The sequence below is a fragment of the Lutjanus erythropterus genome, chromosome 12, assembly GCF_056507025.1.
Source record: "Lutjanus erythropterus isolate fLutEry1 chromosome 12, fLutEry1.hap2, whole genome shotgun sequence".
NCBI classification, from domain to species: Eukaryota; Metazoa; Chordata; class Actinopteri; order Lutjaniformes; family Lutjanidae; genus Lutjanus; species Lutjanus erythropterus.
This window is the reverse complement of record NC_139328.1, coordinates 3,416,018-3,488,106: the sequence shown is the minus strand read 5'-3', so window position 1 is coordinate 3,488,106 and position 72,089 is coordinate 3,416,018. Positions and strand designations below refer to the sequence as shown.

General features: G+C 40.4%; 1 protein-coding gene across 1 annotated transcript; it reads left to right on the top strand.

The window, feature by feature from the left end:
• Nucleotides 1–38,624: 38,624 nt before the first annotated feature.
• Nucleotides 38,625–68,831, top strand: LOC146317327 (BMP/retinoic acid-inducible neural-specific protein 3-like). Its single transcript, XM_084731877.1, has 8 exons — nucleotides 38,625–39,142; nucleotides 40,314–40,584; nucleotides 49,897–50,099; nucleotides 55,719–55,936; nucleotides 59,329–59,434; nucleotides 60,984–61,220; nucleotides 64,423–64,645; nucleotides 67,526–68,831. The coding sequence occupies exons 2-8, from the start codon at nucleotides 40,346–40,348 to the stop codon at nucleotides 68,652–68,654; spliced, it is 2,355 nt and encodes a 784-aa protein (XP_084588003.1). The 5' UTR covers nucleotides 38,625–39,142; nucleotides 40,314–40,345; the 3' UTR covers nucleotides 68,655–68,831.
• The last annotated feature ends 3,258 nt before the right edge of the window (nucleotides 68,832–72,089 follow it).

The following is a 72,089-nucleotide window of genomic DNA, read 5'->3' as shown; positions in this document are numbered from 1 at the left end:
TGAACTACCGTAATTTCCGGACTATAAGCCGCGACTTTTGTCACACGCTTTCAACCCTGCGGCTTATGTAATGATGCGGCTAATTTATGCATTTTTTCTAACGGCCGCCAGGGGCGCTCGAGCAGAAAAGGTAAGAGTGAGACAGGTGGAATATATGTGTCGAGGAAGACGCAAGTTTAATGTAACTTCGCTGTGCTACCGTGTTGCTGCTATGTTACTGCCGCGTCTCAGTGACTTTTACCGGTATGTTTTTTTAACCAGCCCTTTTAGTGCTGTGTTACTACCGTATTGCTGCTGTGTTACTGACGCGTCACAGGCACTGTTTGGAAAGAAAAGCTAAGGTATATTATTAAAACTTTGAAAACTCTTTCTGTGTACCGTCTTTCTCTGTAAATATCTCATGTTTCAATGTGGGCACATGCGGCTTATAGACAGGTGCGGCTTATGTATGTACAAAATGTTTTTTCCTTTAAAAATGTACTGGATGAGGCTTATAATCAGGTGCGCTCTATAGTCCAGAAATTACGGTACTTTTTATGCACTTTTAGCAAAATGTAGTGTCTGGATGTTGCATCCGAATTATTAATCACATATTTTTAATCAAATCCTAATTTCTGGTTTTAAAATTTGTTGCACCAGTCCACAATCTGGCAACTACAGAAGGGATGGAAGCACACCCGGTTTGTAGAACACTGGTTTGGGGGAAATTTAGTATTTCACTTTTTTATTATATTTGTTTTTTTGTTTTTTTTTTTACTTTAGACAGTGACTTACACAGTGACACAGGTGACTGCACCGGGGCAATTTCACTGTGAATACACACAACACTGAATACAAAACTGTTGTTGTTGAAGTAGTTCAGGTGGAAGAACATGACACCTCGTCCTCGCTGATGAAGCACTCACGGTTGAATGACTCGAGATGCTCCACAAAACTAATAACACACAGTAATGGAGAATGCAGCGCTGCAGTCAGACAAAACATCTCTAATGGACTAATTATGTTATCCAACTATTTTATATAATCAAAATACATTCTGCAAATTAATAACTGTATGTGCCCAAACTTCTTTCAGTTAAATGCAGACAAATCTGAGACAGTCTGATGAAAAAGAAGACAGGCTGAGACGCGCTCACCTCGGCTTTCTGTCTTTGAAAAGCAAGATCTGACTTGAATCTTGGCTTTATCGTGGATTTGAATTTTAATAACCACATTCAATCAATAAAGTCTGCTTAGTATTATCTGAAAAACATAGGAGGAATCACAGGATTCCTGTCCTGCCTTGACTCTTTAATTTCCAGGGTATACTATTGCAGCAGGGTTATTTCGGGACACGTTGGCTGTTCAAAATGCTGCTTTCAATGTCCAAACGTTGAGAAAAAGTGATCACAGTGCAGCCATTCTTTGGTCTCTGATGATATGCCAAGCATGTCAAAAATCAGTTTCCATTTCTCGATTATGGAGACCTGCCATACATGAATGCATCTGCACATCTTCAAACAGACAAACAGAATTGGTCTTCCTGCCTGATTGTAAAGCACACTGCTGAATTAATTAGTACTTGTCACCGTGTGTAAGCGTTTTAATAATTTGGACACAATGTGTATTTTGTCTGTTTTATTGTGGTTATTGTTGTTGTCGGTCAGTGGCGGACTCAGGCTGAGGGGCAGAGGCGCAACGGTGTTGTGTTTTGTTCACTAGAAGGGCACTTCTGAGAGCACGTTATTACATTTTGTTGACTGGAAGGACACTTTACCAGACTGGTTGACTGGTTGGTTGAAGGTGATACTTGGGTACAGAGAAACAAAAGTCAGTTCTTAGGTTAAAACATCAGGAAAAAAAACTTGGTATTCAGGATAGCAAAGTGGCTGAGAGAGCTGGTAGAAGCGACAATCTGGCAGTGAGTGGATGAAAAACCAGGGTCGAAGTACTGCTGGGCTGATGAGTTGATGGATGGCAGGTGTGCTGGTTATCAGACTGGAGAGCAGGTGGTGACACATTCTGGTATCCGGGAGAAAGAGGGAGAGCCACGCCCACAACACACAGACAGACAGAGGGGAAGACAAGAGACACAACCTGTGTTCAACCACTAACCATAAGAGAGGGCACTTTACCATGTTTTGCCCTCTGGGAAGAAATCTTAAGAGGGCACTTCATGTTTTATCTACCAAAGGACATCCATAAGGAGACTTTTGCATCATTTTTGCGACTATAGGGGCACCAGGAGGGGGCTATTGTCCCCCTTTCCCCCCCTTTGAGTCCTTTGAGTGGGGTCAGTAACCTCTTCTATGCAGCCATCTTGGCTTGGTCTCCCTTGAAAAAGAGATCTGACATCCTTGATCTTAACCAAGGTTATTATAGTGACGTGACTACGTTTGATGAACTGGCGAGTTGTCCAGGGTGAACCCCATTTCTCACCCAGTGTCAGCTGGGATCAGATCCAGCCCTCCTGCGACCCTTCAGGATAAGCGGTTTACAGACGATGGACGGACGGACGGACGGACTGACGAACTGTGTTTGTTACAACTGGTGAACCAGATGAGACGGGACTGAGGAGACAGCTCTTGATTCAAAAGCACAGTCTCTGCTTGCCCAAAAAAAGGCACGGTACGGTACACAGGAAGTCAATCAGCAAAGGCAAACAAATCCAGTGGGGAAAAGACAGAGACAGAGTCAAACAACACGCAAAATATCAACAACAACAAAAAAAAAAATCCCAGGAAAATCACAACATGAGGATGACAAGGCTGGAACACTAGACAACTGGGACGAACTGGCACAGAATGAAAGCAAGACATGCTAAATACTGAGGGAGGATAACAAGACACAGGTGAGGCAAATCAGGGCGGGGCAGACAATCAAAAAGAGGGGAAAACGCACAGGAAGTGAAGTGATCTGAAACAAGAGGAGATGTGAGTAAAACAGGAAACTTAAGAAACTTTAGATGTGTCAGTGTTGTGCTGATCTTATATCTCATCCCAGGTTAATACCTCCAATGTATTATAATTTTAAAATATAATAAATGAAAAAAAAAATACATTACTGAAACTTTAAAAACCTTAACTAGAATTAAACATCTAAAACTAAACTGACATGAACACAACAATAGAAAAAAAACTTGCCTGCCTAAAGTACAGGAGACAAGATAAACCTTCACCAATTAAAAGTGAACTCTGCTTCTAGTCCAATGAAGAATCCCACAAGTGCCTAAAACAAACGGTTAGAGAGGGGCGTGGCTAAAGTATAGGTGGAGGAGGCTAACTGGCATGATTGAAATTGGAGCTCTTTGCTGAGACTGATGATGCCTCCTGCACGAGAAACGGTTCATGAGGTATAAAAGGAAAGTGGTGAAACATCGGACAGGTCATGGGTTTGGTCATGTTAAATGAATCCATTTAAAAGTTATGCACCTTTTTGTTACAGGCCACTCCCACTGCCACGCCCCCTTTCAGTCAAATGGCATGAACACACACATTCACACCAGAACTTTAATTGGGCCTGAAAAGTTGAGAATGAAAAGGCCCAAGTCTTACAAAATTATGTCCAAACCTGACCTGAACCCGACTCGAACCTGACCCGAACCCAATCCGACCCTTATTAGCATTGTTCAGCCCAAACCCAATTAATAAGCCTCCCTCTATGTACCAAATAGTAGGAGCTTTCAGTGATGGGGACAATACATGGGGGGAATTTCAATTGGCAACAACAAATTTAGGGAGAAAAATGAAAAAAAAAAAACAATACTACTCCTGATGATAATAATAATAACAACAATAATAATAATAATAATAATAATAATTATTATTATTATTATTATTATTATTATTATTATTATAGTACAGCCCAAACCCAACCTAAGCCAATGAAATAGAAGTAAAACATGGCCTGACCCGGCCCAAACCCGTCGGGTCCTGTCAAGTTACAAATGTAGAAGCAGTGGAAGTTGTTTGTTGAATATTATTGCACAGATTGTATTGCACTATATGTCTGTGCGTGAGTCAGTTGTGTGTGTGTGTGTGTGTGTGTGTGTGTGTGTGTGTGTGTGTGTGTGTGTGTGTGTGTGTGTGTACTGAATGTTGTATGCAGGTTTTGCTGAAATATTGCACCTGGATTTATTGTGAGTTATTTGTTTGGCCTGGGGGGGAAAAACTGTTCCTCAGCCTGCTGGTGCAGGTCCAGAGAGTTCTGTATCTCCACCCAGAGGGCAGGAGGGAGAACAGGCTGCTGTGGGGGTGTGAACTGCCCTTCATGATCCTCGGGGACTTTCCCGAGGCACCGCTGTGAGTACAGGTTCTGCAGGTCGGGCAGCTCGCACCTGGTGAGTCCCAGGGGCGAAGAGGCTCGCCGTGTGCCCGAATCACGGCGTCCTCTGTCCCAGCTGAGCACCAGTGTATTTCATGCTACAAAACATCTTCTCTTCTTCTTCGAGTGACAAATTTTTGTCAGATGATCCGTCACAGTGTTCCCTTCCACCTGGCTGTGGAAACGGCAATCGACAGAAAACTCGTCATTGGCAGGGAAAGTGTTAGAACCAAAGCGGGAGTCTATTTTCATTTAGACTACACTTAAGTAACACTGACCCTGCATCTTAACAGCCTTGAAGCAATTGTTGACTCAAACTTTTCTATTTTCATGTCACTGACTTTGTAACCTCTCAGTAATCACTCTGAGAGCAGCAGATTGTTCCGTCTGTCAGAGAAAAACACCTTTTTCTTGCGATGCTCTTGACTACGACAAACCCACTGACCAAACCACTGACACGTACTTTACTGTAAAGCACTTTAACCACTCACTACGTGGTAATCATTCCAGGTTATTGCTCACTCGGAGCTGTAAAATCATCACGAGATCTTGGGGCTGAACATATGGTGCTTTGAACTCTGGTGTTGCCAAGCCACTGAAGCTATAAAATCACAATACGCTAATTAATGGTGAAACTTTGACATCAATCACATTAAAAGCGTGCTTTCTCCCTCCCACAGAACACAAGTCACACGAAGAGCTGACTCCTGTAGTCATTATAATTGTACGGTAGGTGCATTTATGATCTGTTTATACATAACAAATGCAAATTGCGAGACTCAAACATAATTGTATGCTTTGGCTTTCTTTATCCTAATAGTCACGCCTGGACAAAACGCACTTTATAACCCCCGCGTTTGATGAGACGAGTGCAAAATGCATTAACAAAAAAAGGCTAAATTATACTTAATGAAAGGTTGTAATGACCAAGTTAGTTTAATTTGTGAAAAATGACAGAGAACTGCTTGACATTGATCTAAAGAGAGGATTCTGCATTATATTTTTGGTCTTTGTTATAGCTGAGCTCTTTTGTCTCCTCTTTCACTGCACATGGTTTATAATCGCTGCCATCAGGTTGTTATCTCTGCCTTTGTTGCTAGCAGCGAGCCAGAACTGAGATGGGATTTTCTTTTAGTTTAAATGAAGTATTTGCAGCTATTTATTTCTTATCCCTGCAGGCTATTGTTTCATAATGAATTGCAAAGGACAGTCGAGGTTTCTATTTGCTCAGCAAATAAACATTCGCAAAAGAAACAAGATGTTTTTCAGAGTGAATAGAGCTTTTCGGCCTTCAGGCAGCCAGTAATGTTTACAGTGGGTTTTCAACATGTATGTATTTGTATTCACATTTCAAAATATGTAATTAATGTGAGTTGCTGTTTAAATGCTGGTGAACAAGGCCACTTTGAAAGGGGCAGAGGTTTCTGTTTTGGAAAAAATGAGGCCTATTTCTCTGAATTATATACCATTCGATTCTAAATCAGTTCAAGGCTCAATCGTTTGTATGGAAGACACCAGACAAATCTGAATCTGGTTAAATCACTCTTGGTGCTCTGATGACTTCCTGCGGCAGCTGTGGCGGTTTTCCAACAGACGGGCGTGGTTTTGTAGGAGATCACAGCGCATGTTTCTTTGAGCTCCGTGTCAACCCGAGCTCTGAGTGCACGCATACAATGTGAGATAAGTTTATCTAATGCATGTTACGCAGGCATACAAGTCAGTTCAATTCAGTTTCATTTGTATAAATGAAGCCAGGTGATAACAAAGTTATGTCAGGGCACTTTTCAAACAGAGCAAAACCTTTTTTTCCTACCAAAAGCAAACACCAAGGCCACCGCAGTGAGCGAAAACTACGTTTTAACAAGCAGAAACCTCAAACAGATCCGGGCTCTTTATTAGTGGTGAGGGCCACTAACGAGAGGAAGAGAAGAGAAAGGGAGGGGGGAGAGAACAGGACATGCAACCTTCACTGAAAGATACAGAGTGATAGTAATGGTAGCAGTAGCATATGCAGAATATATATATATATATCTAATTTGTATATTTGTTCTCACACCCACATGCATGGAAATTGATAATGTGCCTTTGAAGCCTGTTTGGGCTGAAAATCTACTTACACTTATAATACAGAGAAACTATGGAAGCCACTGAAACACACGTCACATGACTGGATGGAAGGATATGTTTGCCTGCTGCACCTATTAAGACACATGATGCTGCCTGTTGCACAATGTCAGACTTCAAGTGTTTGTCAAGCTGTGATACAAATATGACTCAAAAGACTCATCATGACTCCTAATCAGTGAAGATAATGACTTGTGTTCATATGCACATCAGAGCCATTCACATTCATTCATTAGAAATCCTTCACAGTAATAACGAAGAGCAGCGCTGAGAGACGTCCTCAGATCTTTTACTGCAGTGCGTTCAAAGTGCTACTTGAGTGAAAGAGGTATAACAAGAAAAACGTACTTAAAGGTCAGTGTGTCCGATTAGAATATGATATTAATAGGTATATTTACATTAGTGTATTTCGCCTGAAAATAAGAGTTGTTGTGTGTTTATGACCATGAATAAGCTGTTTATATCTATTACGGGAGCGTGTCTTCTGGCTTTAAATATGGCCTTTTGCATTTTGCAGGAATTTCACAACCATCATAGTTTGTCCTAGTCGCTTGAAGTGGAATTGAGTGGAGAGTGACATGAGGTGTTTGCAACCTGCAAGCAAATCGCTAGATGCCACTAAATCCTACACATTGGTCCTTTAAAGCAGCATTTCCTAAACTTTATTTCAAACCATCGCAACCCGAGTGAGACTAAGCCTTATCACTAAATTCATGCATAAATGAACATTCCTGACCATTTTTTACTGCCATTTCCACATTATCCTACATTATCTTGACACATAATTTAAAATTTATACACATTAAAACCGAAGAAATGAGAAATAAATTAATTTAGGCTGATTTAACCGGCCATCTGATTACTTTCATTTCCTCTTTACATAGGACATTTAATCCTGCTTCATAAATGAGACAATAAGTTCATTTAGATGGAATGAACAGGCTCATCAATAAAACAATTTTAAATCTTAATTTAGCACCATTTCTTCCACAGACTTTTATTTATTTAAGGAGACTTGGATTACACCAGACGAGCAGTATGGAGGCATTTTATGTTTTTATTCTGTTTGTTTTACATTTGAAAACTGGTCACCATTCACTTCCATTGTTTGAGATTCTGCAACACTGTTTTCCTGTGAAACTCCAGAAGTGTTTTGTGGATAAAAACAAAAAAAACTAAACCCGACCTTCAGTCGGCATGAAGGTGAGTAGATAATGAATGAATTTTCATTTTTGGGTTAACTATCCCTTTAAATGTAAAGCGGTGGAGAGTGTATTCACTATTAACCTGCATCATGGTTCAGTGTTTTCATTATTGTGAAATCAAACAATCATGACTTAGAGACACGCAGCAAGTTTCAGTCGTAAATGTTTTCTTCAAAACTGTGAATAAGAAAAGTCTCAGGAGAGTTTTAACTCTCAAACAATGCATGCTGGGAAGTCTGCTGATCATATTTCTTTTAAAAAGAGGGTCATGTGTGGAGGGATGGTAGAGGTCGAAGAGAGGGATGAAGGGGTCAAGGAGAGGGATGAAGGGGTCAAGGAGAGGGATGAAGGAGTCAAGGAGGAGGGATGAAGGGGTCAAGGAGGAGGGATGAAGGGGTCAAGGAGAGGGATGAAGGGGTCAAGAAGAGGGATGAAGGGGTCAATGAAGGGGTCGAGGAGAGGGATGAAGGGGTCGAGGAGAGGGGTGAAGGGGTCGAGGAAAGGGATGAAGGGGTCAAGGAGGAGGGGTGAAGGGGTCAAGGAGAGGGATGTAGGAGTTGATGAGAGGGATAAAGGGATCAAGGAGGAGGGGTGAAGGGGTCAAGGAGGAGGGATGAAGGGGTCAAGGAGAGGGATGAAGGGGTCAAGAAGAGGGATGAAGGGGTCAATGAAGGGGTCGAGGAGAGGGATGAAGGGGTCGAGGAGAGGGGTGAAGGGGTCAAGGAAAGGGATGAAGGGGTCAAGGAGGAGGGGTGAAGGGGTCAAGGAGAGGGATGTAGGAGTTGATGAGAGGGATGAAGGGGTTGAGGAGAGGAATGAAGGGGTCAGTTGGTCATCGAGCTGCAGGGCCTTATATGGGTATCCACAGGTGACTGGAGTAGAGAGGTGATTTAATTAGCAAGAGGTAGGTGACAGAGTTTGGGAGAGAGTGATGTGATCCTGTTCCTTAATCTAGTTTTAAAACTTTTTCCGTATGAATTTTTACAGAATAAGACTGTAAAGCAGCAACAAAGGAACTATTACTTGACTACTAAGTTAAGTACAAATACCTCAAAGTTGTACAAAAGAAAAATAAATGTATTGGATCCTCAGCAGCACTGATAAAGAAACTTTGTGTAACACAGCGCTGCTGTCAGATCTGCTGCTCTCAGGTATCTTCAGACCAGTGGACGAAACAATTAATGAGAGGAGAACCCGCAAGATATGAAGCTCAAATGATTGCAGCTGTGATCAATACTGCGATATGAGACGCTGAATCCTTCCACATCCAGACTGAAGCTGTTAATAAAGAGATTTTAAAGAAAAAAACAAAAGAAGACTTAAACAAAAAAACTGCATTCTTCTTTATTTTCTCATAGTTTAACGCTCCACCACATTCAGTATTGATTGCGAGTCCTCCAAGGCTGTAAGAAATATTTTGATGGGTTTGTTTTTAATCTGCAAACAAAACGCAAGCGTGTGTGTATGTTTGTGTGTAAATATGTGTGTGCGTTTGTGTCTGAAGGGTGGGGGTTGTAATTGTAATGTGTGCATGCCACGTGTGTGTGTGTGTGTGTGTGTGTGTGTGTGTGTGTGCATGTATACACAAAACATTTCTTTAATTTAGCTTAGTGAAGCATGGGGACCCACGCCTTGCACCAGTGTTCATTTCATACTCCCATTTGTATTTCACATTTGGAATGCAGATGAGCTTCACTGCTGGTATTTTAGCACTAGCTGTTTGCTTTTTGTCTTAATGAGGTATAAGTAAATGGGTTTCTATTAGAGCGCTCAGAGGCGAGACGCAGAAATATGTTGACACAGACCAGGAGGATAACCTTAATGAGATCTCTCAATTGCGATATGCAGATTAAAAAAAATCTTGTCGTTAGGTGCGATAACTTGCCAAAGTCGTGTGATAAGTGGACTCGTGTTTCCTTCAGAACAGCTGAACGTTAAACTGCTGCCTCACACTGCTTACACATAAGAACCAGAGCTGAGCTGCTGAGTGTCACATTTCCTCTGAACTAATATTTGTTCTAACACCCCAGAAGGAATTTCATTCTATTTTGAGACACTGCAAGTGAGGCGGCAACGGCCTCCTCCTCCTCCTCCTCCTCCTCCTCCTCCTCCTCCTCCTCATGATACTCACACACACTGTTATGCATATACTACAGCTCTAAGAAGCAAAGGTGCTATTTAGAACCATCTTGTCCCCATAGAAGAACCTTTTTCAGTTCCTTGTGGAGCCTTTTTCAAACCCTTGCAGAGAGTTCTACCTGCAACACAACATAAAGGATTATACCTAGAACAATCTGTGACAGGTTTCCCTCAGAAGAGGTTCTACAGAGAACCCCTCTATTGTGTGGTGGTTCCACACAGCACCCTATGTGGGGGTTCTATCCAGAATCTTCCAACCTTCTAAAGGTGCTAACAAGAACACACTCAGAGGGTTCTATCAAAGAATACTTTTATTCTTCAAGGGTTTTTATCTAGAACACACTCAAGGGGTTCTACCAAGAATCTTTTTATTCCAAGAATTTTATCTAGAATACATGCAGGGGGTTCTACAGAGAACATTTTTATACTCCAAGGGTTTTATCTAGAACCCAACCAGGGGCTTTTACCAAAAAACCTTTCCATACTCCAAAAGTCTATCTAGAACACCCAGGGGGTTCTATTGAGAACCTGTTTGTTCCAAGGGGTTGATCTAGAAAACACTCATGAGGTTACACAGAGAATATTTTTATATTCTAAGGGTTTTATCTAAAACCCACCCAGGAGGTTGTACCAAGAACCTTTTTGTACTCTAAGGGCTTTATCTAGAACCTATCTAGAGGGTTCTACCAAGAACCTTTTTTGTTCTGAGAGTATTTTCTAGAGCACACACACAGGGTTCTACAAAGAATCTTTTTATACACTAAGGGTTTTTTAGATTCCCTTTACAAACCCTTGAAAGATTTCAGTGATCCTTGAAGAATTTTTCCTTCCAAAAAGGGATGAAAAATGTTCTTAACGGAACTCTTGACAAACCCTCTCTACAAACAGGGTTCTTCAGGGGCAAATGGAGGCCCTGCAGGAAGAAACCTTTTGGAACCCCTGTTTCTCAGAGTGCATACGTTCTCAGGCTCCAGAACTCCCGGAGATCCTGTTGAGATGGATCGATGATGGAGTCCGCACCTCCTGACCTGAGCTCCAGCTCTCTGTCACCTCTCCTCCAACCTCCGACAGCCAAGAGGCATAAAAACACACCACAAACTCGCCGTGAAATGAGATACTCTGCTCTGAAAAATGACTGCGGCTTTATGAGCTCCCCGCCGCGGAAGGTCCTTGAAATGCACTTATACTTACAAGAGTGCCGTCTTAAACAAAAGGTTAAAAGTGAAGTGGAGATTTACCTTAAAGTGCTGCTGAACTTTCGTCTCGTTTAGCCGCGTGGGATGTTCTGTCACATCGGCGCTGCCGCTCCGTCAAGGTTAACAAATGTACTTCATTTAAGAAAAACACAATTAATTATACAGTACAGTTAATACAGTGGCAGAAAAGCTCGCACGGGGAAAACAGAATAAATCTTTTGCAGGTGATATTAAAAACCCAAGGGCTCGTGGAAGCTTCCCACTGCAGAACAAAGACGCAAATAAAACACTTTGATCCCCTTCTGTTTATATTCTGACTTAAATTCTACATTTTAACATGAGGTTTATTAATCATAATGAGTAAAGCTGTAAACACTTCAGTTCTTTTGATCAGAGTGTGACTGTAAACAGGCCATCACATGCTGTTGTAATGATTAAAAAGTCTTCTTTCATGTGAAAATCTGCACGCAATATCTAAAAAAAATCTTGAGTACTTAAAGTGAAGATGAAATGACCCTTTTAGTTCACATGCAAAGTCGTACTGTGCAGCTGTTTAATAATTTGTGCCAAAAAATACAGAATTTCTTTGTATTTTTATATCAAAATCATGGAAAATCCAAGTATTATGTTTTCTTCCTTTAAAAACAAATATGACACTTGCTTATGTAAGTCTGAACCAGCCAATAATATTATGCCGTCCACCTGTCAGTCAGTCTCCAATTTCAGCGTTGCAGAGCAAAGGCTAAGATTCATTAGTTAGCTTGCTAGCAACAGCGTGGTCCCTCTGTGTGTCTCTCGTGATGTTCATCACCTCAAACCTTGTTGTTTTCCCAAAAAAATGTGGTTACAGACCAGCTGGATAGAATTTTATGCTTCAACATTTAATGCTACTTACATGGAGCGTATGATGGTGCTTACGATTAACGTTTCTGGACAAAAGCAAAACCTTCCAACTTGAACAAAACCCAACTTCACGCCTCTTTTTGTTGATTTTGAGTGAAACTGGAACATATTTCCTGCTCAGACTCAGTCAATGTTGATGGACACTGGGCCTCATAAAAGAACATTTTCGTGTTCTTATCTTAAATTTCTCTTACATTTGTTCATACAAAGGGTTCGTACAAACATGTCACGTCAGATTCAACAAACGCTCTTAAGATAACTGTGCAAATGATCCGCTTTTGTGTATCTGCGTGCACAAGCATGAGACTTGCAAATTAGCATAATTAGCATCCCAATAATACCATATATGGCTGCTGTACATTTCCCGCTGTTAGCGGGCAACAGAACCGGGCTCAGCAGCCTCCCAGAGAACACAGCTGGACCAGGACTGAACGCAGCCTCTGAGACCAACGGGTAATACCGACTGAAGTCATTCCTAATGGAAAGATAGCTTTGCTTGTTGCAGGGTGCGATTTACTAGGTGGGGGGACGGGGATGTTCTGTGTGTCCCTGCCTCTGGGGACAAAATTCATCCCCCCCTCTGTGCTCTGTACAGTCTGCCACAATCCCTGCATTGTAGACCCTCAAAGAGTCTCAAAGAGATTATTTATGACCTGAAAAACCAAACATATTCAGTCTGTCTGTGAGTCTCCTCTGCTTTAAATACTATGGACAGCACCGCACCGATACAAGCACCCCGGAGTAAGCCTTTGGTGTGGAAATACAGGTTCACAGGTGACTAAATCCATTCTTTTAAGTTTTTAAAAATCATCACTAAAGCTAAAGCCCTGATCAGACACAGAGCAGTTTTTGTGAGCGCAGCAGACGGACAGTCAAAGACGGAGACGGAGCGCTCATGTGGACTGACAGCTGTGTAATATCCTCAGGTTCAGCTTGATGAAACTCTTCATAAAGTCAGTCTTACATTTCATTGTGTGCTCAGCTATAGTTGACTGATAAAGCCAGCAATGTAAACTTGTGTAAGTGTCTGTCTGCATGCGTCACAGTGAGCTCAGGTAATTAAAACAAACAGCACTGAACCTGTGAATTTATCCAGTTACTTCGTCAGTTTTAGCACAGATACTCACTTACTTCACCAGTGGGTCTGACAGTAATCATCAGAAAACATTAAATATTACACAAACTTTATTTAAAGGTTTTGATTGTGACAAAGGAGGTACTGGATCCAGTTAAATATGTGCTGATCCCAGTCTGTACTTAAGTAAAGTACTCAAGTAAATGTACTTAGTTACTGTCCACCACTGACTATCACATCACCTATGTGTCTGCATGAGGAAAGCAAAAGGCATGCAACTGAAAATATCACAATACATCAAATAACTAGATTTTTAAAAACTGATTAATTTATGTCACAATTTCTAGATTTTTTTGTTAGGGTTCCTAATTATTCTCTAAATGCTACTTTAACATCTGCAAGGTCTGTACCAACAGGCTTCATAATTTCTAGGTCCACTGAATAAAAATGTTTAAAAACTGCCCTCCGCTGTTTTTTGTTTTGTTTTTTTTTTTCTCACAAATTACACCCTGGCTAACGGCTAACTGCTGTTAGTTCAGTTAGCCGTGCAGCTACAGTAAGCTAGCTGACTCAGCCTCGGGTTGCCAGCGAGAAAAAACACATTTTTTCCCTGTCGTCAAACCTCGGTCAGTCTTGGAGGGAGTGTTTGATCGGGGGAGGTTTTTGACCACAGGTACCTGAGCTGCCTGTTTTCACAAACAACACATAAATATGCTGAAGCAAACGGCGCTCTGCTTTCCACCTCATGTGGACTTAAATTCAACTGAGATTCCAACATTTGACTCAAGAAGAGAATTCCATGTTTTCAAATGAGACTCTTAATCCCTGACAATAGGTGATGATGGTTTCTCATTTCATTTCCACAAATGCCACATCGGCAGTCTCACAGCTGCAGCACTGTTACCTCCAGACCGGGGACTCTGTCTGATCTGTATGCTGGTCACCGTTAAATAAGCATTAGCAGTAATAACAGACAACTAGACCTTTGCTGAGGCCGACATTACACCTGAAAGCGTAAATAAATCAAAATACCGTGCGACTGCTCTCTTTTAGAAGGGTAAAGGCGTATTATTGCATGCCCTTGGGAAATCAGTGATGTCAGGTCAGTGATTAACAACACGGAGGCAGAGGGGGATGTTTTGGATAAAAGGTGACTAATAACTTGAACATCCTGCGGGAAAATTGAGCTCTACTTGATGCGGATGTGTCACCGGCTGCTTCAAAGACACTTATCAGAGTGCATCATGATTCAGGCAGGTATGAGTCTCTTTACTTGTTTGTGTTTGTGTGATGAAGTGCTTCTACAGCTGTCCTACAGTGAACCTGTTCCATTAAGATGCAGAGGCTGCAGAGCGGACACAGTCCAGCTGATGTAGATCCAGACTCTGCTGCTTGGACTATCATGACTCATTAACCCAAACAGAGTGTGCAGCTCAGATGCCTGCAGGCCAGAGAGGGTTCTCACACATAACAAGTCTGTCTCCTGCAAAATATGTTATGTAACTCATTTACTCGTACTTAAGTATGCATTACGTTATGTAATGTACTTAGTTACTTTTAAAATCATAGTTGAGTACAATTTGAAATAATATCCAAACCTTTCATCTGCACTTTAGTAGCCATTAAGGTGATCTGATTGCAAACAGACCAATGAAAACAATGACACACAAACTAGGCTTGTGCGATGTGTTAAAATTCTTCGCCCTCCTCCCGTCTTGTCGAGTCTCAGCTCAGGAGGTGGGTGCAAGCAACAAATTCACTGTTATATACGCTGCGTGCGTTCAAACAAATGAACTCACAAAGTATCAAGAAATTAAATCTTATCACACCTAGTTTCCTTTTTAAACAGAGAAATACAGTCGTTCACCTTCTGAATTAAACTTTGTCTTTTACCAAAATAAGACGAGCTTAATTGGCTTGTTAACACACATCGTTCAAACTCGACAGAAAAGCAGATAAATCTCATCTTAACCGGTTGATTCCACCAAACACGGCACGTCTGAAAGCCCCACCAGCAGCTTCAGAAGCATTTTAGCAGCGGAGCGTTTTGCCCACCTGATTATGTTTACTTGCTCAGATTTTGTTGGTCAGGTCCTCTTTCCTTGCTATTTGTGCTTCTACCATGGATAAGTAGGCTATGTGGTTAAATAGTTTATTTTCTGTCTGTCTTTATGACCGTGAGTCTTTGAAATAAACCTTCTCCCTATCTTTTCTGTGTCTGACTTTCTGTCTGTTCGATCTGCTCCGTGTTTATTGACATGGCGTCTGTCAAAAATGAGCTCGACGAGTATTTGAAGTGGAGCAGAGCGGACAGTCGCTCCCGGGACTCAGCTCTGGATGACGTGGTGCAGCCGTAACGCAGCACAGCCACGCATGGTGGAATTTAGCCATAAGTCTGTCCTGTCTTCCAATAGTCATCAACTCTGGTTTGGTTGAATGAAATCCTTAAACAAGTCCTTAATTCACCAAGTGGAAAGAGTCTGCAGGTTGTTTTCCTCTCACTCCTCACCCGGCTCAGAGCACTCATGGTCCAGCTGAGTCGGTCTGTACTGTGCCGCTGGATGAGAGTGCAGCACGGAGCTGCCGCCGTCACTCTGCAGACCGTATTGCTAATATTGCCCCAAAACTGGCCAAAAACACCCCGACAACCACTGATGGATTCAGCCCATCGTTGATGTCCAATACATTTGTCCAATCGCCCAACCCTAATCCAAACAAAAACCAAAACAAAACTCTGCAGCAGCACACTTCTGGATTATTAATCAATTAATAGCTGTTAAGAATTTAACCAATTAAAAAACGTAGTCATGGATATTTAATCAATAGTCTTGAAGTTACAGGAATTCATTCTCATTTGTCATTGTTTTGTCTGGTGGAACCATTTGCTGAAGTCAAACTTTAAATTAGAAAAAATGACAACAAAATGAGAAAAAAAGATGTTTCATTTCTTATCGATTGTTAGGCTGCAATTTTTGGGCATTTTCCTTAACAATAATTGAAAACAGTTTGTAGAGCAGAACAGAGAGGCTAAAAAATGGTTAGAACAGGATTTTCAGTACGCTTTCCACCACTGTGGATTTCTCACGTACATTTTGGAGTAAACTGAACCGCTGCCTGGATTATGTTGATTTTCTTATACTGCACAGGATTTACAAATTCTGTGGTGCTGAGCACCTTAAACTCCTGGTTGACTTTGATGCTGACTGGAGAAACACTGAAGGTGATGAGCCCAACAGAACCAGCCACTTACTTTGAAGGGGTTGTGCATAAGAGTGTCATTACACTGCCATTGACATTGTGTGAGATGTCTTTTTTTATGACAACTTGACATTAACCAAGACAACATAACCTGTCAAAGTCTTTGTGGACATTATCAAACTTAAAGAAACTGTTTAGCCTTATGATTTAGCATGATACAAAGCTAAAATAAAATAAAAAACAGAAAACAGAAGCCGTGTTTGAGCCAAGAGATACCACCTAATTTATAGTGTTACAAAGCCTTTACACTCAGACCATCTGTGTGACAAACGTGGGGGCGGGGAGACGAAGCCCGGTGGCACACTCCACAATTAAGTACCAACAAAAAGGTACACTGTATGTGTTTGGATTCTCTCACCTGCCAAGATTAGCAGCAGACGTATGTGAACAAATCTGTTTCAACTAATTCCAAAGCAACTGCAATGATAATGTGAGTTAATGAGTTAGAAGGAAGCTTTATAAACTCTGAAACGCTGCCTAATTATTTGTGCCTTGTTTTAAATTTGGCAAAAGTAATATATTAAGATATGTCTTTCTTTGTGTAAAAAAACAAACACTGGGCCTCATGCAAGAGCCACTCACATGAACAGATTTGTTCTTAAGTGGTGCGTACAAGTGATTTTTGAGAACCAATTATCTCATATTTTGAATTTTCTAACAGATACAAACGCAATTTTCGAGTCCAGACGTGTCGAAGAGTCATGTGAAGTCAGTCCAAACCAAAGTTTTTCACTAATGACCGTATATTTCATTAGTTTGAAGACATTTTGAGTTTGAAAAATAAATTACACTTCATAATTATGTTGACATTATCCTGTTAGACTGCATTTCAAATTATAATATAATTGTAAATCTACACATAACACCTTTAATGATGTCCAGGCGAACATCCTCACTAATTCTGTCCTCTGTCTCCGTGATGAAAATTTCCCTTTAACCCTTTCCTTCCTCTGCAGTCATCCATCGGCCCTTACTGTGGCTGTGGCGAGACGGTTTTTTTTTCTCTGAGGTCATTTTCGTATCGAGACATTTCTTCTTTATTTCAGTGACAGTCCAACCCTTTGGAAACACGGCATTACAGCACTCGCTGTTCTTTGCTTTAGCAGGACAAGTTCTTACACACACAGGTGGATTATTTACATGATAATCTGAAGTTACGAGCGTTTGTTGAATCTGACGTGGCATGTTCATGCAAGCCCTTTTGCACGAATAAAAAGTAAAAGAAATTTAAGATAAGAATTCAAAAACGTTCTTGCATGAAGCCCCAGAGTGTTGTGGTGTCACTGCATGTAGTGCACAAATGAGTGCTGTTGACTTTAATGATAGCTAAAAGCAATTATCTGCACCAGTGTTTAACAAAAAGTTTCAGCACAGTACTTTCATGACCTTCTGATATAATAATAAAAAGCTCTTCACCAACAGTATTCACTGTGTCTGGGCAAACTTGAAGTGAAATTTTCAAACAGCAGCAGTCTGATGGACAGATAAAACACTGTGACTGGTTTCTGTCTCATAAGTACTTATACATGGTTTGTAATCTCACAATAAACATGTACTTATAGTCTTATTAACACATCGTAATGTTAAAAAACATTCATAAGGGCCTTATTACCTATTAACTAATGCTTATTACAAGCACCTTAATATAAAGTGTTGATATTTTTTCTTCTTTATAAACTTGTGTATTTAAACAAAATAAGAGCACATGGAGTTGGTGATATCTACTGATGTCTGTAAACTGTCTCCATGTGCAGGTGACTTCTCTGAGTTTATTCGTGCCTTGAACTCCTACCCTGAGCAAAACCTCATTTTAAAATTAATCCCTAATCCAAAAATCCTAATCCTCAACTACCGACTGAACCGGGTGAAGCGAGAACTGGCCAAAATGACCTCACTTCTCCAAAAAAAAAAAAAAAAAAAAAACAGTCCAAAGCTCAAAATGACACTCGCAAGCAAAACAAAACGAGTCTGCACACAGACACACACTCACACACTCAGAGTCTCTCTCTCCTTCCTGATCTCTTTTCCAGGCGGGGGATTGGACACACTTCATCCACTGGACAGCATAATCTCACACCCGCTGTCTCCAGCGCACTGAGAGCTCAGTACATGAAAGCACGGGTGTCATGTATGCTATGTGCGATGCAAGAGTTGCCATGACAAACATACAGCTGCAGCTGAAGAGGTTAATGAGCACCACCGGCTCCTACACAGGTAACAGGAGACAGAGAGGGAGTAATTTCCATATAATGAGTGGTTAGCTGCAGACAAGAGGAGCGCCGAGCGGAAGAAAACATTGCATCTGTGCACAGATGCTCACAGATTTTTAACTAACCTGCGAAGCACGAGTGTTTACAACAAATTTGCCGCCTCCTCAAACAAGTTTCAGACAGGTTCGAGTGTGAGAGGCCGGGGCAGAGATTAACAGATAAAGCAGGCAGACAGATACACGCGCAGACAGGGAACGGAGAGAGGAAGAGCACATGAAAAGAGCAAAGACTTAAAATTCAAGTAAGAGGCTTAGTTTTAGTCAAAGAACTCTTCTTTAGTGTCCTTTGGTTCTTTATGAAAGCTGACAGGGCAGATTATCCTGACAGCAAGCGGGTCAGAGTGAATGTCATATCTGTCTCTGAGCACAAAACCCAACAATTCCTCACATCAATAACACGGTTCACATGTGGCATAACTCATCGCCAAATATAAAATGCTACATGATGTCCTGATGAAAATGTGTCCTACTTTTTGCTCTGTTTTTTCCCTCTGTCTTGCAGAGGAAGAAAATAGGTAATGACATACAAGCTAGCAACTTGCGTGTAAAAAGAGGAGTATTTCCTCTTTATTTCCAGATTCCTCAGATCATGTCTGTCGAGTAAAAAAAACATATAAATAAATATAAAAGCACGGACATAACTCAGTGTACACAGCTGTAGAAAAGTGTATTTCAGTAGCAGCTGAAGTATTGAATCAGCTCTCTGCTTTAGTCTACTTTTGTGGATCATAACAACTTGAAATTACACCCGGATACTTAAAGGGATAGTTCACCCAAAAAGGAAAATTCAGTCATTATCTGCTCACCCTCATGCCGACTGAGGGTCGGGTTTAGTGTTGCAGAATCTCCACAGTTCAGACAGTGTGCAGGTGAACGTGGCTCCAAGCTAAAGATCTACAGATTCAGGATAAAAACATGGTGTAAATAACATGTTTTCAGTCCACTTGGCATGTTGGAGCTTTAGCAGACTTGGATTACACCAGACGATCAGCATAGAGAAATCTGCTGTTTTTATTCTGTTGTTTTTTTTACATTTGAAAACTGGTCACCATTGACTTCCATTGTTTGGGAGATTCTGCAGCACCGTTTTCTGTGAAACTCCAGCAGTGTTTTGCAGACTAAAAAAAACTAAACCTGACCTTCAATCAGCATGATGGTGAGTAGATAATGACTGCTTTTTCATTTTTGGGTGAACTATCCCTTTAAATGGACAGTTCACTCCAGAATCAAAAATACATATTTTCCTCCTGGCCTGCAGTGCTTTTTATTCATCTAGATTTTGGTGTGAGTTGCTGAGTTTTGGAGCCACAGAGATGTCTGCCTTCTCTCCACTATAATGGGACTAAATGGCACTCAGCTCTCGGTGCTCTAAGCACCAAAAAATACATCTATTCAAAACTCATGACCTCACTCCACAGACCTTCCTGTGAGCAGTTTCTTGTAGGTACTATTTTCTTTCCAGTAGAAAAAAAAACAGGTAGTTCTGGTAGATTCAACTCAAGGTTACTGCAAAAAACATTCTTGTGTTTCTACCACAGATAGTTAATACTGTCAATAACATTTCATAGGTGCTAAATAACAGCATCATAAGGCTACTGTTTAAACTCAAAGAATGGACCTAATCTGGTAAAAAAAAAAAAAAAACATAAAAAAAAGCCTCATATCCAGTATCAACATGAATGTCAAATATTTGTGAATGTACACTGAAGCAAAAAGTTCTTGAATCAAAATAAACTTTTGTTTTTACATAGATAAATGTTTGGAAATTGGAACGTTAATGTGGTGAGGTCCTGATAAGGTACTGCCCCCCCACCCCCGGGTTGCAGTGATTGGCAGCAGCTGCAGTCAGTCTGCAATCAGAGCCTGGTGGTTTTAAACAGGGAATCTGCAGCAGAACAGGGTCATTCAGCAGACCGAGGTCTACATGTCTGCAGTGGAAGGCGAAACTGCTCGTTGTCTTTTGCGTGTCACGTGTTTTGCCAGATTTCCCAAAGTGGCTCATTGTCTTTTGTGTGTTCTGTGTCTTGTCGGTCTCCCCAGTTAGCAAGGATACTTGCTGGTGCCTCATGTGATTTGTAAGCTTCCCTGGCTTACAAAAACGCTTGTTGTCTTTTGTGTGTTATGTTGTTATGTTACTCAATTTGAAGTCAACTTGATTTATTAATAAAAAGTTTTCCCATCTTCCTTTTCCCCTGGTTACTTTTAATCACTGTTACACCCCTCACCCCCCAGCCCAAATGTGGGGGTCATAACAACACAGCAGAAGGAAAATAGTTCCTACATTCTTCTTTTTTTGGAAATATAATTCAAGTTTTTATCAGTTTGAAAGGCACCGTACATGGCAATAATACACAGCACATATTTTTTATAAAATGGAGGTGGAAAAATAAATAATAATAAATAAGTCTAGAAGGAAAGAGCAGAACACGAACATGTTCATAATTATGTAGGCCCTTATTCCATTTTGATTTGAGTCCATAGCCGTTCCCAAGGAGATACTCCTTTCTCCTGATCGCCATTGAGCATACTTTCACAAGATGCTATTTCCACCATTGCAGTAGCCTGTTTTTTCAATTCCGGGGTCTTTGTTGCCTCCCAGTGTCTTAGAACAACTTGACAGATGGTTATTAGACCCACAATAATAGTTCCTACATTCTTGTGTAATGGAGTTAGTCATCAGTGCCAACGCAGAAGTAGGGTCCAGGGCTGACTTTCATTATGAAAAAACACCCAAACATTTTGATCCTCCATGAAACACTTGTGATTACTGCACTTACAGTTTAGAGAAGGTTATGACTGTTTTAAAAGTGAGTGAGGAAAAACTGTAAATCAGCTTTTTTTTTCCCCCCTGCAAAGATATAAATATTGCAACTTTCATCGTGATCACTCTCCGCTGGAGGAAAGGTCAGAGGATCACCAAAGTCAGCAGGCTTTACCCCTCAGGGACCATGAATGTCTGTACAAAATCTGATGCAAATCAGTCCAACAGTTGCTGAGATTTTTTTCAGTCTGGACCAAAGGTGCAGACTGACCAACACTGCCGTCCCTGGAGCCAGTTAGCGTGGGTAAAAAGTATACACAACAGACCTTCCGCTCTATTCAGCAACTTTGACAAATACCAACAAAGCATCATAACATCATTAAAATCACACTAAGAGGACGTTATGAAACCACTGTAGGAGAAAAATGGTTTCCCTGTCTCTTCTGACCAGAGGACGCACGCTAAGTCTGACCTTGCCGCTAGAATACATCATTATATATTCTTTTGGTGTAATGAGCCAGTGGGTGTCTCCTGCAGAGGAATTTTGGCAACTGCATTTCCCATCTCAAGCAAATTACTAACAAAACCTAATCTAATGAGATCTGAAGGTCACATTTAGTTTTAGAAAACTGCCACCTGTACAGTTTGAAAAAGTTTGGAGGTGCTCAGGGGAGCCAGCAAAACTGGTTTATTTGGAAACGGTGCAACAGGTTTCAGAGTGTGTACACAGCTTTGCCTACAGTGAGGATGGATATATTAGCAATTGTTTGCATTAGAAGTGATGTGATGTATTCAAATGACAGCGCCCTGGCAAAAAAAAGCGCTCATGATGTTTTCTTTTCACGTGTTAATGCGCCACTGACCGGGAGAATCATTACACATTCACTCCAGTTGTGCAACGCTTTCTCTGTGCTGAGGCTCACAAACATACATTATGATCAATTATGATGCATTATGAGCATCGTGAGGCTGTCAAGATAGAGCGCTCGTGACATTCATCTTACATAATAATCAAATGATGACTTTGTTCTCCCACATGAGCAAGGTGACTCGAACAGTCCCATCAAATAATCCTCCGTGGCTTCTCTCTTTGTGTGTCTCCGAGCGGCTGGCTGGCTGTCGGACTGAAACTCCCAGTGAGATCAACCTTGACTCCGAGGCCGGCTGAGTCGATCAATGGAGCGGCCCAGCATGAGAAGAGCAAGTTCATTAGTGTTGCAAAGTTGCAGCCGAGAAAAGTAATGATTTGAAATGATTCAAAGTAAAAAAAAAAAAAAGAAAAACACCAGAGTTTTATTGACTTTGACTATAGTTACATAAAAGACTAAGCCAGTGTTCCTGCATGTTTTAGCTCATTTACAAATCACTGCTAACCATTTCTGTTGTTATAGTAAATGTATTTGTGCTTTTTGCCTCCTTCCAGACAGCCGTTTGGTTTCACTTTGGTTTTAAAAAAGAACAACTTGCAAAGATTTGTAACTTGCTTGAGATCAATAATCCATCACGCTGAACATCAAACACAGCAGGTGCTTCTGTTTGTGTCAAGGTTAAGTTGATGTTGTAACGCAGTGCAGACTTTTAAAATCAAAAGTGCATTATGTAGTGATGATAATGTACCGTAGACAAACAGCACGCACTGAACTTTTAGAGGAGGACGGTTACTTCAGAAGTGCATTCAAAGACAATTACTGATTACTTGTATTAAATGTGTATGTTTTCAGTAACATGCATAAAGACTGGGAATGCAAGTAATTTACTGCAGATCAATCTGTCCAATATATTCACAACTGATCGATCAGTTGTTGTGTTGTTGAAAAATGGTGAAAAATAACATAAAAAAAATAATGAAAATTGATTAATTGATCCTGTCACAAACTTGAAAAATGGGTCCAAACATGTGAAAACAGGAACGTCCGTGTGCTCCACCTGGTCGGCAGTGTCGTTAGCATTAGTGGTTTGTCTATGTAGCTAATGTTAGCAGTTGGTCTATGTTTCTAACGTTAGTGGCTGGGCCATGTAGCCAGTGTTAGTGGTTCTTGGTGTAGCTAACATTAGCGGTTAGCTAATGTTAGTGGTTGGTCTGCGTTGCTAACATCATTGGTTGGTGAAGCTAACATTGGTCTTTTGGGGGTAAAATAATGGTCTTAATTTAATTTAGACCCTGTTCCTCCAAAGATTCCTCGTCTGTGGGGAAATACAGATATGGATTCTATCCTGCACAAACCTCAGTCAGATAAAGGATCAATGAGTCAGGCAGATTCAACTAAACAAACCTCAGCCCCTCCAATCCCTCTGCTACTAGAGCATGGAAAGGGGGGGTGGCAGGTTCACATGGGGGACACATTTTGGTCATTTGTGACTGGCATCCTCCCTCACCCCCCTCTCAACTTATCTACTGTGTATATTAACTTGAAAAGAAAGCAGGACCACTTTAATATGACATGTATGGTGCATATAACCTTTATTCCATAATCTGACATATGTTTTTTTTTGCATCACAGTGCCTCTTCCTTAGCTCAAAGTGGAAAGAATGACAACATCCTATTTATAGCTTCAGGGGCAACCGGATGTACTGCAAGAAATAATCTGTATGAAGTAGATAATCCATTGAATAAAAATAATAATAACAATAATGAATAATATAAATTAACAATAAATAAAAACAATTCACACAAAATATTTGTTAAGCCCTATTCTTAAATCATTTCATTCTGCAACAGCAGAACATTCTATGAAGTGAACTTACATTATAAGATGGTCTTGAAGCTAATGTTAGCAGTTGTTCCATGTAGCTAACATTAGTGGTTGCTCTATGTGGTTAAGATTAGCAGTTGGTCTGTGTAGCTGACATTAGCGGTTGTTCTGTGCAGCTAATGTTAGCAGTCAATCTTTCCTGTAAATATTTCTATAAATTAAATGTTGAGTTCTCGGATGATGACAGCATTTTCTCGGCTGAAGGCAGAACTGTCTCTGAACTGTGATGCTGATCTTCTTTACTGATTTAGGGATAAAAATAAATTTGAAATTTCCTCCCAGTGAGGCCATGATAATGAACTGACTGTAAGATTAGCTGGTTTTACTCAGTGTTGTAATGTATGCACACTGCACATGACAATATATTATTCTATATTTTAAAATGTGTTTTAAAATTTTAATCCTGGTAATAATTGTCATTTTTACTAAATGTATCTGTAAATTGATTATGTCTCTTTCTCTGTAACTGATCACTGATATCCAGATGAATATTTTTTGATATTTTCTTCTAGTATCCTAATTACATGATATCCTGTTACATGTAATCTGTTACTCTCCAAGCCTGAGCAGGGCTTTGTGTCTGTGACAGTATGCACATGAAGCTTGGCAGCAGCTCTGTTGAAATGACATAAAAATTACTAATTTTGCTGAAGAGCTCTGGCATCTCCCAAAGACTTCTCTCTGTTTCAACTGATAACACGCTGTAGCGTCGCCCCCCCGACTACAAATGTGTTTTACCGAGTAATTACTTCTTCTGCACCTTTTATTGTAAAAGAATGAATTGTGGCTGATGAGCACAGTGTTGAGCAGATCATGGCCATGCTGTGTTCTGTGTGCCCATTGTTCTTTGAAAGTCTCTCCAAAATGGAAAGGCAATGTAACTTGGCAGGTGGTGAATGTGAAAGTGCGAACAAAATGGAACGGATGATGATGAGGTCCTGGCTTTGCTAATTCCATTTAACCCTGGAGTGAAGACAGCGATTGGACCGAAACCTCTCTAGTGTGAGTAATTGGACAGGCATTGTAGAAAAGATGTTTGGAAACCAAACAGCAAATGCCCCCCCCCACGCATCCATGCGAGTGTGAGGGGGCTGAGGCACATTAGCAGCCGTTTCAGCACATTAAACATGATCTCAATGCTGAGATTTATTAAAATAACTGGTTTGATTAGTTTTCCTGCACAGGCTTTTGTTTTTGTTTAGTAAATCAGTGAGTGAACAAAACGGTGTGTCAGCTCTGCTGTAGCTCTGACTCAGACTTGGGAAGAATTTGGAATACAAATATTTAAAATATGGACTTAGAGAACAGTTGCAGTTTTTAATGGTGGTGGACACAGTTACTGTCTTTAAAAATATATTACTTGAAGGGATATATTTACTGTAATACATCATAAATCACTCTTCATCACTCTTGATGAAAGAGTTCTCCCAGGAGTTCAACAATCCTTAAAGAACTCTTCTTAATGCATTAGTCTTACAAAGAACCCCTGACAAACCCTGTCTTCCAAAAAGGGTTCTTTTAAACGCAAACTGTTCTCGGTAGAACCACAGCCATTTAGGAAGAACTCTTTTGGAACCCTTATTTCTAAGAGTGTAGCCTGTTAAACATATACATTTCAGATGTTTATTTGGTAGGAAATCAATGAAATTTCAGATGATCGATTAAATAATAATAGAATAAATGACAGATTAATTGATCATTGATTAATTGTTATTATATCTAATATCAGCACAGGAGGAGCTACATTAAATAGAGCAGCAGGTGCTTCATAAACTGAGCTGAGGTTCAGACAAACAGGAAATAGATGTAAAGTGGGCTGATTTCAGAAAGTGCCCATTCTTACTGATTAAGATATTTTATGCCATCAGGAATAAATGATTTTCTGCAGATGTTCTTCTTTGCTCAGAGGACTCGGTACCTTTGTCCTGACGGCAGAAGCTTAAAGTAGTGATTTATGGGACGGCTGTGATCATCTAAAATGTTTCTACTTAGACGCTGGACAGCTCTGCCATGATGACGGGACAGCTGGGTTTGTTTGCGGCCCGTAATTGTTCTGCCCAGTTTAACTACTTTGGAAAGCTTTGTCCTGCTTTAGACACTCGGGTTACTCAAACCAGGACACAACATGTGAGAATACTCTCAATTAGGGATTGGTATACTCTGTTTAAAGTGCATTGGCTGACATCAAATTTCCTCAGACTGGTCCATCACAGTCCTCTGGTACTTAAAGGAGCTCACTTGCTCTGCCTCTTTGCCCTGAATTGCACTGATTCAAATAAAGGACATGTTTCTTTTGTCTTGGTTACTTTAAGCAAAAAATGACAACAATCATCAATAATCTTTTAGATGCAGTAGTTGTTTATCATGTTAAATGGTTAAATGGAGCTTAAAGGTTAAATGAGCTTCCTGGAGTCTGGGCAAGATGAAGCAAGGTGTATTAAATAAGATTTCGACCTATTTTAAATACGGTCTGTGGCTACAACTCATTATTTGGACTGCAGTGCTCATTTTTAGACATGCAAATGTTACATATTGGTCCTTTATCTGCACACATGGTCAAGAGGGTCTTTTTTACAGTGCAGTGCAGAACAAATCGCATCAATCAAGCTACTTTCTGCATCCATTTCTGACTGTACGTTCAATTTGAAGAAGCACCGTGAGGTACCTTCAAGTTCTTTTTGTCATCCTAATGAGGCTCTTGGGATTTTAAAATTTGATTTAACTTGCTTGTGAGTTTGGCTCACAAATAGCTGGCTAAACTGCTGATATCACTAATTAGCCACAAATATGATCAGCCAGAAAGCTCCTTTAAGAGGCGATAAACAACGTGAAACTGTTTAGGCACAAAAAATATCCGACGGGACCCGATGGGTTCGGGTCGGGTTGGGCCTACTTTCTCACATATTTCACAGGCTCACGTTGGGCTGCACTATATTTATTTATTTGTTTATTTATTTTCATTTTTCTCCCAAATTTGGTTGCTGCCAGTTCTATTTCCCTGCATGTATTGTCCCTGTCACTGAAAACTCCTGCTGTTTGGTGCGTTTAGGGAAGCTTGTTAAGAAGAATGTCGGGCTGTAAATCGGTTTGCTGAGGGTCAGGTTCGGGTTGGTTTTGGACAGAATTTTGTCGGCATTGGGCCTCGATGGGATCAACTTCTCAGGCTATTTTATGTTCCAGAATACAAATGTTACGTGTTTTTAATGTACAGTTGTTGGTAAATGCTGTTTTGTTTTGTTTTTTAGATTATTGTTATCAGTGTCCAGGATACACTGGAAGAGGTTAAGGTAATATTTCACGTCACACAGTGTACAGTAGTAAAATATATCAGTAAGTACGAACCAAAAATACATGCATATGTGCAAGTTTAATTAGTGCAGGGATCGATAGTGGAATCAAAAATACAATGTCTTAATGCTGCTGATGGATTTGTGATTTTGGAACCGGTTCTAAAGTGTCTCAATGCCCATCCCTATACAAGTTTTCATACTGAAGTCAGTTTCAGTTGGTTTCAGGTACAGTTTGTGTCTGTATGAGTCGCCAAGGTGCAAAAACGAATCACCAGGATCTGACGAGTCTGGAGTGAGACCGGGCTGGCGATATTCTTTGAACGTATGTGACGGTGTGTCATTCTGTGAGAATAGTGAAGTCACTCCCAAAAACAACTTAACTGCATTCAGACTCAGACAAATGAGCTTTAAAGTACTCCAGAAGTACTCCAGAGTATTTGGAATATGTTATAAATTCCCTGTGTTCAATACTGGAATACATTTTAAAAGTAACCTTCCCATCACTGCTCTTACTGTTAGTTTGGGCAGTGAACAGCCGATGGATATGAAAGAAAAACAGTGCTATTTTCCGACAGGACTGGGCTGTACCTGGCCGAGCGCTCCGCGGCTCTCTTGGTTATTCAGGTCAGGGAACACACATGTCCGAGGCTTTGTCAAAGCTTTGGCTTCTGTGGCCCAGCTGCTATTTTTGCTTCTTCCCTGTACATGCCCTTTCATTCTTGAGTCACACTGGAGCATTGGAAGGCTGACCTAGAATACTGAAAGCCTGTCACACAACAAGACGTGAACATCTGTGTACACAAACAGTAACCCCACTCAGGAAATAAAACTGCCTCTCTATCCATTAAATAGCCTCACGATACCAGCACTGATTAATACACTTGAGGATGATTGGTGCCTTTCAATGACACTGTACATATGTGCAAAAACACACTTGATGGTCTTGCTGGTGTAATTATTATTGACTCTGAGTTTAATCTGTTGCTTATGAGAACTCTAATAAAGTGGTGGCACTTTTCATAAACCACTAATTATTGCACTATTATTTCTCAGAAAACTAAACAAGCATAACATAATGCAATCTGCACATGCAAATCAATTTATTTTAGAGCCAACATGTTTATTACACTGAATTCCTGTAAATTATGATTTCATATACTTATCAGAATCAGAATCTCTTGGGGGAAACTGTTCACATTACAGGTGCTCCTTTCAAGAGCAGAAAAAAATATATATTGCACACTGCAATTGAAAGAAAAACTAAATAAAATCTGGCAAGGTGTGCAAAAATCTGTACAGTTTACCAAATATAGAGACAAAATTGCAATAATAGATAATAAAATAGAATATATACAGTAAAGTTTTCCCAAACAGTAATATACTGTTATAAATATATAGTGTGATAGAATAGAAGTAGAGATATAGAACAAGAAATAAGAAAAATAATAATTATGTACACAAAGTGCATCATGATACAAAAATATATGTCAGTGTAAACAGAAATGCTGTATGACAGTTATTGCACAAGTAGAATTATTGCACAATTAAGTTATTGCACAGGATTATGCAGTCAGTCAGCAGAGCACTGCAGTATAAATACGGAATATACTTATAATGATTATTATTTTCACTTTTAAAGAGTAGCTCAGCCTTTGCTGAGAGTTAGAGAAGATTAATTCCGCCCTCACATGTAACAGTAAGTTTGATCTTCTCATCTCAACAGTTATGGCCCTTTTCCACACACAGAGCTGGTCTGCTTTGACTCGGGTTGACACGGCCCGTCAGCCCAGCATGGCAGGGGTTTTAATTTCCATGACAACAGGGCTACCCACTTGAAGGCGTGTCTTTCACCTGAAGACGAAGAGGCTCGAGTTGATAAACTGTTCAAGCACATCTCTGGGATAAACACGCTGCATCCTTAAACCTGAAATGGGGCTTTTCCACTGGCGCTTTTAGCCGTGCCGAGTCAACCCGTGCTGCACTAATTTACATTTCCATACATTTCCATTACCACGCCCGAGATGGACCTACTCTGGAGTGGGGCCAACGTGAGCCCGACCCCCCTCCAAGCGGGCTGCGGTGACTTCTGGTCATCCATTCTCCTCTCAGACAAGTGAGTGTTGTGATACTCTGAAATATAGTTTCCCACCTGTGTTGTTGTTTGTACTTTCAGGTATCTGCTTTATTTTAAGGTTTTATATTCTCTCCGCATGTTAAATTACTGCTGATGAACTTCCCAAATGAAAAGATTTCCCATTTGCGCTGCTTCATAATAAAAGCGTTTAAATAACAAAACAACAGGGGACTTTTATTGTGAAGGATAGATGTATATGAATAGTTTATCCACCGCTTTACAGCTGCTTGACTTGAGCCTTCTTCGTGCTCGTCTTCAGGAGGTAATGGAAATGCAAACCCCTGCCATGTTGCGCTGATGGGCCGAGTCAACCCGAGTCAAACCAGGCCAGTGTGTGTGGAAAAGGGCCATTAGTGGCCTCATTCGCCTGCCTAAGCTCCACACACACTCCACCTCTTTGCCCATTTTTAGGAGTCAGGCACTGCCACATTGGCGACAGCTGGAGCCACCACACTGTGAGCTTCACATTAACTCTTCAGAAACCTCGGGGTGACGTCACAGACGCTCCGTCCATCAGTTATTATCCTGTCTGTGCTGCTGGCATTAGAGCTCCATAACACAGTCTCAAGCAACAAACTGAATTCCCCACAAACGACTCCTTTCACACACCTTTATTATCTCATTTGTGTGTTATTTTACCTTTTTTGTTTGGAGGAATATAAATAATTTATGCAGAGGTAACCTTTAGGCTATGTCAGAACTTTAAATTACTGACAAAGCTTTAAGTTCAAATTCTCTTATGGGTAAGTTACAGCCATAGTTACTGTGCAATGAAAAAGTAATTAGGCAGGAAAATTAATAAAAAAGAAACCGAACTTCTTTCTTTGACATTATGTAAATGAAGGTCTCTCTCTCTCTCTCTGGAGAGTCCATGCAGTCACCAGAGTTCAAGAGAGGACACAAATACAGAAACTGTGTCTCACTGTGTTTCTTATACCTCTTTAAATGTCATCAATATGGAGAAGCTGGCTGGTAAATTTACTGCACTTAGAGAATAATGAAAAGTTCTTAAATAGCCATTTAATTCTTCATTTCCTCGTTATATAACTGAAATTTAGTTTAGACAGAATGAGTGCAAAGCGTTTTGCAAGTGAGATAAGTTTTTTGAAATAATATCTGCTTGTTGCTGAGCATATTTGACAGTGAAAGATTTAAAAATGTGATATTTTGTCGAGGGTGCACACACAGAACAGCCAGATCCTTGTGAGACACCTATTGACATATTTTATTACACTGCTGTAATGCTTTGAAATAGCAGCAGATTGAAAGTATAAATTAAAGCTCTTTTCTTATTAGAAGTCGAGCAGTCACCATGAACTTAGACTCTTATTACGGTTGATTGTTGAACGGTTGAAAGAAATTCAGCACTCGTGAATTTCAGTCTCGACTCACAAAGGAAAATATACCACCATTCAACCATTCATCTGTTCCTTCTCAGGCAGAGATCTTTCCTTTTTTTTTTTTTTTTTTTTTTTTTTTTGACACCGAGGCACTGAAGGGAGGCAGCAACTGATGATGTTAATCAGTTAACACAAATTCTGCTCTTTTCACTCTCCGCCTCTTGGGCTCCAGCTTCAGTCAAGATAAAAGACAAGGAATATAGCACGTAATATAATAATTGTGCATAATAAGTCTTCTTTAATTGGTACAATCAGGCACAAAGGTTTTGTCCTTTGCCATGTTTTAGCTGTTTTTTTCCCCCTGTTCCAGTCAGCCACCTGTGTCCATTCATTTCCATACAGCATTAAAATAAAAGCACACCATCTTCCACTTCTTATCCACCCTTCAGACTCAATATTATTAAGCTTTGGTTGATTTTATTATGCGCTAAATATTTTCACTTTGTTCAGATTTTGTGTTTTTCAGATTTTCTGATTAGCTAATTGATTTGCTATTTTGTTTTTTTAATGCCTTCTAATTAAAATGTGTTTTTGTTTTCCCTAATAGTAAACTGAAAAAGAATATATCTGACTAATTTATTTATCCATTCTGCAGCCTGCAGAAACATGTTGTAAACACAAGGGGTGACAGTAGCTTTACAAATTACAAATATCTAATTACTGTTAATAGTTTTTTGGGGTACTTTACTTTTATGAGTTGATTTTCAAAAGTGTGCTTTTACTCATACTTAAGTGTTCATTACACTATGCAATCTACTTAGTTACTTTTGAAATTATGATTAAGTACTGAGAGCAAATTGAATTAATATCCAAACTTTGACCAATGAAAACAAGGACGAAAAACTAAACACTGTAGCAACAACAGCAGGTTTGGAGTGAGGATGTTAATGATTAATCATTAATCAATTAATCAGCACAGTGAATTTAACCAATTAAAAGTGTTTTCATTAATATTTAATCAATAGTCTCTAAATGGCTGTAAGTGCACCTCATTCAGCATTGTTTTGTCTGATGGAGACATATATTGAAAAAGAAACTAAAACTTAAATGAGAAAAAAAATACAAAACAAAACAAAAAAAATCTGAAAAAAGTTTTATAATCTCTTTGACTGTATTAGACATCAACGGTTAAAAGTAACTAATACTCTGAGTAGTTTTTCAGAAAAGTATTTTCTACTTTTACTTAAATATTTTTCTAACAGTATTTTTACTTGTAATTGAGTAATATTTTAGTAATGTCACAGTATTTATGCTTGAGTACAGATTTTCAGTACTCTTTCCACCACTGGTAAAGACACCACACCATATACTTTTGCTGTTAAAGTTAAAACGACAAACTTGTGTGAAACCAGCTGACATTTAAGATTTATGAGGATTTATTGGCAGAATATGGTAGAAATGCAATAAAATTTGATTCCGTTCAGTTCAAAATGTATTTGTTCAGCACCATATCATTACAAAAGTAGTTCTGAGTGCTTTATGTAAAAAACAAAACAGCAAAATGTCAAATAAACAAGGACATTCATGCACACGTACACATGAAAAATACATACAGGCGAGAAAACCGTTTAAGTGTTCATTTAAGAAAAGTGAAGAGGGATGTCTTTAGTTTGGTTTTAAGAAATCAGTGTTGAAAGTGTCGAGTCCAACGTCAGCAGGCAAACTGTTGCCTTCTCAGGGAGCATAAAAAGACTAGTGAAAGCCTCCTCGCCGGACTCTGAGAGCGCTGCAGGCGTACGGAGGAGATTTCCACTTTGTAACCAGAGAGATCTACTGGGGTTATAAACCGACAACATGTCTGAGATGTATTGAGGGGCTCTGACCTGCAACCAGGAGTAAGATTTTAAATTAATTCTGAACACAGCAGGTGGATCTTTTTTGTCCGGGTTAAGACCCGAGCTGAGCAGCTGAGTTGTGATCTATGGATTGTTTTGTTTGGAAGAGTCGCAGTGGTCCAGCCTGCTCATCACAAACACATGCATACGTTTCTCTGAGTCAGACTGGAAATGTTTCTCAGCTGGAAAAAAGGACACCGTGGCAATGCTACTGATATGCAGGCATAGGGAGTAATGGATTACATTTAATGGGATTGTGTAATTAGGATCAAAAAAGGGTTACTTTACAGAAAAAAAGATGTAATCAGATTACAGATACATTTAATAAAAATTGGGGTAAACGATATACTACCATGCACAGCGCGCACCCTTCACAAGACACACAACTTCACTCTGGTCTCAGTGAAACTAGCTAATCTTTCCATCATGGCCTCTGGTGAAAAAATGCTTCACCGGGTGGAAATTTCAACATTATTTTGTCAACATCACACTTCAGTGACAGTTCTGCCTTCAACTGTGAAAATACTGTCATCATCCAAGAAAGAAAGAGCAACTGCTAGCATTAGCTACACAGGCAAACCGCTAATGTTAGCTACTCAGACCAACCCCTAATATTAGCAACACTGACAACCACTATCTTTAGCTACACAGACCAATTTCTAACAATGCTAACAAATAATAAACATAAATAAACATTAAACATTCTGTTAGGCTCAACAGTTTCATCATATTTGGTTTTGAGGTCATCCAAAATGAACAAGAAGTCATCAAATAACATTACTTTTTAGAATTTAGAATTTATTTAGGTCTGCACAAAGAAATAAGACCATCACGTATAAATCTACAAATTCATGTAAATAAATGCATGGCCTCAGAAAATAGCAGATACTTAAATAATGCAGTGAAAAACATAACAGTAAAGTAATTTATCATGACTCAGACACTTCTGCAGTCCGACTGAGGTGCAGGCTGAAGCTACAGCTCAACTTTCAACAGCACATCATATTTAGCAATCAACAACAAAACAAAACAGGCAAACACGACAATCAAAATAACAACAAACACAAAAAACATCTTATACACTTTAAGTTCCTGTACGTTGTCCTCTATGTCAGTATTACAATCTGATCATCCATTTTCATATTTTATCAATAAATTACTTTTAATACAGGCTTTAACTGAGATACAATATAATTTGGCCCTGGTCCTCACTAATGGTTTTTAGAAACATAAAAACATCTAAAGGCTTGCTGACTTTCTTTGTTTCTTTTGAAACAACTTTTGGATACTTTCAGGTAATAATTGTTTTTTATTTCTCTCTTTTTTAAAGTCAACCAAATCTTCAAATTTCAGAGCCTTTAGTTTAATATATAATAAGTTTGTTGGTTCTCTGTGTGAAGTTTTGTTCACAATTCCTATGTCTCTCTTTTGAAATATGAAGACTGGATTTGTTTTGTATGTGACTTGAATATTGTGATACTTGGATTCAGTGACTGACTACATTTTTAACAATTTGAAATTGACCCATTTGCTTAGCCCCGCCTCTAAGCAGCAACTGCCCAATCATAGGTTACCTACCTTAGGGTTGTCAAGCTTTCCATTTCTCTGCATCTCTTTTGTCGGGTCTGGCTGGGTGACCCGTCTCAAGATCCGCTGCACTAGTCAAGGTCCTGCACTTCCTTTTCCCACATTAATGAGTGTATTTCTGTCATCTGTCATGTAGATATACTTGCTGTATTTCATCATCTGACCAGTGTTTGTTGAGATGTAAGCTAGTTTTAGCCTCAGTCTGTTAGCATTAATGTTATATCATGTACGCAGCTGTTAGCTAACTCTACATAAACACTTTCACAGGGTTCTTGTTGATGTTGATGATGTTGCAATCGCAACAATTCTCGCAAATTCAACCCATCCCCGCAATTTCTGTGCAACCTTGCGATGTTGTCTAAACTCTTCTTGCAACTTTTCCGCAAATTTGACCAATGATTGTAGCTTCCCACGAGTTCCACCAATCACAGCAGTCCCCCCAATGTAAACATCGTTCATTGAGACGTACATGTGTAATGTTTTGTTTAATTATCTGTTATGGTGTTGGATTCTTTTTTTTTTCTTTTTGTCTCGCGTACTGAAAAGAACACATTTGTCACTGTTATTGACATTTGACTGAGTTTGAGCTCCAAAAGATTCTGCTTCTGGTGCACATCTTCATTTACAAACACAAGAGATTTCTTTTATTTTTGTAAGTCTGAGTCTTTTTGGTGAGATTAGTTAGAACATTCAGAACAGAGTGTGGTTTTTCCCTGGGAGAAGTTGCCTTTGATTTTTAATGAAGCATCCAAAAAAAACCCATAACTTTCTTTCGCAATTTTTGCTCATTCCTGCAATTTCATTGCAAAAAATGCCTAAAAGCAACATGCATTGCAACTTTTTAGAAAACCTGCTGTGAAATCCTGTAGGGACTGATTAGCTCACATCAGCCAGCTACACAAATCTGCTTGTGAGTCATTATTTTAGCCGACAAAATCCACCATTGTCAGCTAGAAATGAAAATCTGCTTTTGTTTACTTCTGTAAGGATTCAAAGACCTTGCGTTTCAACAATCACTCCCAATTTCTATGTTAAATCTGCCACCGTTATCACTGTAAACTGCATAATTGCAGTGCGAGAATGGAAAGTTTGGCAGGCTTAGCAACAGTAACTAAGGAGGGCGGTGCTTAGCGAGGGGTCAATTGTATCAGAGTAGATTTTTAAAGAAACCCTCCTGCTTTATGTCAAAGCCTTCATGTCACATTAAAGTGCAGCTGAACTGCTCTCCCTTCACTTCCCACCGTGGAAGAAAAATCACAATGTCATTTTTGACTTGTGATTACTTTGGCACATTGCATGTTAACGGGCTGGAGGCATATGTGTTCAGGCATATTAACACCGCCGCCGTGTCAGGCCCTTTCACATCATCTTCCTCGAGCTCCTCCGCCCCTTTTCTCATCTGCTGGAGGAGGCTGATTCAGCGGAGGGTTCGGGCCCAAATGATCAAAATCGGCTACATTCGTCCTAAAGCTCAGCAGGGAAGGAGGGAGCAGGAGGGAAGAGGGAGGGGACCGGGAGGGCGGGGGGAGGGGAGGGAATGAGTCAAACGAGAGATGACAGAGAATTCAAATAGAGAGAAGATGCAAAGACGCTGAAAGAGAAAAGGAGAGCCTGCTGGTTGGGGTGGTGGAAAAGGGAAGTTAGGGATGTCAGACTGGGGAAACTAGGATAGAGCGAGCGAGAGGAAAGCAAAGGAAGAGCGAAACGGGGGGCTGGAACTTTTCAATTACAGCACACACAGACAACAAAGACCCAGATTTCAAGAGACTATAACAGTCTGCAGCCCGCAGGGAGAAGCTCATTTAGCCTCCTTCATTTCTCCTCTCCTTTTCTCCACACAAATTACAAGTTGGAATATTTAATGTGTTCCTTTTGTTGCACAAGCAAACACCGGCTTCACTATCATTACAGATGTCCCAAATGCCAAGATCAGCCACCTGGGGAGGCACATCCTCCTCTTGAAAGATTAAAAGATAAACTGCCCCTGCGCTTTAAATTTTAAATGTTGATTGAGACGTCGACTGTCAGCAGCATCGACGGCGACTGCAGCTATTTAGGCTTTCAAGATGTGACCCCCCGCCGCATTGAGTTGACCGTCTAAATTTGAGCTAAAGCAAAAGGGAATCAATGGAAGCAAGCTATTGATTCAACCCCATCGTGGATAACAGACACCCTCCTCACAGTCCATTTAACACAGAGAGGCCTTTGTCAGTCAGGTTTTCAGTGTGAATGACGAGTGTAATGACAAGACAACTTGAAAGAGCAAGACAAAGGATTCTCCTGGCAAACATACAGTATAATTGCACCAACATCAAACAACTTCTGACTCGGGAATTTAGCTTCTTTCATTATTGTAGCCCCCAGAGAGCAGACACTAGAGTCTAATTAGAGATTCATCTGCTGTACCTGTCGACCCCCAAACACACACACACACACACACACACAGACACAGACACACACACACACACACACAGCGACACACACCTCTGCTCTGTCCTCAACCATAATTTGGAGGCTTGTGGCAGCTAACTTTCCTCTAACGTCACTCAGCTTTCCCATTTCTGAAAGATTTGTCAAGTGTGTGTGTCAAGTAGTTGTGATGTTGCTACAAGGAAGGCAGGTGGGGGGAAAAAAGATCCACATCAGCATCTGTTCCTACACCTGTCTCACCCATCACTGTCACTGGGAAATACCGTTAGATGAGCTGTGCCATCAAAAAGTAATTATATCTACAAATCAGAGTTTAGCAAAATTTGGTTTAAAGCAAATTAATCCAGATTAAAGATTAAGCACAGCTCAGTTGTACAATTAAAAACTAATTTATATTTAGTAAACACAAGTTTATGATTTCAACCAAAATTAAAATGTTTACTCAGTATGGATATTTTGGGTTTAAGGTAGGGTTAATATATTAAAATAAATAATAAAATATTTGAGCACTGTCGGGACCTAGGAAGTTTTTGCTGGCTAGCTAAAAAGTTAACAAAATGTTACATTTTAAACTACAAACTTACTAAAACATTATATTGTTAGCTACAAAGTTAACAAAATGTTAAATTGTTACCTAAAAGTTAACACAAGGTTACATTGTTAGCTACAAAGTTAACTAAATGTTACATTCTTAGCAAAAAGGCAACACAAACATTCCACATTTTGCTAGCTAGCTAAAAACATGTTACACAATAATGTTACATTATTAGCTAAAAAGTTAAAGGAAAATTAAATTGTTAGCTTAAAAGTTAACAGAACGTTAAATTGTTCACTAAAAGTTAGCAGATCTTTACATTGTTAGCTAAAAAATTAACAGAACATTCCACTCTTAGCTAAAAGTTAAAAATAACAAAACTTTATACTTTTTGCTAGCTAGCTAAAAGTAAATATTACATTGTTTGCTACCTTGCTAAAAAGTTCAATCTAAATTGTTTGATATCTAACTTTGTTTTGAAGAAGACTTCTTTGCTTTGAAGTTTTAATTTCTCCTCTTTAGAGAAAAACTCGTTTGCTGGATTAATTGTGGCCAAATAATAGAAGTAAAATTAAAAAAACTGACAACAGCACACAGTATTGGGTTGTGTCAGTCTCTTAACTTTCTTCAAGGAACTTGATTATTTGGCTCAATCCATCTCGAAAAAGGCAGTTATTAAAAGTGAAACCTCCTCAAGTGTGAGTTTAAATTTAATGCATTTTAAAACTGGAGTTTAAAGTTTGGAAAATAAATTTGTTATAAGTGAAACCAAACCTTAGTAACGCGCATCCACAGTAAATGTTTTGTGTGTTCAAAGTGTATTATTTACAAGTTAGGACAAACATGTCTTTTGCGCAGTTATGAACTGAAGCGACCGTTTCACTCAGAGAAACTGTTATTTTTCTCCTCCGGGTAAATTATGATGCTTGAAGGCTGCAGAATGAGCGCACTCCTGAACCTGAATCCCATCACCGAAGAAACCTGTTTCCCGATAATGGCCTGTAATTATTCTCACCGGTGAATCCAGCGATGTTGCATGTCGTCATGGGAGAGGTCGACGCGGGCCAATGTAGTCATCATGCCGGCTGCACGCGCTGAAGCTTTGGCACAGGACAATAAAAGAAACAGAGGAAAAAAGACAGCGGGAGATAATTAGTCTATTATCAGGCTCCTTTTAACACTTTTAATGTGAGGAACACGCTGTGATAGCGAATAATGAGGATGAATTATGTGAAGGTAATGGTGAATGATGCACCATCATCATCATCATCATCATCACTCTGCTGTCCCCAAAACTTGAGCACACTCAGACTGTATATATTACCCTCATCATGATGCACTTGCTCGCCCTCTTTGCTATCTCACTCGTGAAGAAAAAAAAAAAAAGAGACTGGGGAAGAAAAGCTCTCTGTGTGGAAGCAGGCGCGCATTCATCCAGCAGCTCTCACTGCAGAGAGGAGGAGGAGGAGGAGGAAGAGGAGGGGGACAACTGCTCACACGCAACATTTATTAAGATTAACTTAAAGGATCATACTTGTGCAAATGAAGGGATTCCTCTCGGGATGGTGAAGTCTACCTTTTTGCATTCTGGAAATATCTCCGTGGCCGAGCGGGCATCCTCAGAATGAACTGCCTCCACCTCCTCCACCACCTCCACCGCCGCCGCTGCTGCTCCTGCTGCTGCAACTTCCCACCGAGGAGCGGGGTGGATGCACGGACGCGGGAGGATCGTCACCCCGGAATAAAAGTTGAGCGAGAGCAGAAATCAAGTTGGAGTAGCGCTTGAAACATAAAAAAAAAGACTCATCACGATCAAATTTAACGAATTTGACCGGACCACTGAACTGGAGAGGTTTTATCACTCGCAGCTCTCGAAGAGGAGAAGAGATCGGAAGAGTTCACTTATTGTTGAGAGCGCATCATTTGGTCCCTTTAGGAGAATCAGGTGAGTGTCTTTTCACTGTAATAAAACATTTGAACACTCTGAGAAAATGTAGGGTAGACTGGGGACGGTTGCAACAAGGGGATGGTTGCAACAAGTCTTATTTCTCAGATCAGCAACATGCTAGAGCAGAGTTTCACACAGGAGCTGGTTGTAAATGTAACTACCTCTGAAAGCAGAAATCAAGCAGAAATTAAATTGTAAAGAAATTAAATATACAATGGCAGCTAGGTAGCTTCAGTGCTTGACAAAATCAGGATGAATTCTGGGAGGCTTTATTGCTTTATTGACGCCATACTTCCATTACGCAGCAATAAATAAAATTCTTTGCAAGCTCTCACAGCCACATGAAATGAGGTTTTTGAGCCAGATTTTGCCCCGCAGGCCTGAAGGTGCTCACACTGCACATGCTCAGTTAGACCGTGTCCCCACCAGGAAGAACACGACTTATTTGGGAGATATTAAAGTTGTTGTTTGTTTTTGTTTTTTTTAAATGGGCTTTATTTTTTGTCACAGTTTCCTGACCTTTTGTGTAAATGATAAAAACTTTGTTTTGGTGATTTCTAAGTGTGATGGTTGTCATGAGTCAAGGTCAGTGTGTCCAGCTAGAACATGATGTCCTGTCATGGCTGATAAAGCGGGGACGGTTGCACCAGTTTGTTGAAATCTTTCCCAAAACACACCACAGTATTTTTCAACTTAAACAGGTAAATTGTGGGGTATATAAAATGATAGTTCTCAGAAATGCAAGTGTGCATTGCTTTTTTCAATATACTCAAGTCACTGTGAGGCAAATAATGTTGTATAAATAAACTTTACATACATAAAACTTTATTGCAGTGAGAATTGCTCCATTCTTCCTGTGTTACACTGGAATACAGAGAAATTGAATATCATCTGTAACATCTGCACACGGATTGAGCATAGGCCCTAAATAATTGTTTTTGATAGAAGGAAATTAGCAGACATTCATAATTTTAACAAATTAAGATTTGGTTTGTCTCATCTAAACTATCTGTTCCAACCATCCCCAGTCTCCCCTATGCATCTTACTGTCCAAATCTGCGCTACTTCTTCATCCCTAAAATATGTGAAACTGTCACACTGTCATGGTCTGTCCTCCTCCTCCTCCTCCTCCTCCTCCTCCTCCTCCTCTTCCTCTTCCTCCTCCCAGTCCGGAGAGAATGAGGTGTCGCTGGGTGAAGCATGAGCTATCAGAGAATCAGTCATAAGCGGCTGTCTCTGCTATGGGAGGGGGCGGCCCTCAGCATCTGGCTCTGCTGCTGCTGCCGCTGGACCTCTGGGGCCGAGCAAGGCGACGGCGCCGCCCCCGGCTCCCTGGGCTGGCTGCTGTCGGATAAAGGGCCCTTCCACCAGTCGCTGGAGTTCACGGAGGCTGCGGAGAGGTATCAGCAGGGCTTCAACACCAGATACAAGATCTACAGGTGAGACAGATGGAGAACTCTCACTCTCTCTCTCTCTCTGTCTGTGTACTGTATTCTCGGGGGAGCCATATTTTACAGTGCACGCCACTACTAAAACATGTTACACACATGCATACATGTAAGTGTGCAGCAGTGCAGCCGTACTACTGTTACCACTACAGACAGTTAATACTGTCAGTAACATTTAATAGACTCTGCATAACAACAAATAAAAGAATAATCGGTGCAAAAAAATGAAAAGGACCAAAGGACACAGGAAATGTTTTTCTGTCTCTCATGCACATCCTGTCAAGACTCACACATCACATGCAAAAACAATAAAACTGAATATTTGTTAAACATTGTTTCGTAAACTTGTGTTTTTTTCTTTAACTACAAATAAAGAGACTTCTTGCGCTGTTTAAGGAAAGAAAAAAAAAATACAAGAAAACAACATATAATCTGTAACACTGTAAATGTGCAGTGTTTTATGAGCTACTCTGAAAGTAAACATTCAATCTATGATTACGGGGGAGGTAAGGGGAGCTCGGCTCCCCCGAAAAGGACATGAGCTCCCCCGAAAACCCACTTTGAGACATTTAAAACGTGTTGATTCTCTTATTACACTCAAATTTCCAAACATTTGTCTACGTAAAACTAAATGTCTCAGTTAATTTTGATTCAAGAAGTTTTCGCATTAGTGCACATTCATGAATATTAGACGTTGGTACCTGATATGAGGCTCTGTAAAAGTCTTAAACAGTGCAAGACATATTTTTCTTTATTTTAGTTTGTCAAACAATGTTCAGCTTTATTTGTTTTACCAGGTGATGTGTGAGTCTTAAAGACGTGAATATGAGAAGCTTTGAAACAGTAGCCTTATGATGCTGTTATGTAGCACCTAAGAAATGTTATTGACAGTATTAACTATCTGCAGCACTAGAATGAATGAATGAATGGATGAATGTGCGGCCATGTAGTAGTTGTGAACACCAGGAAATAGGGTTCCCCCGAAAGCCGCTGTGTAATTCGAACCCTCACTGTGTTTACTGTGTGTGTAGGGTTCTTTTAGCGTGTATTTATTACATGTTTCTTTCAAGGGTTTCATGTTTGAGCTGCGAGTGTTTGTAGGTTTTCATTTCACCCAACCCGCCACTGGATAATTTCACTGATGAGCACTTTGAGCCAGAGAGGAACTAATCAGCGAAAGCAGCTGCTGTAGTGTTTTGGAATGAAAACGTTGCCCTCGCAGGTATCACACCTGCACCGAATTAGTTGCAAGCTGATGAGCAAATCTCAAGAACTACTGTAGCGATGCAAAGTGTGCCCTTTTGCTCCTGTCTTTAAGCAGCCTGGCTAAAAACTGATCGGGCATCTGAACAGAATCAAGTATTTATTCCTGCCTCGGCTTTTTGTCTTCATGCTCTGACGTTTGATGATTCTGTTGTTGCTGATGTTTCAAAATGACCTCTGCAGCTGGAGGTGGACAGTTGTTTCCTGTCAGTGACTCTGCACTGAAGTGCACTTTGTCTAAATTAGAGACACAGACATCTGTCTGTATCTTTATGTGTTTATACCAGAAAACACATTATAGGGGATAATTCACCCAAAAATGAAAATTCAGTCATTTTCTACTCACCCTCTTGAAGGCTCGGTTTATTTTGTTAGTCTGCAAAACACTGCTGGAGTTTCACAGGAAAACAGTGTTGCAGAATCTTCCAGACAATGTTTTTATTCTGTTGTTTTTTCTGTGTTTGAACATGTTGTGGACTAAAAAACTAAACCCGACCCTCAATCGGCACGAGGGTGAGTAGATAATGAATTTTCATTTTTGGTTGAACTATGCCTTTAAACACGTACATTCTGCCACAAGGGGGTCTCTCTCAAATTAAAACAAATTAAAAAGGGCGTAGTTTGATGACATCATGAAGTAGCATGAGATCATGGAAGGGTTTTTTATGCAACCGCAAAAACTGTCAAAGCTGATGAAAAAAGTTTTATTCACGTTACATTTAGTTACATGAGTCAACTTTCTTCCTCTCTGATGTATTCGACATATCGAAGCTCCCAGGATGAGGACTTTGACATAGTTGCAAAACTATGTGATGCACTGTGGCCTAAAAATATTTTTTCCCATTAGCTTACATTGTGAAATCAGTGGCTGTAAAATGTTGGATATGTTTTTTTAGAGCCCAAACATTTGGAGAGTCTAGAAGAGCCATGTGATCAAATCATTCCGTACCATTCAAATTGGCGGAGGGCTAAACCAGAAGCTAACCACTCGGTCGAAGGAAGTCTCCACTGCACTTAGTTCTGGGCCTGAAGCATGACCGGAAAATCGTACGCAGAAGTTGGCTTCATGCGCCGCTGAGCAGCTCTGATAGGAAGGAACAGAGACCCACCTCCAGTGCTGTATCCAGTTCTCCTCAGTACATCTATGGATTTTATGTGTTTTAGCAGAAGTTATAGCAACCAGCTAACAGTAGTTAGCAGCAAAAGCAGGGCTACCTGGAATAAATTACAGATTTCTCTGTGTTTGAACAGTTGGAAATATTTGGGGTAATATAAGTACACAACTCACAATATATATAAAATATGTCTAGCAACTCAGTGTTTCTATTATTTACGATCTGTGCACTTATATTTTTTATAATTTGGTTCTGGTTTTGAGTTTGAGCTCCAAAAAGATTTTGCTTCTTTGTGGAATATCCATCCAAGTGAACTTCTTCATTTACATAAATTTTTGTAATCTTGAGCCTTTTTGGTGAGGTTAGATATAACAGTCAGACTCCCTGGAACAAGTTGCCTTCAATTTTTAATGAATTATACAAAAAATGATGAAAATAATTTAAAATTGCAACCTTTTTTTGCAATTTTCTTTGCAAAAACACCTGAAAACAACATGCATTGCAGTGTTTCTAAATAGCTGCCATGAAATCAGACGTATTAGGATGCAACAATCCCCCAAAAAGCCCATGAAGTCCTGGAGGGACGGACTAAGGACTGAGGCCTTCAACTCTAAATGGACACCAGTAATATTACAGCTGCCAAGGCTGCTTAAGGACACAAACTCCCCATGATCCCAGTGGTGGAGAGGTGTAAGACTGGTGCAGTCTAAATGGATTTGGGTTGGTGTCTGCAGATGTGCCTGCCCCCTCCTGCCCTTTTTCGTGTTTTTCGTTTTCATTTCTCCTTCAGTTCCTAGAGTTTACAGTTAAAGGGATGGTTCACCCAAAAAATTCAAATTCAAAACACTGCTGGAGTTTCGCAGGAAAACAGTGTTGTAGAATCTCCCAGACAATGGAAGTGAATGGTGACCAGTTTTCAAATGTATAAAAACTAACAGAATAAAAACATAAAATGCATACTGCTCGTCTGGTGTAATCCCAGACTCCTAAAGCCCCGACATGCCAAGTTGACTAAAAAATGTTATTTACACCATATTTTTAGCCTGAATCTTCACTGTAGACCTTTAACTTGGAGCCATGTTGATGTGCACACTGTGTGTGTGTGTGTGTGTTGTGACGGTGTGCAAACGGCATGTTGGGACTTGACTTGGTCCAGTTGTTTTTTACATTTGAAAATTGGTCACCATTCACTTCCATTGTTTGTGAGATTTTACAACACTGTTTTCCTGTGTAACTCCAGCAGTGATTTGCAAACTAACAAAATAAACCCAACCCTCAATCGGCATGAGGGTGAGCGAACTATCCCTTTAAATCTATGCCTGACTGTATACATGTCAGCTGGGATGAGGCTAATTGGATGTCTGTGTCTGTGATGCCTCTACAAATGGAGCCTGAATAATATGGACTGATGTGATGCTTCCATTTGCAGTGTGACCAACATTTGTTCATATGTTCATTTCTATTTGGCTGCATACTTAAATAAAGGTTAAGTGCAAAAAAAATCAAAATATCCTTCAGCTGAAGGGAATAATCTTTGTGTGATCTTGAGTGATTAAGGTTAATGTGACCTTGTTTAACTGCCACCATTTCCATCGTGTTATTTGTGCTTTTCCTTGAATAACATTTATGGGTTTAGTCTAAATATTCCTTAGAAGCATTTTTAAGGCCTGCAGTGTCCTATGTTCCTGTCCAAAATGTTGATCGATGCATTCCAGTCCTACATCTTTCCGTATTTAAGGTAAAAACATGCAAATACCACAGGGTCCGAATTAGAAATATATTTTTGTGTTTATGGTTTTGTCAGAAGTTGGCATCTGTCGATATTCAGCCACTGTATCTAGAGTTACTAGGCTGCATTTATTGAGGTATTTGAGGTATTTCAATTTCCATTATATTTAGCATTTAGGTACCTCATCAGTGCTTCAGGCCCCAGACTGTGTGTCTCTTCTCTCTGGTGTACGTTGCCAAGTGTTTACCAAAGTGAAAAGATATTTTATGGTCTGCGTCTGTAGGTGTATGAATCAATAGGTCCATTATCTGCTCTCAGGGATCTGCTGTTTAGGTTGTGGTGTTTATCTCTTAGTGACACCTGCATTTTTATTTATTTATTTTTTGCAATGGACCCGCTGCAAAAAATGTCCCAATATCACGCTGATTTGAGGCTCCTTCTTTTCCGAACCCCCTCCATAATCAGTGGAAATCACTGAAGATGACAAAGCAGCGAACTGTCGAAGGCTGCTGCCGTCTGTATTGGCTGGCTGACACTCGAGGGTCTTTTTACCCCGAAGCAGTCGATCCTGCAACCTGTAAGCTCCCTGCTCACATTTCTCACCCAAAGGCGGTTTTAGGGATTAGGGATTAAGGATTTTAAGGATGACTCCAAATGGAGACCCAACTGAGGTACAAAATAAATAAATAAATAAAAACCTACTGTAACAAGATGATGACTGACAGAAGAGTCGATTAGAATAAGAATTAAAAGTATTTTACTGTTTAACAATTTATTGACCAAAATAGCATCAGGCATTGAAACTTTTTTAATATTTATAAACAACTATATATTTTAAAAAAAACACAAATATAGCAAAATACATGTATATATGAAACTTAAATTAAGAAAAAGTATAAAACTCACATGAAATGCTGCTTCTAAAGCCAACAGATAAAATTAATCTGCAGGATATTCTGTAAAAAAAAAAAAGCTTTCAGAGCGATATATATTGGGCAATCCATATGCCAATACTGATATAATATAATAATATAATACCGATAAAATCCGGTGTCAGTTGGGCTCTAGCGGATATTAAAGCTGCACAATATGGTAAAAAAAAAAAGTCATATTACGATTATTTTTGGCTAAAACTGCAGTATGTGATATGATCAGTGTACATTAATGAGTGTAATTTTGTCATCTGTCATGTAGATATACCTGCTGTATTTCAACCAACCAGTGCTTGCAGAGATGTAAGCTAGCTTTAGCCTCAGTCTGTTAGCATTAATGTTATATCATGTACGCAGCTGTTAGCTAACTTTTCATTCTCAATACACTTTCACAGGATTCTTGTTTTAAAATGTGCCAGATGGAATCATTAAAACGTCAGCTGGAGACTTATCAGCTGAGTTAGCATTAGCATTAGCTTACATCAGCCAGCTACACATAAGATATCTGCTAATGAGTCATTATTTTAGATGACAAAATCCACCATCGTCAGCTAGAAATGAGAAGGTGCTTTTGTTTACTTCTCTGAGGATTCAAAGACCTTGTGTTTCAACAATTACTCTCACTTTCGATGTTAAATCTGCCACCATTATCTCCGTAAACTGCATGAAATTTGCAGCTGGTTTCAGTTCCTTTTCCTGTTTTGGCCTATTATGAGATAATATCAGGAAAAAAGTACGTTGTGGAGACAGTGACGGCATTTATTCTTAGAAATATGTCGTATCTATATTTCACACACAGTCCCCACAGAGTTCCAGATGCTCCCTACTTGCCTATGCGCTCTTTATTAGCCTGGGGGCTTAAAGTGCTATTCTACTGCTCTGACCTCTGTAATGACTGTAACACCACCATGTGTGGCTGTCAGTCATGCAGCAGCATGTGATTAAGCAGCTCCGCACATCTGCTCCTTTTTGTAGTTTCTCTCTCCGAGTCGCTATTGATTGTTTACAGTACGTACAGTGGGCCTTCATGTTACAGCGAACGCCCGCTCGGTTTGCAATATGTGCATGTTGATGGAGTAGCTGTAGGCGAAACCCTGGGCTGGATCCACAACGCCCATCTGTCCACCCGGGGACGGACACTCAGCCTGTCCCCTCGTTATGATGATTGGCTGTAATGACACACTCCACACTGTCCCGGTTCCCCAATTATTTCACTGCCGATCATTTTTCTCGTGGCAGTGATTTGATTGCCTCTGAGAAGGGGAAGGGAGGTACACAGAGCAGCAGGCAGCACTGTGGGAGAGGTAGACATTAACTGATGCTGTGGAGAAAGGAGGGGAGAAACAGACAGAGAGAGCAGCAGCCGTATCTCCCAGCTGCTTTGTGAATAGCTATAGTTCAGCGAGACTTGTGTCCAAAGGGCACGAGATAACAAATGATGGCAGCCGATGATTTGGGGGCTTTATTTGGGGTTTACGTCTTTCTGTTGCTGTGGGAATTACAGCATTGCATCGCAATAAGTTCTGTTTTACTCGCACAGGAGTTATTTAAAGCCACGACAAGCTTGTTCACAGCAGTAAGCCCTATAACAAAGACTTTCAACCGGGGGGGGGTAGTTCTGCAGCTGAAAGTGGGGTATATGGAAATGTGGTGGAGTGGTTCCACTAAAATGAAAAAGTCGAAATTATAATGCATATTTGTCCTAAGGAGGAAAATAAACACACAAAAGTGTGTGTATGTAATGCTGAACTTTAGTATATTTAAAGGGATAGTTCACCCAAAAATGAAAATTCAGTCATTATCTACTCGCCCTTGTGCCGATTGAAGGTCAGGTTTAATTTGTTAGTCCACAAAACGCTGCTGGAGTTTCACAGGACAACAGTGTTGCAGAATCTCCCAAACAATGGAAGTGAATGGTGACCAGTTTTCAAACATTAAATACAACTGGAAAAAAAGAACATAAAATGCCTCCATACTGCTTGTCTGGTGTAATCCAAGTCTCCTAAAGTCCCAGCATGCCGTTTGCACATCGTCACAACACACACACACAGTTCAGACAGTGTGTATGAGAATGTGGCTCCAAGCTAAAGGTCTACAGTGACGATTCAGGCTAAAAACATGGTGTAAACAACACTTTTTTAGTCAATTTGGCATGTTGCCGGTCACCATTCACTTCCATTGGTTGGGAGATTCTGCAACATTGTTTTCCTGTGACACTCCACCATTGTTTTTTAGACTAAAAAACTAAACCCAGCCTTCAATCAACCTTAGGATGAGTAGATAACTGAATTTTCACTTTTGGGTGAACTATCCCTTTAAGTTACCAATAACCTTCTGACAGGCTAACGGCACACGACCAGCAGGTTTCCAACCAACCTGAACGCCACCAGTTATGGACTGAGGTGTCACAACTTTCCAAATTCAGAAGTCAATTTGACTTTTGAATTTTAATGTAAGGTCACAATTTAATTCATTTTTGATTTTAACATTTTCTTTTTTGCACTGACAGCTGATAATACTGGCTGAAATGTTTTTTTTAAATGCCCTTATCCAATGCATGGCTCCACCAGACAAAACAATGTCTGACACAATTCATGCCATTTCTGTTCTATTGATTATCAATTAATACATGTTTAATCAGTTAAAATCTTATAGGAAATACATTGATCATCATTTAATCATCAACTTCCCATACAATGGCTCAGCTTTCCTTAGATGCAAGTAGTAGGGGAGCTCCAAGGAAAAAAAAAGTTGAGAACCACTGGTGTAATGCATACTTAAGTGTGAGTAAAATTGCTGCCTTGAAAAAAATACTCATTGAAGTACCTAAAAAAAAGACTTAATTGCAGTAATCTGAGTAGTTGTAATTACCTCCATCTCTGGTTGTGTCTCTCAACATGCGGATCCAAATAGCAAATTCAAAGCCTCAATAATAGCTACAGGCCTGGCTGCAATTAAGAGTGCATCAAAACTCGTTAGCAAGTGAGCAGAGAATTTAAAATGGAAAAGGAATAAATGGATGAAATGTCTGGCATCCGCTCCAGATGACAGTGGTGCAAAGACAAAGTTCAGTCAGTGGTTCCCGGCCTTCTTTCCTTGGAAAGTGCTTGGGTTTCAAATAAACTGCTTGAAATTGTAATCACATTACTTTCATAATAAACTGCTGTCTGACTGAATTAGTTAGTTAACTGTTTAGATAAAGAAATAAAATAAATCAGATATTTGCTGAGCCAGAATGTACAGGAAGTTCATGATTAATCATTGATTAATGTGTCGCCAAAATTTTTTTTAACAGATTAAAGAAATTAATTGATAATTAATCAGTAGTCTAGAAATGACCTCATTTGACTCTGTTTTGTCTGGCGGAGCCATTCATCGGATAAAGAATCTTAAAATTTAAATTAAAATAAGATAAAAAGAAAAAACAATGAGGAAAAAATGAAAACAAAAACAGAGAAAAACATGTTTTCTATCTTATTAATTATTCATGTTTAATCAATTGTTAGCACAAAATGTGCAACCCTAACAGGAAGCCAAGGCTACTGACAGACAGGTGACACATTTTGAAACAAACTTTCTGTCACAAAACAATTATGGTTGATAAAAGCACAAAAACATCTGATTTAATGTGACGACGAGGTGAAATATTCATTTTGTATATAAATATTTATCATGTACCACAGCTGTGAGGTGCTGGAAAAGCTTGAAAATGCGTGACAAGTGCTTAAATTTGACCAGAAAAGGTGTTTGAACCCTCAAACTCAGATTTTAGTTGGCATGTGCCGATGTGATTTTGAGGACCTCAGAGCAGACAACCCACCTGTGATTTCTGGCGCCCACCTGGTAACATCGACACAGCACTGCAGGATTAAAGAATAATTGTAACAAATCCATTTTTATTCTGTATCATTAAAGTTAAGTAACATCCAGTTTCAGTCAATTTAAGTTAATTCACACGACTGCCCTAATTAACTTTATTCAAAGGGGAAAGTGCAAGTAAAAATCAAACTACGTGATTGCAATATCGATTGTTAAAAGTGGTTTTCTTATACATCAAAGAGCTCCTGTGGCAGTGAATTACAGCTTCATCATGTGTTAATGATGTATGTGCCCGTCCGTGCACTGCGCTGTTCGTGCCTCGATGTATGTAGCACACATTGACCTAATCCTTTGCTTGTTAAACAGCCGCCTCGGGCCCGATCACCACCTAAGCCAAATGAGCAAACGTGTCTGTGTATGTGTGTGTATGTGTGTGTGTTTCCAGGGAGTTTGGTCGATGGAAGGTCAACAGCCTGGCGGTGGAAAAGCGGGACAGTCTTGGTGGCAGCGGAGGCCTGGCTCTGCCCCTCGACCCCGACTTCATGCACACCATCCGCCAGCTGGGGAGGCGGCCAACCCTCCAGACGATTACAGAGAGTCTAATCAAGAAATATGGCACCCACCTCCTCCTCTCGGCCACTCTGGGAGGTACGGGAGAGAATACGCAGAGCTTCAAAGCCAGCCTGATTCACACAGCTTCTAATGTGATTTTTTTTTTTTTTTTTCCGCACATGGGGCACCGATTTTACCGTCTGTTGCTTTCTAAACAACAAAGCATATAATAATTTTTCTGGATCAGTGTTTTTTTGGCTCACAAAATAACATCAAATTGCTCTGGTTTAGGGTACAAAAAATAAACTGAGAAAGCAGTCAAAGATTTAATATTTTTGTTTGGCTCCCTAATACCGCCACTTGTATGGTTATCTTACCTTTTCTTTCTTTAATAAATCATTATCACAAAGAAAACTTTATCACTGAAATAGTGGGTTTTAAAACACTGATTTGAAGGAACTAAATGCAAATTCTGTTGATAACAGCTATTGGCAATGTAGCTCCCGATCCGAGGATTAATTTGGTGTTTGGTGTGCTTTTATCTTATTCCTGCAAAAACAGAAACGGGCCAAAAATAAAGACAGTAGACATACGGTTTGGCTGTAATTATCTCAGAACTGAAGACAAAGCACCTCTTTATAGTTTCACCATTTCATACCAGTGTTCAAAAATCTCTCAGACAGAAATCCATCAAGACAAAGATACAATCATCTCCCCTGTCAGTGGACAGGCAGACATTTTTAATAAGAACAACACCTGGAACAACTCTTGATCTCTGCCTGTTACAGAATGTTCAGAGTTTGACTGATGCAGCTGATGTTGTCAGTGGTGAAACTTTATCCAAGTAAAGTAGCAAGCAAATGCTCATATGCCTAATATGACCCGTCTTTAAAGTTTAACCAACAAGTGTCTCACACAGACATGAGAGTTGTGACTCCTGTCTGTCGGAAACAAAGGGAGAAGTTGTGTGACTTCATTATGAAGCCATAAAACTCCACAGGAAGCAGCTCAAGCTGGAAAGGTATCATCAAAGCATCTAACCTGAACATGGCAGACATGCCCGTTTGTGCATCTGTCCCAGGCTGAACTCTCACACCGCTGGACCCATCAGCCAAAAAATATTCTCTGCACATTAATGACTGTACCCTCCATGACCTCTTGTGGTTGTGGTGATTCAAAAATCTTTTTTTATCGAAAGCAGACTCCTCTTAACTGGTCAGTAGGGTCATCAATAACTGCTAGGCTAAAATCAAGGGTTACCAAGGCCACATTTTGGCCTTTGTCATGGCTCAAAAGCAGACATCCATAGAAAAGTTTGGTTTCATATTTTGTATCATCATCCACAGATTAATTTCATTCCTGATGTTATGATTAGCGATGTTCCCGACTAATTTCCCTGTCAATTAAACACAAAATTTAATTTACACTAGTCAACTAGTCCAACAATAAGAAAATACTAAGAAAGCAATCACAGTCTACAATCACTAAATATTTGAAATGCTGCTGAAATGCATGACACTTTGCACTGTGCAATACAAATACTGCAAATTAACCTACAAAACATAACAAAAACTCATATCATAGAGGCAACAATTAAGTGGCATTGTGTACGAACAAAATATTAAGAAATAGTTTATCGTTTTTCACCAAAATGTACTGTATGTTTACAAATACACAACAACCAGACATTTTGGTGATTTTGATGCTGGCGAAACATTTAATTCAATATTTGCAGCTTGATAATTCGTATGGATGACTGGGGGAGACCGCTACCTTTTCGTAGAAGGGTCTATACATCTGTATAAGAAAACTCACACTATACTATACCATATAAAAATTCTTTATTTTAAAACTTTGCAAATCTCCTCTGGTGACATCTTGTACTTGTATTACCACTGCAGTAGGTGCTTCACCATCTTTTGCCTGGTGGAGATCTGCACTCTACAGAGTGACCTACTCTAGTTTATAAAGGTTTTTGAATGCACTTAAAATGCTCTGCAGATGGGGGCATTAGATCAGAATGACCTTTCATAAGACTATTTTTGATCTGCCACAGGAAACGAACAGCACTCTGCTCTCTCCATGTCATAAGATTTTTTTTTTTTAACCCTGGCTGTGGAGGTTTAGTGGCTTACATCTAAGCAAATGTCAGCCACAGCAGCTGCAGATCAGAAAACAGTCATATAAATCATTTCTGTAACCATCATGGTTTTAAAAGCCACTGACAACCTACGTCTTCCTGCCAATGGAGGCAATAGATCAGAAAGCACTTTGGACGGCAATTTGATCATTTAGTTTGGAGAACCATCTGGCTAGTGCTAGTTAGCAAACAGAAATAAGCAGAAATGAAATGCCTTGAAGGCTTATATATTTATTTTTCGAGTCGAACTGGGAAGCTCTGGATGAGTGAAATCAATGTGGCAGAAGTTTTTTTTCCTGATTGAACCAAATCATATCTGAAGGGAAATAAACAAAAACAAAAACAAAACAAATCTTCAGCTGATTGACGCCTTATTACAACAGAGGATTTTCAGGTATTGGTCCTTGTTGGACTGGAGGTGGGTATTAACTGTTTACCCGTGTGTTTAGTGTACATCCGTCTCCTCGCTGCAGCACAGAGGCCCAGTCGCAGCTAAATGTCACCTTACATGGAGTGATGCTGCTTAAGTGCTGATGGCGAGGGACCAGATTGGGCCAATGAGACGTTGTATTGACAAAATGGCCTTGACATGCTGTTAAAGTTAAGGGAGGATTTAATGTTGTTAACGCTGTCTAAAGAGCACCTACTGTTAACACCGTGTGTACACTGTAAAAAACAAAACAAAGTTGAGAAAATTTGAACTTTTTTGATTTCTGAACTCAGACTCTTTTATTTTGAAAAAGTTTTACAGACATGTTTTGTTGATATAACTGCATTTTGAAATTATAGCTTTAAAGTATGAATTAGACCAAGTATTTACAGGTGAGAAGAAACACCAAGACGTGGACAAACCAACAAATTAGTTACAATACTTAATTTACAATAGAAATAAAATCATTCAAATAGCTATAAAATATCACAAAAGTTCGCTCCCTCTAGATAATAGGATAAAAACACATGGTTGTCGGGTTCAGTTTGTGGCATTTAATTTTTTTTTTTTTATCTAAATTATACAAATTTTTCTGATAAACCTTTAATCACTGCCTTAAAATTATATACCCAATGTTTTTTTTCCTTCTTTTTAATTTTTTACAGCGTATTTCAAAAAGCATCCTTCCCTCTGTGGACTCAGCCTTTTATTTTTATTAATGACCTGTTAGTTATGTGGGTCACAGCGTGGACTCTATTGCTTTAACCTGCGAATATAATAACCCACAGCTGAATGTGGTAAATTCACACAGTTTCTCTGGGACACGATGAGAAACGTGGGAAAATCAGCTGTTGCAATAGAAGCACTGTTGATGAGAGAAAACTGCCTCAACACCCAAAAAAGTTAATGGCATCGCTTTATCATGAAAACAGTCCTGGAGTTTTCAGGGACAGGATTTTACTTCAGCAGTGGGCCTCATGCAAGAACGTCTCGTACAAACAGGTTGGTTCTTCAGTGATCTGTGTGAGGAGAACTCGTCACATTCACCGTTAAACCTGCCGTTAGTCTGCTGTTATCCAAACCAACCAACCATTAGTTTGAAGACAGTTTGAAAAATAAATTACACTTAATGTTGATATTATTATCCTGCTTGATTGAATTTTTAATTGTTATATAAATCTAAATATACAAAGAAAGCCTGTCATCATTAATTTAATGGTTGGTGCGTATTGGTTGTAGCTTCACGTGCAGATTTGATTTGATTTGATTTTGATTTGATTTAGAAGATATTAAAAAAAGGCATAAACAATAACAAGAATGTGCAAACGAGACTAAAAGCCTGCAGGGCTTATCGGGGGTCTCCCTCTGTTTTAAATTGAATTAAAATTAAAATTCAATTACAACCACTGATTATAATTTGGAGTCTAGGTATTTATGTTCAGAACCTTTTTATAGCACAAGTCTCAAACAGAGAACATGAAAAGAAAAAGATGAAATGAAACCAGTAAAGTAGTAATAGAATGAAACAAAAAACAAAGAAAACAACAGCAAAAAAAAAAAAAAAAAAACATATATCCACACAAAATAATTATCACAAAAGCACTGACACTAACTTGGTAGATGATTTACATCTTTCAACAAAATGGGTCCTAAATATTTGACAGAAAACTGTCAAAAAGAAGAATATTACCTGGTTTTATAGGAATGACAATTATTCTAAAAAAATTCTGGCAAGTGAGCAGTTTTATGAAACTTTGTAAAGCACAGCAACATCACGTATCCTGTCCTCTCGCTCCGTGACGAACACCTCCCGTAAACCCCCTCCTCCTTTTTTTGGAAGTCATTTTCATATCAAGTCGTCTCTTCTTTATTTCGGTGACAGTACGAGCCTCAGGTGACACGGCATTAACAGCAGTCATTTCCCCGTTCCTCGGCGTTAGCAGGTCCCTTAATTCCACCGCCGATGCTGTTAAAATTCTAGACTTTACCTTTATGGTTCTCTGAAAGCGGGTCTTGAAACTCCAAACTCGTTCAAGTTCTTCTTTTTACTTTTTAACACCATTTTCATGAATAAACACTTCCTGACATATGGTGCAGGAAGTGCAGCCTTATATGGAGTTATTGGGGAGTTAATTAGGCTAATTTACAAGCCTGATGCACGTGCACTCAAATACACACAAGTGGATCATGTGGGCTTTTGCTGAATATGACGTGGCACATTCATCAGAAAACATTAAAGGGATAGTTCACCCAAAGATGACAGTCATTATCTACTCACCCTCATGCCAATTAAGAGTTAGGTTTATTTTGTTAGTCCACAAAACACTGCTGGAGTTTCACAGGAAAACAACTGGAAAAAAAAACATAAAATGCCTCCATACTGCTCGTCTGGTGTAATTCAAGTCTCCTAAAGTCCCGACATGCTGTTTGCACACCGTCACAACACACACGCCCAGTTCAGTCAGTGTGCATGTGCACATCAACGTGGCTCCAAATTAAGGGTCCACAGTGAAGATTCAGGCTAAAAACATGGTGTAAATAAGATTTCTTTTAGTCAACTTGGCATGTTGAGGGTTTAGGAGACTCGGATTACACCAGACGAGCAGCATGAAGGTATTTTATGCTTTTATTCTGCATGAGGGTGAGTAGATAAAGACCGAATTCTCATGTTGGGATGAACTATCCCTTTAAGAGAAAGTTAAGGTGAGGAACAAAAATATTCCTGTACGAGGCCCACTATGTGTGATGAGCTGTAATTAGTGTGTTGTGGCAGTTTGTTTTGTATTAGTCATTTAATAATTGTAATTGTTGGAGATGTTTGTGGAACATATTTATCTCCCTGAGAAACTGCACCTGAGATCTGTTTTGTTTTAAATGTAATTTTTGGCCAAGATAATTAAAAATAATTAAGGGAACTTGATCAATGATCTTGAATGAGCTTCCTCTCGCTGAGGATTTTAATAGACGCAGAGACCTTGTCTTGTCTGTTCCTTTTCCTCCAATCATCCGAACCATCAGTTCCCCCACAGCCCTTAATCACTGCTGCACTTTTCTATCCGATCTGAAAAGATACTAATGAAAGGTGATTAGTGCTGCTCCGTCAGAGCTAATGAAGCTCTCGTTCCCTCTGTCTGACTGTCACCAGGGGAGGAGTCTTTGACGATATTTGTGGACAAGAGGAAGCTCAGCCAGGAGGCTTCGCCATCTGGGCCCGAGGGCGGCCGTAGCGGCGGCAGGAGCTCGAACGCTACGGGGACGGTGACCCTGGAGGCCCTGCACCAGCTAGCTGCCTCCTACTTCACCGACAGGGAGAGCACCCTGCGCAGGCTGCACCACCTTCAGATCGCATCCACCGCCATACGGGTACGTGAAAGTCAAGAAAACTGTAAATACAGCAGCAGTCTGTTGGGAGATGAACCTCCACGTAGTCACTGTCTAAAGGTATCGTCCTCTAGGTTTGGCATTTGTTAGCCTTAAAGAAAACTTACACTGTACACAAAGAAGAGACCGTCCAATCTGGCCTGGTCATGAATTTTCAATTTGATTGAGAGGCGTGATTTAAACCATTTAACCATTTATTGTGACATACACTGTCTCGCCAAAAAAAAGTCAACACCTGGATTTAACTAAACAAACAGGTCAGATCCTTCCATTGGATAATTACTGCAGTGATTCATATGTTTCAGCTGGTAACAAGTTATTGAACCCTAAATGATGCAGTGAGCAGCTTCTCATTTCTTAAACAACCATGTCAGAAGACAAATCCTGTGGTTGAGGAAAAGATGTGACTCTGTTTCAGAAGAGTTGAATTATTGTCCTGCATCAAGCAAAGAAAACAACTAAGGAGACTGATGAAACTACAAAAACTGGGTTAAGAACTGTCCAACACATTATTAAAACCTGGAAGGATAGAGGTGAACCATCATCTTCTAAGAAGAAACGTGGTCGGAAAAAGGTCATGTGGTCTGATGAGTCCAGATTTACCCTGTTCCAGAGTGATGAGGGCATCAGGGTAAGAAGAGAGGCGGATGAAGTGATGCTCCCATCATGCCTAGTGCCTACAGTAAAAGCCTGTGGGGGCAGTGTTATGATCTGGGGTTGCTTCAGTCGCTCAGGTCGAGGTTCAGCAACGTTATGAGCCCAAAAAATTATGTCAGCTCACTACCTGAATATACTGAATGATCAGGTTTTTATATCGATGGATTTTTTTTCTTCCCTGATGACACGGACAGATTCCAAGATGACGATGTCAGGATTCATCAGGATCAAACTGTGAAAGAGTGGATCAGGAAGCATGAGACATCATTTTGACTCATGGACTGTCCACCACAGAGTCCAGACCTGAACCCCACTGAGAATCTTTGGGATGTTCTGGAGAAGACTTTACACAGTGGTCCGACTCTCCCATCATCAATACAAGATCTTGGAGAAAAATTAATGCAACTCTGGACAGAAATAAATGTTGTGACACTGAATAAATTTATCCAAACAATGCAATGGTAAATGCATGTCGTAATCAAAGCTAAAGGCGGACCAATGAAATATTAGTGTGTGACTCTTAGGGTTCCTTACAGTAAATATAGTGGATCAAACTTGCAATAGGAAGGACGGATGAGGAAGTCAAAGTATTAAGTGTCCGAACATCCTTCCATCACTGGCTGAGATTCTGTGACAACATACATGTCGAGCAAAGTTTAAACTCATGACACTTTGGTAGCTCAACTTGAAGATAACACGCACAAACAAATCCTTTAAACCCAGCTCAGGGAACTTACTTCCATAACATATTTAATCGGGTGGGATTAAGAACAAATGCTTATTTACAGAATTGGCCTGACACTAAGAAAATTCACCTGTTGTAGCTGCAGGGGTGCAGCAAAACTGTTCAATCTATCTCCCCTGTTTTTCTCAGGAGAGATGCTTTCAGTGGCGCAGAAAACTCATATGTGCAGAAGCAAGTGGGGTGATTTGATTTGCATCAGACTGATAAATGAATTTGTTTATCTTTTATAATAAAAATGGACAAATGTGTCTTTACCGAACCTCCCATTACAGACTGACTGTTAAAGCAGTCCCAAACAATCATGCAAGATACAAGCTTTCTACCGTCTCCCTGCTAGCCAGCTTTAAAAAGGAGAGGAGAGCAGAACGGAGCAGCAGTCATGCATCCTGTACTATAAAACACCAATCATCCATTTTATCATCTGAAGTGGCTATTAGAGTGTATGCATTAATCAGCCCGAGGGGCAAACGTAGATGCTAAAGTGAGTAGCCACTGATGAAGACAAGTGCCCCCCCAAACTGAGAACGTGTTCCCATGGTTATGCATCAGTTTGATGGATTAGATATATCATTCCATTAATTTCCAGCCAGGCTGACTTCCATTTATTTGCCACTTTGCAGCGTGTGTGGAGTTCAGGCAGATTGAAGATCAGAGCGAGAGAAAAAAGAGCCAGAGAGGGAGATGAATACCACATTTTACGAGAGATGTAAAGCAACACCTGCGATACACGGCCATTCATTAAAAATCACATATGGTACTGAGGATTCGATGAGAAATAGGGAGGATTCTGGGCATAAACTTATGCTAATACGCACTAAGTTATGTGTTTTTGTGCTTCAGAGTGTCCGAATTTCCAGCTCTAACGTCAAGATTAATTACTGTTAGAAATCATGTAAACACAGAGGCGAATCGGTTTAAAGTTTTCCACTCCGAGGGGAAGCTGATTTCTTCTGTCAGATCAGAACAAATTATTCTGTCTGAGGAGAGAAAGCTTTCTAATTGAAGACATTTTCAATATTACTTCACAGTGACTCATTGCATTCAAAATTCATTTGAGGCATAAAATGCCTTTGATGAGGGTTTTTATGTTTTTTTGGAGTCTTTTTTTGTGAAAGTACACAAGTAAAATGAGGCGATATGTACAGGTCGCGTCAAAGTGACATGATTGAAGGCTGTCGGACTAAATCTTATCTGCTGCCTTGTTCTCAGTATGTAAAAGAGGGATGGTGTCCCTCTCAGGAGACTCTAGAGATGGCACAACCCACATAACTGTGTCAGACCTGAGCTGTCTCTCCATTAGGGCTGGGGAAAGTATCCTTAAAGTAATACATAACTGAAATAATCCTTCTGCATTTTACAAGAACATTTTGTGGGGCTTTTCCACTGTCGCTTTTGGCTGCGCCGAGTCAAACCGTGCCACGCTGATTTATATTTCTATTACCACTTTTATCGTGCCAAGTTGCGCCGAGCCACGCCTGAGATGGACCTACTCCAGAGCTGGGCCAAAGCGAACCTGATCCACCTCCAGGCAGGCTGTGGAGGCATCGATCGCAGCCAATTGGAGACGACCTTCCTTCCTCCCCCTCAAACAAGCGAGTGTTGTGATACTGAGCTCATGTGTTTGAAGGACAGCAGAGAGAAAGACATTTCTAAAAGTCTCTTTATGTTCAGTTCTTGGTGCTTTTGTAGCTTCTAACTGAAGCTCTACACTTTGAAATGTAGTTTCTCCCCTATGTTGTTGTTTGTTCTTTCAGGTATCTGCTTTATTTTACCATTTCATATTCCTTTCACATGTTAAGTTACTGCTGATGAAACTCCTGAATTCAAACATTTCCCATTTGTAATAATAGCATTAAAATAACAAAACAACAGGGGACTTTTATTGTGAATCCCTACTCTCCGTCAAACATAAGTAACGAAATGACAGAAACCACATTACAAAAAGATTCATATTCTCTTGATGTCCCTGCAGGTGACAGAAACCAGAACTGGTCCCCTCGGATGCAGCAACTATGACAATCTAGACACAGTCAGCTCCGTACTGGTTCACAGTCCGGAAAACAAGGTCCAACTACAAGGTAAAATCTGCTTGCTTTTAACCATAATGGTGACATCAGTGTTTCTGTGGTCATTTGACCAAACAAGCCTTTCTCTTAGTAAACTTTGAAAGCTCCTGAAAAGGTTAACAAAGATTTGTAGAAAATTATAGATTCTGTGTTTGGTCTTTAGAGAAACTGTTTGATATTTTGGAAAACGGGATTATTCGCTTTCTTACAGAGATTTAGATGAGATGATAGACACCGGTCAGGATCTTCTCATCTGACTCTCTGCAAGACAGTGAACAAACATCCTCCCCAAAATGTCAAACTGCTGGTTTAAAGGACACTCATTATCAACAAATCCCATAAAACAACCAAAACCATGAAATTCTCTCTGACTTCTCTAACCTGAGGCACTCAGCCCTTAAGCCTGTTACTTGTACTACTAAAGACATAAAACAAATTTTAACTAAAAGCTCAGAAATTCCCAGAGCAGCTGGGCTCTGTGGTTTTTAGCAAACAGGAACAAAGTGCATTTGTTGGAGGGTGGATTAACACACATTTGGTGCATTTGTGAATATTTCCAGCAGCAGGACAGTGAGGTGTAGTCAGAAAAAACTACAATATGTGTAGTATGTGTATGTGTTGACAGAACGTGCCACCCAGTGAACAAATTATTCATTTGTTTTTAAGAGGTACTGCTGCACATTTAAACGTGTTTTTTGAGCTGTAAGCTAAATTATATTATCGCCCCGCTGTGATTTATAAAAATCGGCATGTTTTAAATCTTGCAAGGCCTGTGCTGACATAGATTCAACTGTTTGGGACTCTTCTATGTCATGGTATTTATTTAAGGAATGCAGATTAACACCCTCTGATCAGATTTGATCAACATCTAGCGGTGAGCTCACAGATTGCAACAAACGTGCCTCACCCTCCCCTTCCAAGCACGTAGGAAACCCTCTAGTGGTTGCAAAACTCCGGAAAAAATACAAAAGGACGTATCTAGAGCCAGTGTTTGTGGTCCATTCTGGGCCACTGTAGAAACGTGGCGGTGTAACTCCATGGAAAAAGAACCACTAACAGCTCATTCTAAGATAAAGAAAAACACAACAATTCTTATTTTCAGGTAATTATGCACATAAATAAATATTTTTTTGCAGATTTGAGTTCTATGGGAGAGGGAAGAGGTAAATTAGGCTTTGCTACACTGACAATACTACTCAGTAAAATCGTTTTATTGTTGGTTTTGGTCTTTTTTGTGTTATCTGCTGATATGATTCTATGGAATACCAAGGATCTTTAATCCTAGTTTAGACCAGTCATTCCCAAACACCGGGTCGGGACCCACAGGAGTGTCACAGGAGATTTTATTTGGGTCGCCAAATAAATAAAAAGACTATGGATGAAATTTAGTAGTTTTAATTATGTTCTGATAATTCAGTAGTATTCACCAGGAAATATTCACATTTAAGAAGCTGAAATAAGAGAAATTTTGTCATTCTTTGAAAGTGGGTCCCCAGGAAAAAAAAACCCTTTAATCTATTTGTAACTTATAAAATTTAATTTCTCACGTGACCCTCCGCAGGGCTGCAGGTCATCCTCCCAGGCTACTTGCAGAGCCGCTTCATTCAGGCGGCGCTCGACTACATCGGCTGCAAATCCGAAGGCCGGTTCGCGTGCCAGAACAGCGACTGCTGGTGTGACTGCAGCGCGGACTTCCCTCAGTGCAACTGCCCTCTCTCTGACTTGGACACTCTGGAGAACAACCTGCTGCGCATCAGAGACGCCTGGAGGCTGACCAACCAGGAGTTTGAAGAATCCGGTGAGTCATGGATTTTAATACGCCACGACCCTTCAGAATGGAACTGGAAAATGTCAGCGTGAAGGGTGCTTTCAAAAAACTCACTAGTGGAACATTGGGTTCTGGACTTCCAGATACTTTTTTTTTTTTTTACAATAAAAAAATAATTAACTGTAAGAGCTGACACGCAAAAACACATTCTGTTTGTGTTAGAAATGAATTCTTGGCTGTCAAACAAAGCCAGCTGCCAGACACTGAATCAAGCGAGCTGTCAGTCATTCTGTCAAATCAAATGATGCTCCCGATGCTCTCTAGGTACTCGGGACTGCAGTGTGTGGAATCTGCATCTGTTGTCACCACAATGCTTTGAAGTGTCTCCTTAAACTTGTAATTAAAGGCGCAGTTTGACATTTTAGCAAATACACTTATTTACCTTTTTGTCTAGAGTTAGACGAGAAGATTGATACCAATCACATTTGTTGACTGTGAATATCAAACACCTGATCTTGTTTATTTAATCAGAATTCTTGTAAATATAAAAATATTAAGGTGAAAATGTCACTAAACCGCTTTAGAGCACAACCTTTGTATCTATATATCAAAATCTGATCATGTGTGGGAATCTCTGTGTACCTCACGATTCAGAGGGCGATGATTCGATGATAAAATGATTCTCGATGCATCAAAATCTTACGCCTTAAGCCAGGAGATGCTGATTGGATGGGATTCATCTGCAGCTGCTCACATTCAGCCATCCTCAACAAAATTAAAGAAGTAGCATCATTTAGAAGTAAACATGATGCACATGATACATTTAGGGGTGGGAATCTTTTTGTCCGCCTTTTTATTTTAAAAGACTACATTTTGAAAGCATCATGTTGCTTCCTGCGTGTATGAGAAAAACAAAATCAGCCTCTCTGCTGCTGAGCTCCGCCTTTTTCACTCTGTCAACATCATGTTGTGATGCATCTAAGAATCGAGCATTTCCCCACCCCTAGTGCTTTTGTAAGCTAGACCCTAACCAATCATACCACTGCATCCACCTGTCAATCAATCTTCAGCTTTTAGCAGTGCAGAACCTGTCATGGAACACAGAACCAAGGTCATTTCCTGATGGAAAGATTATCTTTACTTGTTGCCAAAGTAGTTAACTGCCAGCTGCCATTAGCTCAGTCAGCCGAGTAGCTAAAAGTCCGCTGATTCGGCCCCGGGGGTCACCAGGAGCCACATACAGCAAGAAGACCACCTTTGCACCGTGTTTCCTGTCATCAAACCTCCGTTGATCTAAGACTCAGTGTTCAGCCTCAGTCTTACTGGGAGCAGCCGAGCTGCAAAGAGTCAACTAGAATAATGGAACACTATAGCTTAGCATTAGCGCTCATTCAGTGCTCTTGGCTACTCCAGGTCCCTCCCTTGCTGCCTGTTTTTAAAGGAAACATAAATATGCAGAAATAAATAGACCTCTGCTTTCCATTTACCTTTAGAGGTAGATTTTGTCAGCCTCTGCATACATGTTATCTAAACAAAAAGGTAAACTAACACACACTAAAATTTAAAAAGCTGTGCTGAGTCATGACTAACAAAGCTAACCACAGTCACAGGCTAGCTAAGTTACCTTAGCAACAAGTAAAGCTATCCGTCATCAGGAAACTGTAAATGACCTCGGTGCTGTATTCCCTGATGGTCTCAGAGGTCTGTGAGGCTGCTGAGCCTCGCTAACAGCAGCTAAGTTAGCAGAAACTCAACCCCAGAGTCCCCAGAGGGCAAACTAAAAAATGTTTTCTCCATAAAATATGTTCCAGTTTCACCCAAATCATTTTGTTCATACTTATCAATCGTTTGATTGCATGCAAATTTAGTGTGCGCCCCTGCAGTGCAGGATGAGTCATCAGCAGTTTTGAATCATTTTCCAGGAAAAAAACAAGCTCGGAAATACCATTAAAATAACAGAGATTACATACAAAATGAGTTTTTTGTCATTGCTGGCCCAGATACTGGTGTATAGATGACGTTTAACACAATAACTACATTTTGAAATCATGGGAACTTTAAGGACATGAAATCATAATACCAACATGCAGATCTATTGCTTTAAAGTATTGACATAACCACTGCAGTTGAAGCGCCACTGAGCTTATAATCATGGATGTAACTGTACCATTGTGGGGCTCTTTCATTGATTCTGTGACACTGACTGACGGCTCTGCTGTATAAGAGCACTTCTCCTCATTCACGGCTCCTATAGTAATTTCCCTCAGCTCTGTGCACTTGAAAAAAGGCATCTACACAAATAAATGAACTATCAATCACACGGAGCCTGGCCCGTGTCCAAGTGCCGAATAATGTATTATTGCATTAATTTTGAGATAGTGCTATAATTACCATAAAAACACCATACCATTGTGGAGAAGATTAGTAGCCTCGACCGGCTTTTACACAGCAATTTTGGGAGATACTTGAGGCAAATCTAAAAGATTGTTTTGGGGCACAAATCAGGAGGATGAACCTGCTGTTAGGGGAGACAAAGTCAAGGTTGTACTTCTATATTGTTATAGAGCCACGGGAAAAACACACAGTGGTGCACCTTTGACACACAGACCCCTGCGGTGTTGACACTGAGCGGCTCAGGTTTGTGTCTATTTTTGAATTCTAAATTTAAAAGAATAAGCGACACAGAGTTTCACCTCTATCATGTGTGCACCTATGTGCAAATAATATACTGTGCTTCTGAGACGTGAAATGCAAATGTGTCACAGCTCAGAACCCCCCCTGCATTGAAAAATGTCAGGAAACTTTTGAGAAACATGTCACTTTTTTTTATGTCTGACAAGCATGATTACAGTTACTGGGGCAACCAGACTTCCTTTCACATTGTTGAAGGCAGGAACAGCAATTTTTCTTTCAGTGTCACTCATGTCTAATTAGGGACTAAGTTGCTTTGAAGGTATACAGAGATGTATGCGGGCAACAGGTGGTGATTGCACACATCTTTTCACAAACAAAATCTGACATGCAGATGAGATCAAGAATCCTCCCTCGGAAGAAAAATCAAAATAACAAAACATGCGTTCTTGGCATGTTGCAGCTGTTATTTCTCCTCTTGAGCTGTTTGCTTTTCTGGGACAAACAATGGGGAGCAGACAGTGTTTTAGATATTGTTACCCCGCGGCTCATCGCCACAGGCAGAATTTACTTATTCATGTTCTGTTTTTTTCCCTGCCAGAGGAGTTCCAAAGCTTTGTTGGGAAACTGCCAACCCATTACGCTGTAAACACATCTGTCGTGGAACACTTGTGGAGGACGGACGCCAGCCTGCCCCAGCGCTACAGGCAGCTGGAGACCAGCAGCAACCAGCTTTTCACCAAAGCTCGCCGCACCGCTAACAAGCTCTTCAGCCTCAGCAAGAGGTGCCGAAAGCAGCCCAAAATAGTCCTGCAGAGGCCGAGGTAAGAGGCAAGACGGGAACAAGAGGGAGGAATATTTATGCTGCAGCCTGTTAACCCAAGGTGCTCCCCAAAACTTATAATTATGAAAATGATTTATGCGCCGGGCGCTGAGAGAAAGCAGCGGAGCGAGACGGTACTTATTAGAAGGCACTTGAGCAAAAGTAGTTGTGGAGCGAGGTGAGAAGTGCTGACAGGGGCAAAGCTGCTTCTCTGTTAAAGCCGAGGAAAGACAAACTGGATCATGTTTGGCCAAGCGGACACGTTCCACTGTCTGCAGGTTTAAACTGCAATCACAATCACTCCGACATCTTAAAATTCCTCATATAATAATCCATTTATTTTAACAGAATCACATCCAGGAGTAAAAGCTGCTGTGGCCAGTAACACATGACGACTTCTCTTCTATCCACCCCTGTATCTTTTACTGTTACAGCTGCTGTTTCAGCAGCACTCCCACCTGGATAGTCTATTTCAGCAGCCCATCAGAAACGCAGCCGTAACTTCACTCAGATTTATGCCTCTCTCATGAACACTCTATGTTGATAGCTATTTCTGGCAGGGAAATTAACTAAATGACACAATCCATCAGCTCGCTAGTCAAATGCAGGCACTGCCTCCTCAGTCCACAATCCAATTACACTTCTTTATCACACCCCGTCTGCTTGTAAAAAAGGATTCAATAGTGGTTTAGGGTTACTGTGAAAGTCTCTGTTTTTCATGTCCTTGTGAAATAATATTTGTGCATTTTATTTATTTGCTTTTTCACATTGTGATTGTATTTAATAGCATTTGTTATTGCGCTGCATCCACTGTCAGTATCAACTCGACAGAGCTTAAAGACATCAGGGTGTTTGTGTGGGTCCGTGCAGAAGGCGATTTGTTAATTCTCAACAGAGGCGGATGGACCCGGTTCGTTTTTCATCACCCACGACTACTGAACCAACTCCTTTGGCTCTGAAAAGTTAGTTTAAAAGTTAAAATGACATCAGGGTGAGACAAAAATCAAAATTACTACTTCAGTGCCACAGACAGCGACTCATAGTCTGGGCCATGAGCTGTGTTTCCACCCAGAACTTTTAGAACCAGGAACTACTTTTAAAGTTGTCTGTTCGAAGACCTGTGAAGGCAAATTAATCCACTAACATATGAAAAAGAAACAGTGGTTCTTCCACCGCTTCCTGGCAGGTTGAGATGCAACTGAGCAAGCGAACAGCAGATTGTTTCAGTTTCAACAGGGTTAATGACATGTTTTAAAAAAAAAGGCTAGCCCTGGTTGTATTTTTGCAAAGCTTCGGACACTTGCTTCACCTCCAACTTTTTTTTTCTTTGGTTAAAATCAAGGCTGACATCATTTACTTTTCAGTTTCCCCTCATCAAAGCAGTCGATTGGGACGACAAGGTTGAGAACTGGCACATTTTAGATGAGCCACAGTCTTCTTTTCATAGGAATATCCTCAAACAGAACTAGGTCTGGGAGGAAAGGGGAGCTGTTGGGAGTTAGAAGTAAGCAAACTTTCCCTCAACTATAATATAAGAAAAGACTAAAGAAAATTATGTTATTTATGAACCCTTCTGCAAAGGCAGAAAACATATAGGGTGCACTGCGATATCACTAATAACATATCTCAACATTTATTCACCCTCCATCCACTCTGTCGCTCGCTGTATATCAGGAAGAAATAGTTACTGGTGGACTCATGGGGGCAATCCCTCCCCCTGGTGCCCCCCTGTTCAAAGAAACAGGGCAAAAGTGCCCTCTTGGATGCCTGTAAGAGAGATAAAACTTGCTAAAGTGTGCTCTACGGTGCCGTCCAATGGACAAAACATGATAGAGAGCATCATGAATTTTGGCGTGATGGTGCTTCTTCACATACAGCTGATGTCTTTTTTTTATTTTTTTATTTTTTTTAGCCAATACTTCTCAGACAGCCTGAGGCTCCAACTGGTCGTGTTACACTTCATTTTTGCATGTGACTAAACGACAATTATCCAAAGACTTTCTCATGAGTCCATCTGTCATATGCTTTTCTTCTGTGACTCCATATTGATGTGTCACAATGAGCAAAAAACAAACTGCTATGCGGCTGCAGAATTTAAAAAAAAATGTTGGCTGAAACAAAATGCTGCAAGAAATGTTCAGCACTGCAAGCTCCACCTCCAAAGTTCCTGTAGTTTTGGAAAGTACTAACCCCTGGAGCAGGGACTTTTGGGGGGTTAAAATAATCTCCCTGTAATTTAATTTAGACCTTGGTCCCTGAAGGAGCTCCTTTAAAGGTTCTTAGTCTCTGGGGAAAGTTCCTGCAGTGGAAACATGACTACAGATTCTATCCTGCACAAATCTCAATCAGATAAAGGATCAATGAGTCAGGCAGACTGGACTATCAGATTCAATTAAACAACCCCTGTGTCCCTGCACTCTCTCTGCTGCTAGAGGATGAAGAGGGGAGGATGATGGGTGAACAAGTGGGATGCATTTTGGTCATTTTTGCTAACAAAGGAGATGGCATCCCCTCCTCCTCCCCCTTCAGATCTCCTACTGGCTCTGGGCATCTGTTCGTACGTTTGTGAGTCTGTGTGTGTGTCATCACCCCCCATCTGCAGCACGGAAGGGGAATTCAATAGACTAAAATATTCATTTTGATCTGATTTTGCTTCTGTAACTCCAGCTGAGTCTGAGTTTGGCTAAAAATTGTTTTTGCAGCACATCAAAACAACACTTTTTTGTTGTGAAAGGATTAATCTTTTTGGGCAAAACATTTCCTTCATTGCATAATCACAAAAACATGAATGCGACTCAACATGACAAATATGAATTAGATGTCCTGTAGGAGCCAATGCAGCAGAGAAGCATTTTTAACACAACTGTCATGTCTTCCTCAGGCCTCTGAACTTCTGGCTGAGCTACGCCCTCTCCATTTTATACTGCAGCGAGAACAACCAGGTCGGCGTTTACAGTGATGAGAGCCGCAGCTGCTCCTGCCCCTTCACCCATCCGCCTTGCCAGGGCGTCATTCCCTGCTCCGTGGGCGATGGTCCCCGCTGTGCCTCCTGTTCAGTGGAGAACCGGACACGATGCTCCAGCTGTAACCCCGGCTTCACCCTGACCCAGGGCGCCTGCCGGCCCGCCGTGCCCGACCCCACAGACCCCTACCTGGGCTTGGAGAGCGACCGCGACCTTCAGGACCTGGAGCTGCGCTACCTGCTCCAGCGGCGCGACCCACGCATCGCTCTGCATGCCGTGTTCGTGAGCAATGACGTGCGCGTTAACACCTGGTTCGACCCGTCCTGGAGGAAGAGAATGCTGCTCACGCTCAAGAGCAACCGGGTGAAGTCCAACCGTGTTCATATGCTCCTTGGACTCGCCCTCCAGTTTTGCCTCACCAGAAACAGCACTCTGGAGCCGGCATTGTCTCTGTTTGTGAATCCGTTCGGGGGCAGCCACTCGGAGAGCTGGACCATGCCTATAGGTCAGCACGGATACCCTGACTGGGAGCGGACCAAGCTGGATATCCCGCTGGACTGCTATAACTGGACGTTGACTCTTGGAAACAGATGGAAGAGCTTTTTTGAGACGGTTCATTTCTACCTGAGGAGTCGTATCAGGGACTCCGGAGTGACAGGAGGAAAGAACATGACGATGTACTACGAGCCCCCGGAGGCGACAGAGCCGTCCAACAACATCGGCTACATGAAAGTGAACAGCATGCAGCTGTTCGGATACAGCGTGCACTTTGACCCCGAGGCGATCCAGGACCTGATTCTGCAGATAGACTACCCGTACACTCAGGGATCACAGGACTCTGCCCTGCTTCAGCTGGTGGAGCTGCGCTACAGGGTTAACCGCCTCTCGCCTCCAGGGGCCCCACATGTGGACCTGTTCGCCTGTCTGCTCCGCCACAGACTCAAACTATCCAGCGCAGACGTGACCAGGATACTCACTGCCCTGCAAGCTTTCAGTGCCAGACAACCAAACTACGTGGAGTACGAGGCAAATAAACTGTGTAGTTAATGGCCACTATTTGATGTTTTGTACTATTTCCTTGTCACAAACAGGCCTGTATCCTTTGTCAGCTGGATCCATTTGTGTCAAGTGTGTGGTATGTTGTTCAAGGCTTTGTTGTACATACACTATGTGCAATTAAATTTGATGTTTTTAGCATCTCAGTGTAGTTTTATGGATTAAAGCCCCTGAAAAGTTGCTTTCACAAGTATTTATGAAACATCTGTGACTGAATAATCAAAGAAACTTTTTGAAAGAAAACACCCAGGTATTTTTTTATTCGTATTTCAGTATTCTATAGTCTGCTTCATCTGGACTGTGGTTTTGAACAGATTTGTTTAAAGGGATAGTTTGGATTATTTGATGTCGGGTTGTATGAGGTTCTTATCCCACTAAACAAATGAATATCAGTTTAAATGTACGTTATATTTAGAATACTTTCACTGCTTTGCTTTGACATCAGGCAGCTTTTTCTGGAAGGAAATCACCACCATAAAAGCCAAATATCACTTTCTCCAAATCAACCAAACTCCACGGGTGAAAACAGCTGGAAAAAAAACAGAAAGGTTCCATACTGCTCATCTGGTGTAATCCAAGTCTCCTAAAGCTCTAACATGCTGTTTGCACACCGTCACACCACACACACCCAGTTCTGACAGTGTGCATGTGCACGTGGCTCCAAGCTAAAGATCTACAGTGAAGATTCAGGATAAAAACATGGTGTGAATAAAAGGTTTTTAGTCAGTTTGGCATGTTGATGGTTTAGGAGACTTGGATTACACCAGACGAGCAGTATGGAGGCTTTTCATGTTTTATTCTGTTGTTTTTTCACATTTGAAAACTGGTCACCATGCACTTCCATTGTTTGGGAGATTCTGCAACACTGTTTCCCTGTGAAACTCCAGTAGTGTTTTGTGGACTAAAAAACTAAACCCAACCTTCAATCAGCATGAGGGTGAGTAGATAATGAGTGATTTTTTTTTGGTTGAACTATCCCTTTAATATGTTTTTATGGTAGGCTGATTCACAGAGCTTCTCCAGAGGTTGGCCTACAATCTTTGTGCAGATTTTCATTTGGTTGTGCAGTTTTGACTACACAACAGTGGACAAACACTGTTGTGTTACAGCACTGTAGAAACACTCTTATCACAAAAGTAAAAAAAAAAAAACAGAAGCAACTAACAGATGGAGGCAGTGGTAGAATCACAAGTTCCCATGTTCCATGAGGTAAAATCACTAATTTCATCTATGGAGTTTGGTTTGCAGAGAGCAACGTTTGGCTCAGTTAGAAAAGGCTGTCAGATGGAAGTAAAGTGAAAATAGTCCACTGCTGCTGACCCCGTCCACAGCAAGTCATTACTTAGCAGCTGCTTCTAACAGTGGTTAAACACCTCACACAAGCCCACAGAAAATAATCCAAACTATCCCTTTAACAGTGGCGTGGCAACATAATCAGATAATCCATGTTTCGATTCCAGTGTTCCAGTGTTGGTGCATGGAGCTACAAGTACGTGACATCACCTTTTTTCCAGTTTGCCTCGCCAACATCAATCCAGCGAGAAAAGCAAAACATTAAAAAGAAGACAAACACAGAAATGTCCCAAACTGTTCCAGCCTTGCCAGACAGAAAACGCCGTCCTCGTGTACGAGCTCATCGCTCATGAGAAGCTGATTGAGGAGATAATTTGTCACGGCCTTTAATATTTGTGTCACGTTACATTTTAATCATTTTTACACAAAACGCCAGCGTGCATCAAAATATCCTCGCAGGCTTCCCGGTTATCTCACTGGAGAGTCGTAGTGGTGTGTGTGCTGTGTTGTTTTTGCCCATCTGGAGCCCCAGAACACAAGGTCTCCATTCTCCATTGAGGGAATAGCCTTGGCACAGATTACTAAGTATATAGTGAGAGGAGGGAGGGTCGGAGCAGCCCTCCTCTGTTCCTCCATCGCCCCCGTCCGCCATTCACAGTTACTGTGATAGATGAGCCGGGGCGCCGTGGAGACATGCCCAGCATCAAACAACAGTAGGCTAGGTATCAATGACGAGGATGGTGCTCGAGCCCGCGCGCCGGAGCGACTTGGACCCTCACAAGAGTGACTCCGACCAAAAGGGAAATCAGCTTTAATCCGCCAAAGGCTGTCAACAGTGGCGCCGCAGGCTAGCAGCATGGTGCAGCTTTTATTAGACCGGCATCTAAAGAGCTCGTAGCAAAGACGTAGCTTCATCAAGATTCACCGGACAAGTTCCTCCAGAGATTAAAGCCAGACACAATCTGCTCTGATGCCATCGTTCAGAATGAATGTAAGGAGAGTAAAAAAACTGTTTAATCAGTTTATGTGGCACGAAATGGATTGGCAACTGAAAATTTGTCCTCAAGGCGCTGGTTTCATTACAGGTTTAGCATCTTCCATAGGCTGCATTTTACTTTAAGCATTGATTTTACAATGTTATTGATCAGTTTTAAGACACAGCTGAGCCGTAACACAAGTCTTTCACTGACAGTCGGTACTGGCTACTTTATTCATATGTTAAAATCACCCTGCTCTTTTTTTCTCCTCATGCTCTCACTACAAAAAAGTTGCTGTAGGAGTGAGTTTAATTGACTGCAGGGAAAAGGGGTTGTGTGTGAGGAAGATAGTGAATCTGGACCACGTCCCAGTAAAGGGTTAATTCCTGTGGTTAATAAGCGAGCATCTGGTGTGTTTTAACAAAAAAAAGAAAAATTAACAAGCAAATATTCTGCATCTGGGTGTGAAAATGCGGTGCAGTGTTATTGGAAGTAGTCCAGTGAACGTCTCGGGTAAGTCTGACAAAGAGTGTTGTTGTTATGAGCAGCTCTGGCTCATGAGGCTTTTTTTTTTTTTTTTTTTTTTTTTTGGTTTGAGGACGCACACCTTCAGATCAGTTCGAGAAAGTGTTTTAGTTCGTTAGACGATGAAGGTTTCACCCCAGACTGAGTTTATATCAGAGGTCCGGACCGAAGATTTAAAGAGAGGTTTTTGTTTTTGTTTGATTTGAATAGAAATGGATGCTTCGTTTGCCAACGGAAAGCAATTAAAAGGCCAACAGAAAGTTTTTGTGCCACTCGAGGGTCACATTAAACACCAGCTCCAAGTGCTCAATGGAAACTCGGGCCAAAATCATCTGAACAAACTTTTAAGAGCTTCAAGAAACTTCAAGGATTATATTTACAAAGAAAGAACTGTAGAAATAGACTTCATCCTCCCTCATAGGTGATTTTAACATACAGCACGGTGTGGCGTCCTCAACAACACTGCAGGAGTCTCTGTTAAAAATCAGATCCAAGCTCTGCTCTGATCTCCACATATCTGAATGAATGCAGGATCATTTCTACCTGTGTGATGGGAAAAAAAGATCTATAAGTCATCGTGATGTGAATCTTTTCCAAAATAATGTCTTATTGTCTCAAAATAAAGATTTAG

Bases quoted from the DNA above. Each gene is read 5' to 3' on its own strand.
- LOC146317327 (XM_084731877.1), top strand. From the start codon at position 40,346: ATGAGCTATCAGAGAATCAGTCATAAGCGGCTGTCTCTGCTATGGGAG. The intron at 55,937-59,328 runs GTACGTGAAAGT...ATGTCCCTGCAG, and splicing joins TCGCATCCACCGCCATACGG to GTGACAGAAACCAGAACTGG. The intron at 64,646-67,525 runs GTAAGAGGCAAG...TGTCTTCCTCAG, and splicing joins ATAGTCCTGCAGAGGCCGAG to GCCTCTGAACTTCTGGCTGA.